Source organism: Vicia villosa, linkage group LG3 (genome assembly GCF_029867415.1).
Source record: "Vicia villosa cultivar HV-30 ecotype Madison, WI linkage group LG3, Vvil1.0, whole genome shotgun sequence".
NCBI lineage: Eukaryota > Viridiplantae > Streptophyta > Magnoliopsida > Fabales > Fabaceae > Vicia > Vicia villosa.
In genome coordinates, this window is record NC_081182.1 from 214,290,466 (window position 1) to 214,362,554 (window position 72,089).

General features: G+C 31.8%; 7 protein-coding genes and 1 pseudogene across 8 annotated transcripts; 4 read left to right on the forward strand and 4 right to left on the reverse strand.

The window, feature by feature from the left end:
* Nucleotides 1-6,034: 6,034 nt before the first annotated feature.
* On the forward strand, nt 6,035-7,174 carry LOC131659908 (F-box/kelch-repeat protein At3g23880-like). Its single transcript, XM_058929023.1, has one exon. The coding sequence runs from the start codon at nt 6,035-6,037 to the stop codon at nt 7,172-7,174; it is 1,140 nt and encodes a 379-aa protein (XP_058785006.1).
* Nucleotides 7,175-16,162: 8,988 nt separating this feature from the next.
* On the reverse strand, nt 16,163-17,985 carry LOC131657341 (protein FAR-RED IMPAIRED RESPONSE 1-like). Its single transcript, XM_058926747.1, has 4 exons — nt 17,854-17,985; nt 17,654-17,712; nt 16,672-17,099; nt 16,163-16,581 (listed from the first exon to the last, which is right to left on the reverse strand). The coding sequence occupies exons 2-4, from the start codon at nt 17,709-17,711 to the stop codon at nt 16,381-16,383; spliced, it is 687 nt and encodes a 228-aa protein (XP_058782730.1). The 5' UTR covers nt 17,712; nt 17,854-17,985; the 3' UTR covers nt 16,163-16,380.
* A 6,537-nt stretch (nt 17,986-24,522) lies between these two features.
* LOC131593503 (uncharacterized) lies at nt 24,523-28,315 on the forward strand. The gene is made up of 2 exons (XM_058866006.1): nt 24,523-25,263; nt 27,943-28,315. Exons 1-2 carry the CDS (start codon nt 24,634-24,636, stop codon nt 28,072-28,074), a joined length of 762 nt encoding a protein of 253 aa, XP_058721989.1. The 5' UTR covers nt 24,523-24,633; the 3' UTR covers nt 28,075-28,315.
* A 12,633-nt stretch (nt 28,316-40,948) lies between these two features.
* Nucleotides 40,949-42,340, reverse strand: LOC131659909 (uncharacterized). Its single transcript, XM_058929025.1, has one exon. The coding sequence runs from the start codon at nt 42,338-42,340 to the stop codon at nt 40,949-40,951; it is 1,392 nt and encodes a 463-aa protein (XP_058785008.1).
* A 2,373-nt stretch (nt 42,341-44,713) lies between these two features.
* Nucleotides 44,714-47,880, forward strand: LOC131657342 (SUN domain-containing protein 4-like). Of its 2 annotated transcripts, XM_058926748.1 has the most exons (6): nt 44,714-44,830; nt 44,988-45,098; nt 45,225-45,419; nt 45,805-47,051; nt 47,150-47,235; nt 47,612-47,880. In XM_058926748.1, the coding sequence occupies exons 3-6, from the start codon at nt 45,260-45,262 to the stop codon at nt 47,838-47,840; spliced, it is 1,722 nt and encodes a 573-aa protein (XP_058782731.1). In that variant the 5' UTR covers nt 44,714-44,830; nt 44,988-45,098; nt 45,225-45,259; the 3' UTR covers nt 47,841-47,880. The 2 variants fall into 2 exon arrangements, with proteins under 2 accessions (XP_058782731.1, XP_058782732.1); XM_058926749.1 differs by lacking the exon at nt 44,988-45,098 and having other exon boundaries at nt 44,731-44,830.
* Nucleotides 47,881-49,324: 1,444 nt separating this feature from the next.
* On the reverse strand, nt 49,325-50,345 carry LOC131657344 (large ribosomal subunit protein eL18-like). Its single transcript, XM_058926750.1, has 4 exons — nt 50,175-50,345; nt 49,876-50,082; nt 49,590-49,775; nt 49,325-49,480 (listed from the first exon to the last, which is right to left on the reverse strand). The coding sequence occupies exons 1-4, from the start codon at nt 50,175-50,177 to the stop codon at nt 49,424-49,426; spliced, it is 453 nt and encodes a 150-aa protein (XP_058782733.1). The 5' UTR covers nt 50,178-50,345; the 3' UTR covers nt 49,325-49,423.
* Nucleotides 50,346-52,212: 1,867 nt separating this feature from the next.
* LOC131657345 (large ribosomal subunit protein eL18-like) lies at nt 52,213-53,297 on the reverse strand. Its single transcript, XM_058926751.1, has 5 exons — nt 53,232-53,297; nt 52,979-53,047; nt 52,766-52,894; nt 52,393-52,578; nt 52,213-52,293 (listed from the first exon to the last, which is right to left on the reverse strand). The coding sequence occupies exons 1-5, from the start codon at nt 53,232-53,234 to the stop codon at nt 52,234-52,236; spliced, it is 447 nt and encodes a 148-aa protein (XP_058782734.1). The 5' UTR covers nt 53,235-53,297; the 3' UTR covers nt 52,213-52,233.
* Nucleotides 53,298-57,130: 3,833 nt separating this feature from the next.
* On the forward strand, nt 57,131-61,004 carry LOC131659910 (SUN domain-containing protein 4-like; annotated as a pseudogene).
* Nucleotides 61,005-72,089: the final 11,085 nt, after the last annotated feature.

Consider the following 72,089-nt stretch of genomic DNA (forward strand, 5'->3'; position numbering starts at 1 on the left):
TGATTTATTTTAAATATAATTAATGCATTATTAATTAATTTAAAATAAAGAAAAGATGGAAATATGATTAAACCTAGCAAATAAGTTTAAAAATATGTACAAAATGTTTGTTAATTGATTTTAGAACAAAACTAATTTTTTGGAATTTTTGAAATTTGTTTTTGGGTTTTTTAAGTTAATTAAGACATAATTATATAAATAATTACACAAATAATTAAAGCTTAAAGAGAAAATTATCCTAAATATGTACAAAATTAGTTTATGATATATAAACAATATTTAACACAAAGAACAATTTTTTTTATGATTTTTTGATTGGTTAGAATAATTAAAAAGTAAATATATAAATATAAACTAATTAATTATGTAAAATATTGAAATTATGAAGAAAAATAAAATATTTTTATTTCAGAAAATAATATATATTTTTAGAAGTCTAAAATATTTTTTGTGGGATTTTTTGGATTTTTTAAGTATTTTTAATTAATTTTGCAAAGAAAATAAAATAAAAATAGAAAATGAAAAAAGATACTGATCCTGTGTGGTGAGGAGCTGAGGCTCCACGGTGTGCATGCATGTCAGATGCGTTGGATTGGAATATTGAATGAGATCAAGGGCTCAGATTGCAAGACACATGATGTAATGATGGGATTGCATGTATTGAATTGGTGGGGAGACCAAAGTCAGACTGGCCCCACCTCTTTCTTGCGTGGACAACGACCGGTTGACTGACGAACCACGCTGGGACGCGTGGTCGTCTTCAACCTCCAGACCTCACGTTTTTATATACAAATAGCGGGGGTTTTAAACCTCCCCTATTTTTACGATAAAATGCAACTTTTGAATAGCTTCATCAACCTGCAAAGATAAGCATTAGTAGCAAAAGAAGGCAACCCAGATCCACTAAACATGATGTCCTGAGTTCATTGGTGGTGTCAGTTTCTTTGTTTGAGGCCTGTAGCCATGGGTTCGAAGAGTTTAAAGTATGAACACTCATATGCACTTGTTAATGGCATGAGGTGATTCTCACGTGGTAACTCTCATGTTAAAGCCCAGATCACTCCTATAGGACCTTATGAACATATTAGGATGGTTAGTTTACATGGAAATTGATTGCATATAAGAAAACGAAAGTCAAGTGCATATGTACATGAAGAACACTATGCTCACTATACGACTCTCATGGGACTATGTTAGGAGTTCAATCTTACTCTATATGATTTGAGAAGATGATTGGAAAGCTTTGTTTGTATTAATATTGCTTGGAATATAGAATTTGAAAATTACAAAGTGTATGTATTTTTTGGAGAATTTTATGATAATGATAGCTATGCTCTTGCCCTCAATTCGTGTCTCTCATTGGTGCTGAAGTAGAATAGCTTATTTATAAGCCAAAGGCTGCTTGGAAGTGAAGCAAGAAGCTTTGATTGCTCTTGTTGAAAATTTGATTTTTAAAATATTAAAAATCTTTGAATTGTTGACCAAGTCTTCTTCTATTCAATGCACTTGTCTTGGGCATCAATTTTCTGCAGAAAAATGAAGACTTTGGAGGTGTGTCATACTTGGAGATCAAGCCATCAATTATCCATGCAATTTCCTTTAATTTTAATCTTAAAATAAGATAAAATTATGTCAAAAATGGATAATATAGATGTGGGCTTTGTCTTGGTCGTGGGAGGCCCATAGTAACATGGCAAAGATGTTTGGACCATAAAAACTTGGCATCTTTTGGAAAAAAACATTTTTGAGCAATGTTGATTTCATGCATTTTCCCAAAATTTAGCCAACTTCAACAAGGTGTGAATCCTTCAATTTTTGTCATATGAAGGAGATCTTGCACTTTTTGGAAACCTCAAAGAGTCCTCTAACCAATGTCTTTGGTCTCATATCAAAATGATTTTTGGTTCTCCTTGTGTGTCCATTTGAAAAAAGTGTCTTTTTGTTGACTTTGAAAATGACCTGTAATGTCTTTGGCCATATTTTTCAAATGGTGAATGCTATGACCATGGGATCAATTGCATTTGAAAGATAATTGAATTTCCTTCAAAATGAGCTTTGGTTGACATTTTTTGGATGAAGGATGAGAGAGTTATGATCAGTCAAAGTTGAGTTGACTTTTCAGGCAAAAACCCTAATTTTGAATCTTAGGGTTTTGTTGATTTTTGATCTTTCCTTGATGAATTGTGATCATCCAATGATCAAATGTTGAATCCTTTGACAAAATATGGACTTTGGCAAAAAATTTCATTTTTGACTGTCAGTTGACTTTTTTGGTCAAACGGGTCGTCTGTTGACTGTTTGAGCTGCTGACGGTGCGTCTGAGTGAATTGAAGTTTGAAAATTTGTATGATGGTACTTTGAGATGTATGGATGTATATGAAATCCATTTGAGCTCCCAAAACTTGTTGCTCCTGTTAAAACAAGAAAAACCCTGATTAGGGACTGTCTGTATAGGAGGCAGTTAAGCGTACCTGATTTTTGTGCAGTGCTGAGTTTCTGCTAATCATGTGATATTCAGAAGACTTCTAACACAAAAATCTTGGAAATTTGAATTGTGAATGATTGATTTGATTGATTGTACAAATCACTGTGAATTGTACTGTCTGCAGTTTGTCTGTCAACCGACTGTTCGTGTACTGAAGCAGCAGTTAAAGTGAAAAAGTCAACTGTCAAAGTTAATTTTATTTTCTTTTTTGTTGTTATTTTTGTCTTTGTTTTGTGTGAAGCATGAAAATTTATTTACATGACTTGTTAGAAACAGAAACATAATAAATAACTGATATTTACGGTATGCGGGCAAAATTACCGATAATAACCTGAAAATTGTTTACTGCACAGAAATAGAAATATTTGACTGGCAGAAAACACACAAGTTAAGATTTGATTTTTGAAAAAGAGATTTGAAAAGATTTTGAAAATAATGGAATATAGTACAAAAGTTAGTGGGAAACCAAAAACAATTGTTACCAGTATAGTGTGAGTTTCCTGCTTCTGCGCCTGCAAAAAGAGTTAACTCTGCATGATTGTGTTAGTACTATTTATCTGTAAATAAATAAATAGTATTTGTGATGTAATGAACAGTATTTGGCGTTTGCGTAAGAATAAATTCCTCTGTAAGCCAAGCTACTGTATAAGAAAAGTTTCTGAAATTTAAGTACTTCATATGCTAGGATATTTGAAATAAAAATCCATGATTATATGAAACTCTTAATTTTCAGATTGGAGTTTTCTTGAAAAAAGATGTGGGCAAATTTTGGGGTATAACAGTTGTACACTGTGGACATCCAGCAATCGTCATTGCCTATTACATTCACGTAAAGGGTGGGGGTAGTTTTTTGATGCTAGGTTGGGACATTATCTCTTGGATCACCGATTTATTCCCGCCTTTCTTCTTGGTGTTCGCGAGTTTAGAAAGAATATATGCTCGGATATTATGCTTGCAGGGTACATGCTTCACTTCAGTGGATTTGAATTTGGCCATTGGTTGTCAGACTAGAACGAGATACTCAGCCAGATTATCGTTTTTGGAACGTTATTCGCCTAGCACCTGGGAGACGACAAGCTGAGAGTCAATGTATATTTTTACTTCTTAGACCCCTAGGTCATCAGCCAAGCGAAGTCGTGAGAGAAGGATTCGTAATCGGCTTGGTTATTCGAGGTGAGGAAGATTAAAATGAGGGAAACTTAGACTAGGATTCCCTCATCATTTTCCAAGATGATCCACGCGCCGCTTCCTATCGAATTAGACGCTTCGTTGACGAATATTGTCCACTTATGTGTCTCGCTTCTTGAGGGTTTGGACGTTGTCATTTCAGAAATGAAATCCTTTATCACATAGGCTTTGAGGGAGGTTTTACTCTCATACTAGATGCTCGTTTATGGTGCCAAAGATCTTTTAGTTTATGGCGCCTGACACCACGCGGTAGTAGAGGTGAGCATTTGCTTTCTCAAGATGCTCATTTGGGTATGCCGATCCATCACGTGTCTCGATGTTCGGGGGGTTTTCCCGACCTCTAGGTAGCGGTATGTCCATGAAATCCCGTGAGAGTGGTCCACGGGGGATATCTTTGTCACTTGTTCCCCGAGGAGGGTATTGATCATTCCTTGTTTGGTCATTCCGTCGACAGGGAGGCGACCGACGGGTTCTTGGTGTTTATCCAAACATGCTCTTTTTGGGCCCCAAGGTATGTCGTCCCTTTGGGGGAGGCGTCCGACCAAGATTTTTAGATGGCTTTGGTTGATTCTTTTCTAGCTTTGGGTCTTTTCTTTGTCGTCGAGGGGATGGTTTATGAGATTCATAACAATGATACCCTCAAGATGCGGAGGGAAAGTAGCAAGCTTGCTTTAGGGCTTCGATCCTTTAATTCTGGTGGTGAATCAACACATTGGTCTAATTCAGCATCGCGAACACAGTCACATTATTTGGGTTAGCTCCTGGGGGTTCCTGGACAGGTTGGAACCTCACCGGCGAGTCCACAGAGGGATTTTCCGGGTTTGCGTGAGATTTTCTCTTTTCTCGATACGAAACATCATAATCGTTGGATGACGATGAAGCAGTCAGTACCTTCTGAACGATGACCACCACATCTTCCCGTCAAACGTTTCCTACAACGGTACCGTCATCGACGATAGTAGTGATTTGTTCAAAACTTTTGGGGGCTCTGTCCTTGCCGTTGAATTCAGTCATGGTTGATATGGTTTATTTTTTGTCTTTGTTATTGTTGATGAAAAATAGGGAAACCATAAAAATTCTTACATACACCGCCATTGATCGTACCTAGATCAGAGATGACGGTCCAAAGGTCCACTTGCTCAAAAGAATGGGGGTTGTATTTACAATACACTATAATGCTTAAGTTAGTAAGAGTGTGAGACACAATTGAATTCATGTGATAATGAATATACCTGACTCTTCTATAGAGAGAGTATTTATAGCCTTTATTGCTGGGTCAAAGACCTCCTTATTGGGATGGTCGCCCATGCCCATTAGGGATGGTTGCCACGATTTCACCTAGTAGTGGCGTGGGCAACATGTGCCCACGATCATGGTCAAGTCAGTTAGTGAGACTTGCAGAAAGAGTGAAGACCGCATCTCCTTTATAATCGTAGCGTTTACGGAATATAGGAGCACGCGAGTCAAGCGAGCATCCTCAGGAGGATATGTCCTCGTGAGGAATGACTGGTCCTCGGAGAAGGAGGAACTGGTCCTTAGATGACCAGATGTCTCATTTGTGGGCCATTTGCTTAAGTCTTTACGTTTGGGCCTAGTTCGACGTTGGGCCTACTCGGGTCCAGTTCAGATCATATATATGAAAGAAATATATTTATTTATAGAAAAATATAAATACATGTAATTTTATAAGAAATATATATTTCTTCTAAAAATAATTATAGAAAACATCTATTTCTTCTAAAAATATATATTTCTTCTAAAAATAATTATAGAAAAATATATATTTCTTCTTTATATAAGAAATATATATTTCTTCTTTATATAAGAAATGGTGAATTCTTATCTACCCAACTCAAAAAGTTGGGTAAGGTTACCTCCTTTGTAAAATGGTTTAAAAACAACCAGCATTTATAGTATTTTAATAAATAATTAAATGTGTTAAATGAAATGGAATCATGTGATTGGTTGAAGGTAGACTACCCAACTTTTTTATGATGGGTAGAGAAGTTGTCCCCATAAGAAATATATATATTTATAGAAAAAATATATTTTTTTCTTTATATATATTTCTTCTATAAATAAATATTTTTCTATAAATAAATATTTTCTATAAATAAATATATTTTTCACATAAGAAGAAATATATGTATTTATAGAAGAAATATATATATATATATATATATATATATATATATATATATATATATATATATATATATATATATATATATATATATATATATTTTATATATATTTCTTCTATAAATAAATATTTTTCTATAAATAAAATTATATATTCCTTCTATAAATACATATATTTCAGCTCCAATGTTTTGTGTGTGTTAAGTCTTCCATTTCACAATGGTTTCATTTAGTGAGGTCAATACTTCAATTGATGATATTTCGTCTTACTCTCTAATTGAGATTTCTTCTTCTTCCTCCAATGATCACGATGATTTACTTCTTCCACTACCTACTCTCCCAAACGAACTCCTTGAAGAGATCTTTTGTAGACTTCCAATAAAACTTCTCCTTCAACTCCGTTGTCTTAGCAAGTCCTTAAATTCATTAATCTCAGATCTCAAATTTACAAAAAAACACCTTCAGATGTCAACCAAAAACCACCACCTCATAGTAACCACCAAAGGTGAGTCCTACGTAAGATCTTACCCGATTCAAACCATTTTAAAATTTATCACTATCAACGCCAACATACATAACTTTCCTCTCAATGAAAAAGACTTTCATATTGTCTGCTCTTGCGATGGAATACTTTGTCTGGTTGTCAATCTATTCTCTATTATGTTGTGGAACCCTTCCATTAAAAAATTCAAATTGTTACCTCCTGTAAGAAGTCCATTTCAGAGTGGTAGTAGTGCTAATGTTGCATATGGTTTTGGATATGATACTTTTATTGAAAATTATAAGGTGGTGGTTGTTTTTATCGATGCTAGTGGTAATAAATCTAAAATAAAAGTGCATGCTTTAGGCACTAATTTTTGGAGAGTGGTTCAAAGTGATATACCAGTACCGGTGGATGGAACGTTGAACTTTGTAAGCGGCACACTTAATTGGTTTGAAGATAAGGATTATAATATTGTTTCTTTTAATTTGGTAAATGAAACATATCAAATATTTATGCAGCCTGGTTATGGAATAGAAAATGTGGTTAGTGTGAATTTGGGTGTATTGAGGGATTGCTTGTGTATATTCGCCAACACACGTGATTTTTTTGATGTTTGGCAAATGAAGCAGTTCGGAAATGAAGAGTCTTGGTCTAAATTGTGTCGAGTTCCGTTTTGTTCATATTTTTCCTCTATAAAGGAAATATGGATTTCTGATGATGACCAGGTGTTTTTGGTATATACAAAATTGTTGAGAAAGAATGTGGTTGTTTTCGATATCAATAGTAGTATTTTTAAGATTCCTAAGATTCAAAAGATCGATAGTTTGATTGAACCTAAAATTTATGTTGAGAGTTTGATATCACCTTGTTTTTAACTTTAAGGGATAAAGGATATGAAGTTCATTTTTGTAAATTGATGATTAGTGTAATCATGTAATAACAATTTATCTTCTTTAAATTTTTAAATCTAGATAATATTGGTAGTTATTTTATGGATCATTGTTAATTAATAATTGAATGAATTTGTAATTTGTTAAATTTTGTATGTTATTCTCATTTATTAGATGGTTGGAGTTGTTTGTTTTTTCACCCTGCAATACTTTTTACATAGTTCACAAAAATAAATTGCATTAAATATTTTAATTCTCTAAAATTAAAATCATGATTTAGCTATTAAAAAAAAGTAATGGTATAGTTGTTAAAATATCTGTTATATGTTGTACAAATTTTATTAAGTTTGCTTCAAATTTAGCACACCATACATTATGACCTAGAAAAATCTAATCGTAAAATGCATTTAGTAATAAATACACAAAAATTGAAAACCTAAAGGAAACTGGTGCCACACCAATCATCAAGTCAAAAGTGAATTTTTTCCATTGCCAACCAACCAACATGAGTTCTCCACATTTACACTTATCTACTCCAAACAGATAAGTAGATATGATATATTTTAATATGCTTCTCCTTCATCACTCTACTCCTCAAAAGATGGGACCAAGGATCATCAGATTAGAGCATATGAGATTCCAACAAAGAATGTTACATCCCTTTTAGTTTATTTTCATAAGGTAGAAAAAAATTTATGTTAATTTGTTTGTGATCCATATATGTAGTTAAATCGTTTTCACATATTTGGTGTATAATCTTATTCAGTCCAAGTGTGATTAACATCTTACATTCTTGCTACCTAATCCCCCATGTGTGTGTATATATATATATATATATATATATATATATATATATATATATATATATATATATATATATATATATATATATATATATATATATATATATATATATATATATATATATATATATATATATATATATAGATATATATTTGAGTGAGGATCAACTTACTCTAAAAATAAGTGTTTTTAACTCACTCTACAATCTTAACCTTTAAATTAAATTTAATCGACGGTTAATTAAATAAAAATGTTAATTATAATTTTTAATCATTATATTAATTGTAATTGAAAGGCTAAAATTACTAACTTTTAAAATTTAAAAAACATTGTGTTCTAGTCTGGGTCGAGGAGGTCCAACACTTATACTAGGGCCGAACAGGCCCAGTCCTTGAGCTGGGGCCGAGCAGGTCCATTCACACTCCAGGACCAATAACACGCACACTAGCTATTATAAACGTCAAATCCACGTGCCCACTAAAGAGTACGTGGTCCAACCCACTAGCGCATGATTCAGGCAATTTCCTCGGAACCCTACGCTCTGTCCATCCAGAATATGAGTCACTCTCTGACTCAGCCCTACCACGTAGGATTCTGCCAGTTTCCCGACACATGGGCCTCCAATAGATATGACTTAATTAGAAGATCTTGGCTCAGCGTTGGAGGATATAAATACCCTCTTTTACTAGAGGTTGAACATTCATTATTCATTTTATCACACATTTTTTGTGCTTGCTCTCCCTGGTCTCATACTTACTTTAACATCGAAAAGCCTTGCAGGTACACCCCGTTCACAGAAATTCAACACACTACAATTCTTATGATCAGGTGAGATCACATGGTAAGACTAATTAAGCTAATGAAAATAATTTTTTTTTTTTTTGTTAATTCTTCAAACAAATAATATGGAGCAAAATTTTACATGCTTTACACGTGTTTTGGAGCATATAATTTAACTAAAACAAGAATGAAGGGACAAATGGAATTTTAATGCATAAATTATATTTTTTAATAAAAAGTGAAATATAAAATTAAATTAATTAAAAAATATTTAATTCAAGTAAAAGATAAAGAGTTAAAAGATAGTGCATTAACTGTGTAAAATAATTTTACACTATTATTTAATAAAAAGCCTTCAATTTACTATGCCATTAATATTTTTTTAAAATAAAATAATAATTTAATTGAATATATGGTGATGATTGATTCACGTAATATTTTACCAGTATGTGTACCAATTTTCCTAAAGATAAATATGATTTCCTTCAAAATCTATTCATTTTTAAAAGTCAAAGGTTGTTTGGGATAGTGTGTGCAATCAGGGCCGGTCCTTGGAATTTGGAGGCCTTGGGCGAATGAAAAGAGTGGTGCCCTATGTTTTTTTTAACAGTAAATACATAATGATTAAAGAAATAATTGGATAAAAAACACATTTTCATTTGACATTGTGAAAAAAGAATACAAGTATGGATCTTTAAATCAATGTTTATACTACATGAAAATATAAACCACTATAAAGAGACTTCTTATTCTTCTTCTTCGTAGCATTTTTTGTTGCAAAATCATTAATAATTTGTTCATAATCAAGGTTCTTCAAAAAATTATTTTCAATTGAAATCAACGCAAGACTATTTAATCTATCTTGTGACATAGTAGATCTCAAATAAGATTTTAAAAATTTTTATTTAGAAAAACATCTCTCATCAGATGCAACACTGATAGGAATAGTCAATATTATTCTATAAAGCTATGCATGCATTAGGAAAACTATTTAAAACCTTTAAAGAACTCGATATCAAAGAGCTTGATTTTGATTCAACTGTTAAAACTTCTCTAATAACTTTTAAATCTTCAAACAAAATTTCACTATAAAGATCAAGAGAATCTTCATCTTTTAAACAAGTTTCAAGATGTTTATAACATGTTTTCAAGTCCCTATCAGATAATGATCTCAGCCTTTCAATACTAAACAAGAATCCAAAAATATTTCCATATGTGCTATATTGCTCAAATCTTCTATCAAGTAAGCCAATTGTTTCATGTACAATATAATAGTGATTTCGAAAAGACTCTTCAGCAAACTCAAGATTCAGTTATGTGGGTTGAGATAAATTTTCATCATAGTGTTGTTTTCTACAAATTTAACGTTTTTGAATAAACACACACTCAAACTCCATTTCATTCCCAATATTTTCAGCACTAGCCTTAGCATTTACAAATCCAGGTTCTTTATATTCTTTTATTAATTTTGACTTTGTAGTGCCCCTATATATTTGTTAGCCAGTATTTTTCAAAATAATAAATTTTAGCAAATATAAATTCTCTTTTAATATATATAGCGATAAAAAAATTTGTGGTGCCCCTAAAATTATGGGGCCCTGGGCTCCCGCCCCGCGAGCCCGTGCTTAGGGCCACCCCTGTGTGCAATCGTAAATCTCCATTTGGAATCAAGCAAAGCAACCATAACCAAGCTATTGAGGAACCTCCGTTTAATTATAGTTAAATAATTCATAATATAAAATTATTATTTATTTAATTTTTTATCTATTTATTTCAATATTTTTTATTATAATTTTTTACGTTTGTCACACTTTATTTTTAACCTCAATTTTGAAATGTCAAAACTGTTGGAGAATTCTGCCACCGACATAATCTGGTGATCTATCTCTTGTAACAAGAGTCATTGAACCTGCAAAATAATAAGCCGTTACATTAACCTGAGGCGTGTAAGTACACTGTCCTTAAGAATTTATCCGCCTCATAAGCGCAAATCCCCCTGGATTCAACAGGTTCTTCTCAGATTCTTAATAAGACTCTGAGGCATCAGAACAACAAGAAATATTCTTTTCCAGAAGATGTAACCAAAAAACAAAGAAGAAAAGGGAGAAAAAAAATAATTTTTCACGTTCTATTTTTCAGTTTAGTTTTTATAAATGGTAAGAGATTTTATATAAGAAAGAGAAGGATAGAGTAATGGATTTGACTCAGTCAAGTCAAACTTATTAAATTATTTAACCTATTTAAAATCATAATAAAACAAATTAATAATAATAATTAAAAAAATAGTTTCTTATATTTGTCAATAAAAGATGAGATTAAATTATTTAAAACTTTTGAAATATATTCAAAATTTACAACAAAAACATCAACGAATTGAAATCTTCTCCATTTTTTAAAGGAAATGAAGATTGAAGAGCATTATTATTAAAATGCATTTAACGTTATCTAGAGAAGCGAGGTAACGAATGATGTTTCATGGCAAATGTCATTGCAAACCTTAAAGTGATAGATGTAGATAGTTTCAAGCGTTTTATGTTGTTTCATCATCAATTTTTTATATTCAACATGCTTTTATAATGAAAGTATTTTATGTTTCACGCGAATCACTAATGGTAGTGTCTTGAGCGTTGATACTCATCAAATGGACGATGAAGATTTGTTTAAGGACGATGATCAATACCCCCAATAATCATGCTAAATTATCCCCTCAGTTTTTCAAACTGAGGTAAAATATGTTTACCCCTCGGTTTCAATATTTTTTTTCACCAAAAGGAAAATATATAAAATAAAAAAAGTGGATTACAAGATAAACAAGAGGGGGACAAAGCCAAAACTTCTCAAGAACAAAGCCTAAGCCTAGGGGTTCCCGCCTTGTCTAAAAGGTAATCCGGTAAAAATGTCACTATGCACAAAATCAAACCAAAATAAAGATTTGCTCTTATAGCCGATGTTAGCTAGTAGATCCACACAAAAATTGGCTTCGCGAAAGATGTGAGTGATTCTAAAATCAATGGAGATAGTATACTCCAAACACTTAAGCCAACGAGTCTTAATTTTCCACGGCACTAAAGAAGAATCGGAGAAGGCTTTGACTACCATAATGCAGTCAGTTTCAAGCCAGAGTTTAGTCCATTGCTTATCCTTAGCCTTTTCAATAGCAACCACTGTTGCCATGAATTCTGCCAAAACAGGAGTACCTTCTCCCAAGAAAAGACTGAAACTGAGAACGTGAGTTGCTTGAGTGTCACGAAAAATACCCCCCACGGCTATACGCTGAGGAGAACCGGCAACCTTCCCATCGATGTTGCATTTGATCCAAGAATTAACAGGAGGGCACCAAATGATATCCATGGACACCATAGGTCCGCGGGGCTGAATATCAATCCCAAAATTTTTCAGAAAGGTGAAGCATTTAACTGAGTTATCCGCCTTTTTTGAAGTAAGCTTTCCCACCAGTTTTGCTCGGGCTATAACCATAGAGATACAATTCTGCCAGTTCACTTTCTTGTCTTCAAACCTGGATAAATTTCTAGCATACCAAATCTGATAGCAAATGCACACTATACTAGCTTGAAGGACAGCCAAGGCTTGGGGATTCCAACCCTATTTGAACAGGTTAATACAGTCTGACAAGGAACGGATTGGCTGAGGAATTTGCATCAAATTACTGAACCAATGCCAAATTTTAGTAGCAAAAGAGCAGTTGAAGAAAAGATGTTGGGAGCATTCCTCCATACAGTCACAAAGAGTACATTTTGAAGGGTAGGAGAAACCCCTCAAAGTTAAGTTGTCATCCATAGGTATTTTGTTATTCATGAGCCTCCAAACAAGCAAAGAGTGAGCTGGGGCCGAATCACAATCCCAAGGGAAAACTGCCTTTTTCTTTGAACAATCAGAATTAGTGATCATGTTGTAGGCAGTTTTAATGGATAGCAAACCATTCTCCACTGACCTCCAATAGAAAATATTAAAATATTACATTGTTTACATAAAATATTAAAATCCATTGGTTACAAGAAATCCAGATTTATCATCGTCACTGTTATTTCTTGAGAACAACAAATTCATATTTTGTTGCATATCCATCTAATATTTTTAAAGGTTGAACTCCCTTCTTTATTTAACTTGAAGCAATTCAATTGATTATTTTTTAGGTGTAAGATTTTCTTGCAATTCTAATAAAGCCGAATCACAACCGAATCTAGATTTACGATTCTATATTATAACTGCTAGGTGAAAAAATTGTACTAAACTAGATAAGGTAACACCTATCTAGAACTTTTGAAAACTAGATTTACAATTTTTTTTCTACTTAACACCTAGATCTAGTATGAATTTATTCATTCACAAAAGTTCTCGAGACATTTCAATTGTTGCAATATACTCAGTCTCAATAGTAAATAAATCTACACACTTTTGCAACCTCAATAATATGATGTATTGATCAACATGTCTAATAGTTTATATATAATTGACTGTAGTGACTTTATCAGATCCTAACGTATCTAATGATTTATATACAAGATCGGTCTTGTGTCTGTGCAAACTGGACCACAACATACAAACCTCAAAAAAGTATAAGAGTCGAATTGGAGAAAAAAATATCATTCTTCATTTATTTTTATAACTACACTAATAATAGAAAAGTTACACAACACATATATATTAATTATATTTAATACATGAAATTTAGAATAGGACTTCCAAATTGTTTGAGAGGGGTCCTCTTTATATATAAGGGAGTGTGGAAAAGGACTTGGCTTTTGACCATACCATCACCATCATCTTCATAACATACACAGCCTCCCTATAGTCATCATTGGCCATTGGCTCATCATCAATAATTTCTTCAACTTTTATAGTAACAACTAACAAGAAAACTTTGGGAATAATTGAATTCTGCTAAGCTTCTAATAATGCCTTTCAATTCGTTGCTTTAAAATGTTGTTAGTGTTCTTATTAGTTACAGGTTTATTTGGTATAAATTAGATTATCGACTCACAATTTCTTTTTAATCATATATAAAAAAAGCAATAACAAAAAAGTTGACTTATCTCAGAAAACTTTTTAATCATATATAAAAAAAGCAATAACAAAAAAGTTGACTTATCTCATAAAAATTTATAAGCTAGTTTGATGGTTGATAAATAATAAATTAATTGATTTAATTTGTAACATTTACATAGATATAATAATTAAAAGGAAAAATTATAAACCACAAATAAAATGGAGACCATAGCTTCTCACATGTAAATCACCGAATTATTTAAGATGGGAGAGTTTTAGGAATTTTATGTGACACAAAAGTACCAATAAAGCTTAAGGGGAATTTTAGCAGATTGTCATAAGACCTGTGATGTTGTAGCAGAGATGAAAATGTTATGTTGGATGTGTGTTTATATTAGACAATATAAGATTAGAAATGACAATATTAGAGAGAGCAGTGAAAAAACGTCTATCATAAAATAAAATAAAAATAGAAAATAGACTTATGTGATTTGAGCATATAGAGAGAAAACTTATAAATTATGCGGTAAGGAGATTAGACCAAACAGAGAAAGTAAAGATAAATGAAGAGCTGGAAAAATATAAGAGAAATTATTTTTAAAAATATCAATATTAGCCTCGATTGAACATTAAAATAAAGTTGATCCATGCACTAGCGGTGATATTTCTACTTAATTCATGATGTTTCAAGATTAACTGATCTAGTAAGCCCTTCAGCCAAAAAAAAAATTATTATTAGTCAAGAGTCTTGTTAAAAGGAAATGGGTTAGTTGAGCCTTCTATTGAAAAACCTATTAGGTGAAATGGTAAGCTTTCAATGTCTATTATTCATATTTTTAGGGTCTTTGAGAGTTGAATTTGTAAGAGTTTTGGATGAAATTTTTTGGAGGACTATGTATATATTTTTAAATATGTTTAATATTTTAAAGAAGTTTAAAAAACAATATAATGTATTAACATATAAAATCATGTTGTTTTTTAATTTTTTTAAAAATACCCAACTCATATCAAAATATAGACACTGCCATCCAAAATCTTTCCTTTCAATCTTGAATCTCCATCTTTGATTAAAATTATTGTTCTGATATTGCGCAGGTATTTGGTTCCCTACGTAGTTTACTTCTTTATATGTAAGATGGCAAAATTCGATTCAAAGGTCCCTACTTCAGAGTCCACAATATAATATGTAGGGTATGTTTGAGGTACTTCATACATTTCTTTAGGTTGTTGTGGCAACTTTGACAGTTATTTGGTCCATTTATCAATTATTTGGATCAATATATTATTTTGAGGAAGAATAACAATATTAGTGTTTAGTCATATAATACCATTCTTCTTTTAGGACGGATTTTTGTTGTGTTGTCCTTAATGATCTTTGGGTGTCATTCTCTTGTTGCATCTTTCGCATTCTCTTGTTGCATCTTCCGCACTTTTGGACATGAGAGAATCCCTAGCAATATCATATATAATAACAACTTCGGTTGTTATTGGAGTTCAATTCTAAAGATATGTATTGTGTGGGTTCGTCAAAACCATAGTTTGGACATTGTCACAACATGAACTTATATCTTTTTCCACGCCTCCGTAGAGTTTCATACCATGATGGTTGTCTTAACTTCCATAAATTTGTTGTGAGGAAAGAACATGTTTAAGAAATTTCCTCCAACAAGTTCCAATTAGTCATTGTTGATGTAGGTTGATCTACATAGCACTCCTTTGTGGTTGATGTAGTTGCTCATGCTTCTTATGCTTTCAATACTTTCAATAGTTACAGACAGAAACATAAGAGAATCCGCGGAACATGTAAATTTGGAGGAACTGCTATGTTGATTCATTCTGATCCAAGTAAGTGTTGTGTTTGTGTATATCTCTTCAATGTATCACCTCTTACTAAGTTTTTTATGCTGGTTTTGCTGTTAGTAGCTGGTTTATGTATAAACAATTTATGTAGAACTTGTTTTAGTGGAAAAGCTTTGTTTTAGAATATACTATAGCTTCTTCTCCAATTTATTTATTCAATGAATTTTTATAACAACATGGTTTTAAAAAAGGTCCGCAACCGCGAAAACAACCGCGATAAAACAGTTTTGGCAGATGTCGATACCGATACCGTTATCATCGTTTTCTATTTTCTATATTAAATAATAAACTATGGATATTTTAAACCACGACGACTGCAATCAGTGTTGCGATACAGTGATGGAAATACAAAAGAAAAGGACTTGGCTTTTGACCATTCCATCACCGTCATCTTTATAACAGACCCGACCTCCCTATAGTCATCATTGGCCATTGGGTCATCATCAATAATTTCTTCAACTTTTATAGTAACAACTAACAAGAAAACTTTGGGAATAATTGAATTCTCCTAAGCTTCTATAATGCCTCAAAATTCTTACTATTATTGACTATTTCCAACAACAAAATCCATTCCCTATTTGAATCTCTTGCTAGAAGGAGAAGATGATTCTCGAACTATTTCCCGAAAATCCAATTTCTGTCTCATAGTCTTGCTTGATACTTTTTCAACTTTCATTTTCTAAACATTTGTTTCATTTTTGTTACTATAAAGATTATGAACACTTACACATGATGCAGGGCTATGTCTGATGCAAAAGCTCTTCTCTGGATTCATATTCTTTAAGATTATCAAGTATCTGACGAATTCTTGTAGACAGCTTCTCATTGTGTTCTTCGACAATTTTCATAAAAGAAGTTAATTGTTCTTGATATGTTACACACAACCGTTTTCTCATCCGAAGCTCTGTTGTTAGTTCTTGAATTTTCTTATCCTTCTCGTCCTAAAACAGAAACAAAGCAGAAAGCAATCAAGGAAATGTTAGCAAAAACAAAATACAACATCTTATCAATCAAAAAAACTATGAACCTACCATTGTTTGGCGCGCTTCGCGTGGAGAGACTACTAATGGATGATTATGATCTTTCACAAACTTTGTTATCACCCATTTTCCGGACTTATCAAACTTAATATGAATCATTGCCTTACAACCTTCTCTTGTGCTGGCCCTTGGTTTCCGAACTGGCCCGAGTTTCCCTCGTATGCTAACACAATGACCCTCCTTATTACACCCAAGCCTGCGGGCAAGAATCCTACCGTCTCTTTCTGAGCGTCGACAAGACATCACGCGCATGACAAATCCTACATGTCGGGCATATTCATCGTAGAATATTTTAGCAGCGTCTTCGGATATAAACTCCATGCCTTCATATGGTTCCTGTATAGAAAGGTCATGACAAGAGATGCCCAATTCTCTCCCGGAATAACTCTCTAGCAATCTACACCCATCATTTGGTTCCACTGTCACAAATAATTTATTAACCCATAAAAACTCTATAGTAATTAGAAAGCTTTAGATGATATTTCTCCCTATGGATAATTTACTAATGCCTTTTACACATGTTATAGAAAAGTATTGTGTTGATTTTGGTATTTCCGTTTTTAGTATTCAGAGCAGCATTATTACACTGTCTTGGGCTCATTATCTTTTTGGATAAAGCTAACATGTGCCCCAAGGGCACATGTTAAGAAACTTAAATGCTGTTCTATATACTAAACAAGGAAATACCCAAAATCAACACAACACTTTTCTATAACATGAATATATTATACTCTTCTTAGCATTGTTTGAGACTTCTATTAGCTAAAATGTTAGAACTAAGTTAGAGGCTGTGAAGCACCGACACCCGGAACACGATCCTGACACGGCACGGCAGCACCAGTAAACCGAACGTAATCACAAAGTGTTGGTGTCCAGAGGTGTCAGTGCTACACCGGTTTGAGGTGTACCATAAGTAAATACCAATATTTCAAGTCTACAGCAAGAAATTTCATAATAATTTCTAGTTGCAAACCTTCATATGTTTCTCGATGTTCACACATAGCCAAATTAGCATCACCGGAATCTTCCATCCTGCCATTTTGATATGAAAATGAAATTCAAAGGTTCAGTTTTCTAGGAAAATGTATAAAGAATAATCAAAATTGAATATATAGGTAATAAAAATGGCAATTAGAATTGCAGAGTTGAGAACTAAAGAGGAAATTGAGTTACAGAGTGAAGAATATTTGTTGATCCAAATAGAGTGAGGGCGGATCGAGGAGGAGGAGCCGCGAGAGACACGGAGAGTTTGGACCGCGCGGTGGATTAGGGTTGTAGGGTGGGGTTCTTGTTTATAATTTAAGTGGGGGTATTAGTATTATTGCCAAAAATGAATATTTAGAATAAATATATATTAATACAAACAATTCACATCATTAGATTTGTAAAATAATCAATTTATATATAATATACATGTTTAGTAGTAGAATTTTAATAATGATGGTTGTGGCGAATGCATGTTTAAGTGGTAATTGTTGATCATTAATATTTTAGTAGTTTGTGGTGGTTAGAGTGGTGGTTGGTGGTGATGAATAGTGGTGGTTTATGGTTATTAGAGTGATGATTAAAGTGATAAACAATAGTGGTTAGTAGTGGTTAGATTGGTGGTCGAGTAGATGAAATGGGAATCGATGATGGTTATCATGATGATTGTGGGTGATCGACGAGGTGGTTGATTGTGGTCAGCTTGGTGATCGATGATGGATGGAATTGTGATCGAGGATGGTCTAAATGATGGCTGGTGGTGGTCAACATGGTGATTAACAGTGGTCATAGTGGTGATTGATGGTAGTCATATTAATATTGATAGGAAGATTTTCCTACCAAGATCTATTGAACTAGGATTTCTAAAATAAAAGGGGAAGAACAATAAAATTGACTAAATAAAATAAAGAAAACTAAAAGACTTTTTCATTTCTTTGATTGATTTTAAATGTCTCTATGAGACTACAATATATACTACTCTTAATGGATATTAAACCTAAAAGCCCAACAACTATTAAAGGCCCAAATACAACTAGAATTCATTAACAACATTAATAAATAATAACTATTATACCCTTCTATCATTGCCGACGGGTTCACTTGAACCTTGTCCTCAAGGTTCTAAAATTACTCCGGATCCCATTGCTTAAATGGAACAACCATAACAAATAAAATCCAACCACTAATGTTTGATCCATAATGTGTATCAAGTAGTAGTACACTAGGATGAGAGGAACGTATCATTGCTAGTTCCTTGGCATTTGGAAATCTGAAGACCACATCAGCACACCAATTGTAAAAAATAACAAGTTCCTTAATTTTCTTAGCTGAGCTTGCATAAGCGTCAAAGACCTTCACACAATCGGTATACTCCATGACAAAGAATTTGTCAAGCAACACAGCCACAACAGAATTCCCCTGAGAAAAATAAACATGAGTGACATTTATCCCGACGTCAGGTATTTGGACAAAAACACTACCACTGGCAGCTTCTTGAACCTGTGTAAAGATATCTTTTGAAACTTCAAAATGACCTTTTTCCGCAAAAACAACTGCAGCACCGTTAGCATCATATAAATTCGGAGAATGCTGAATCATAAATCTGGTAAAAAGTTCCTCGGCCTTTTCTAAATGAGTAGCTTTTAGCTTTGGATTTCTCTTTTCATTGCGAATTGCAGCAAAGTGTTTCCAGTTTCCTAAATACAATGTAGCATATGAGTCCTTCCAATCGTCAACCTCAAGCACACGTAAATACGACTCCTCTGTATAACAATATTGACCATGATAGCAAGTCACAAAGAAATCAGTTTTACCAATAGGAATAACCTTGCAAGCAGCCACTGAATTGACTTCCAGCAGCAACATTAAAACATTATCATTCTCTTGTCGGCAAGCCTCGTGAATTGGAGTATCCGTGTTTTTATTCTCAACAGAAAACAAGTCGTGCTTATCTCCGACATAAATGAAATGTGAGCCACTTTTGAGAATTATTGTTGTGGCTATGAGTGTAGCTTTCGGTGGTCCTGTGTCATATGGATCGGTGTTAGGGATGAACGCATTCAACACAGTGCTGGCCCATACATGATACTTGATGCTTTTGTGAATGTCATCCTCACTATAAGACTTGATGACAAAAAATTTAGCATCAGTGTATTCTTCTGGAAAATCAGACTTGTATTGCTCACAGTCTGGAATATTAGAAGTCTTCTCTTCATCAGCACTAACTGGCAAATTCCACCCTCTCACAGCAAGAACAAGCAGTGCAATAACCTTTTGGTTCTTACCACCCTTGGCCCAAGGTGTACCAACATTGAAAAGAGTTGGAGAAGCATGAGTAAACCATCTCTGAGACATCAAATGATAAGTCTTAACATCAGATTTAATATCATGCTTGTGAATTCCAACAGAAACCCTCATTATCATATGTTGAGGCCTTTCAAAAACAGTCCCATCAACTTTCAACAGAGAAGACATGTCAAGGTTCTTGAATCCAAAGTAATCATAGTAAAAAACCCTGTCATAAATTATCTCATTGTCCAATCGAATCGCATTTTCAATGATTATTTCATAGACATCACTAGCAATCAACGTTTCAGAAAACGAATCCTTAGTGTGCTTATGCAGATTCGAAACAGCAGTCTTAGCAGCCAAAGAAGCATAATCCGGATGGTTAGGCGTCATGCCTACGGCAGTTTCTGCGGCCAATTCATCGAGTTGACTAGTAGTCACACCTCTATAAACACCAGCACAAACCTTCCGAGAGGCCAAAACAGGGTCGCAATGCTCGGTGCTTAAGCCGTAACTGAGTTTCTTCAAGTGCGCCGTAATCTTATCGAAATGAACAGTCTCTTGATGTCGGTGTCTCTTAACGACATACATCTTGTATTGATTTGAGAAATTTTGGTTGGGGAATTTGGTCGAACAGTGTTGGTGCAAGAGTGAAGAGATAGGTGTGAGAGAAATGGAAGCAAGTGTTGTTGTGTATTTATGACTAATTGATGAAGGTAAATTGATAGGGGAAGAGGAAGGTAGAGGGTTTTCAGAAACCCTAGATGCTTGATTCAAATCTGTCAGTTTTTGTTCCATGATGGGAGAAGGAGGCGATGGTTCGAAAACGTAAGTTGAAGAATTGTTAACACCCACTTCGAATTTCTTGTTCGTCACTGGCTTAGTAATCGGTTGTTTTAGTAGCTGTTTATCTTCGTCCATAACTAGGGTTTCAACGTCCTCGCTATAAACTTCTTCAGCGGTTGGGTAGTACTTTTTGCCCTCGGCTAAGAGCATGTCTGCATCGACGGAGGCGCCGGTTGTCAGCCATCCGTTTGAGGGACCTTCACCGTCGGACTCGGCGGCTCTGTTAGACTCTTCGGGTTTGTCACGGTCGGATTCTTCTTCCCAGCCGGAGTCTTGGTCGGACTCGATTTTGGGGTCGATGTAGTTACCGTACTCGTCGTATAAGCTGTCATCCATGGTGAAAAGTGGGAATGGATTGAGAGGGATGGAGTGTGAGTAGCACCAGAGAAGAGGTTTTGAGCGGAGAAGAGTGTTTTTGAGAGGTTTTGTTTTTTTTAATCTTTTCTTAAAACAAAGCTGGGAAACTTGCAATTTCTTTTGATATTTATGATTAATTGAGGAAGAGGTTTTTGTTGGTTGGGGTTGCTGATGATGAATATAGTAGTAGTATGGATAATGAGATGATGGATAGGATAAATATGGGTTATGATTAGGTGGATGGGGTGAATATCCATGATTGAGATAGAATTTTGGTGATGAAGATCCATGAGTGTAGTAAGGTGTAAAGAGTTCCCATGGAAATGATGGAAAGGATGGTGTGGTAGGAGTGGTGTTTATGGTGGAGTAGTATGGAAATGAAGGTGAGTGAGAAGAATAATCCATTGTAGGGTTTTGGTGTTCAAGAATGAAAGCACCAATTGATAGGAAGATTTTCCTACCAAGATCTATTGAACTAGGATTTCTAAAATAAAAGGGGAAGAACAATAAAATTGACTAAATAAAATAAAGAAAACTAAAAGACTTTTTCATTTCTTTGATTGATTTTAAATGTCTCTATGAGACTACAATATATACTACTCTTAATGGATATTAAACCTAAAAGCCCAACAACTATTAAAGGCCCAAATACAACTAGAATTCATTAACAACATTAATAAATAATAACTATTATACCCTTCTATCAAATATCATATGTGGATAAAGTGGTGATAGTTGATGGTCGTGGTGGTAGTCATACTGGTAGTCATACTGGTGGTTGTTGGTTGTTGTCGATGGTCAGAATATTAGTTGGAGCACTAGTATGAGTGGTGGTCAGTGGTAGTCAAAAGTGATCAGAGGTGACCATAGTGGCAATCAAATTAAATATCATAGGTGGATAAAGTAACGATTGAAGATAGTCGTAATAGTGGTTGATGGTTGTTAACAATTGTCGTATTGGTGGTCGCTGGTTGTTGGTATTTGGTAGTGGTCAAGATAATGGTTGGAGCAATGGTATGAATATGGTCAATGATAGTCGGCAATTGTTGAAGTCGATCTCATCGATGGTCAAAATAGTGGTTGGTGACCATTAGTGATAGTGTATTTGATTTAAAAATAAAAAATAAAAAATTCAAAAACCCATTTTCCAATTTTGAGTTTTAGTAGGAAAATATTTTGGAATTATGTAAAAAACATATCAACTTTATCTTTACCAAATATGTTTTGGTTTTCAAATTGATTTTCAAAATCAAAAAATCAAAGGCTTACAACTCCAATTTGAAACCATGTGTCTCTTTCTACTAACATTTTGAAAATCCCCCTCTCACACAAACTTCAAATTAAAAGCGCAAATTACTTATTGCATACAACAATACCACAATCTATGCAACCTATAAGGGTTTTAAAAATTTGCAAAATAACTCAAAAACTTAAAGAAACAATGAAGTTTAACATCAAACATGAATGAAACAATAAGCCAAAAGGTTGAAATAATTATTTTATTAAAAATAAAAGACATAGAGTAATAATTTATGTTTCTTCTTTTTTCTTTCCACAGTGGAACAAACATTGATTGGTAAGTGAGGATGTAATGCTTGTTGTATTGGTTTTGAACTTCTGATGTGATGGACGAAAAGATGACTTGTAAGGTTAACATTTCAACGCTTAAATCAGTATGAGATTGAAAATTTGTGTGTGAATGAGAAATAATTTGAATGCCTGAAAAATTGTGTGTTTTCCCTCTTAAATAGGACAAGAGGTTAGCAGTGAAAATTCGTGAATCATGGTTAATCGTCAAATTGATCTAGATGGCTAGCAAAGCTCTCGCATGTGAAATTATCTGCTCAAAGAGGGAAAAAAAGGACTACATGTATTGTTTTACATCCTTCTTACTATATTATTGGACCTTGTGGGCAGTCCATGATAGTTGTCTCCCAATCCCTTGTTTTGGCTTTGCAAAATTAGGGTTTGTAATACACATCATTGCCCGATCACTGGATTCGTGGATGTGGAGGCCATTCATAGGACACCATCACTCTTAGGAATAATTGCATTAAATTCCTTTCTCATGATAGGTAATTTTTCACTAGGAACGATCAACGCGTGTCCCTACGCTAGTTGGTGATAATGTTCCATCTTTTCCTTAGAATGATCAAGTGATTCAAACTATTTTTTGAGAGATCTCAAACAGTGGTGGTGCCTAGTGAATCGTACGATCCTTTGTGAATGAATAGGATACATATCAAAATCTGAGTGAAAATAAGATGGATGTCATTATAAAAGAGAACAAATGTGGTAAGATCATACATATAAGAAACCCATAATGAAAACATAAGAAGCACCATCAATAAGTTTAAAGAGAACAAAGTGGATAAAAATAGGATAACAAAAAAAAAACAATATGAGCAAACTGTACTAAAAGGATATTAATCCAAGCTCTGATAATAGCAACATTGTGACCAACAACGATGACAGGGAGGACATCACAAATCAGAGGATGAAAATCCAGATAAACACCAATATATATATATATATATATATATATAGGGGACGTATCAAATGAGAACTTTGGTTATTATGAGAATTGAGAACTTTTAATAATAACCATACGATTTAAAATCAATGCTCAGATATGCATTTATGTGATATGTATTTAAACTAGAATCTATCTATTAATTATTGTCACTTAAAATTTGAATGAAATTTGAGGCATTGATTTTAAATCGTATGGTTATTATTAAAAGTTCTCAATTTTCACAATAACTAAAGTTCTCATTGATACGTCCCCTATATATAAGATAGGATCTGTTGACACCAGGTATAAGACTTGCACCAAATCTCAATAGTTAAAAGTATTGATCAAACAATTATATTGATGTCAATTAATAGTTGAATAGACACATCAGGCTATACGACGCAAATTTAAATATAAAACATCCTAAATTTTATTTGATTTATTCACTTTTAACACATCTAATTTATAAAAATAATTTTTATCTATTTTATTAAAACAACTTAAGTGACAATTATGAAAAATGTGATTTTGAATACACCCTCCGTTTTATATTTAAGAAAATTGTACCTTTTCATATTCATTGAATAATATATATATATATATATATATATATATATATATATATATAATCTAAAAGTATTAATTATTCAATAAATTTAAAAAAAAAATTGTTTATAATATAAGATTGAGAGAGTACTTAATAGTACTGTACTCATTTTATCCCCCTTCTACTAGTAATGTATAGCACGTTTAGTCAATGAAATGTTTACATGTAATAAAGTGATTACTATTTCCAAGGAACATCAAAAGGATAGCAAGTGTCCCTATTTCAAGGGGCATCTTTACTTACACTTGAACAAGATATACTTAACCTTTCTTGTAGTCTACACTTATTATTACGGTTCCACTTCTAGTCTCATAATATCCCATTTTTTTCTTCCCTCAATTTCACGTTCGCATCAATGGCTGAAAAACCCGAAGAAGAACTCGAAGTCACCGAATGGGAACTCATCAACAACGACGAACCACCAATCGTTTCCGCTACCCCCGAATTCTCCACTCCCAATTCCTCATCCATTATCAGATCCGATCATTTCTCTCTCAATCAAAACCCTAATTCGGTTAATTCGGTTTCCAGTAGTTGCAGTTCGAACTCCGAAATCGATCGAAACTTCGACGATTCCTACGTCGCGAATCAGCTTTTCCCTAATCCAATTGCTCCGGAATCATCTTCCAATAATAATCGGTGGAATGATTCTGATTCCGATAATTCCGTTATTTCCGATGATTCCGATAGGTTTGTTGCAGATACAGTCGGTTTGAGCGGTGATGGTGATATTGGTGTTGATTCTGAAGAGAAAGTGGAGGAGGAAGTGGAAGAGAAAGTGGTGAAAGGGGAGAATGAGAGATTGGTGTGGTGGAAGGTTCCTTTTGAGGTGTTGAAGCATTGGGTGAGTCCTCTTTTGATTCCGGTTCCGTTATCGGTTGCGGCTGCTGCTGCGTTTTTGGGGCTTTTGATATTGGGGAGGAGGCTTTATAAAATGAAGAGGAAGACTCAGACTTTGAAGCTCAACCTTGCTCTTGATGATAAGGTCGATCTTTTTGTTCTTATTTGCTTTTGATTTTTAGTTTCTTATAATATTATGCTATGATTTATCGACAAGAGACACCAGACACAATACTGACACTGATATATAGAGACTAATAAGTAATAATAATTTGAGAAAATGAAAGTGATTGAATTTAAACTCATGATGATTTGAGAAAATGAAAGTGATCGATGGTAAACACACTCATAATAATTTAGAGAAAATGGAAATGATTGAATGTAAACACATAGTCGTAGGGGTTGAAAATTGAATACACGTTCAATTTGAAGTTTTGTGTTACATGACGCGGATGTTTGTTTTTGCGGTGAAGAAAATTGTTTCTGAGCAAATTGATTTTGGCTAAAAAGTTGTTTCTAAGCGAATTGATTTTGGCTAAAAGTGAATTAAAGGTAAAGTGATATATATATATATATTTGTATAAATTTTTGCAAAAGTAAGTTGAATAGTAAAGTTTCGTGGAAAAAAAAATCACGTTTAGACTCAAAAACTACAAATTCTAACTACAAGTAGAATTAATTCTTGAAAGCATAATCAATTCTACTCTAGAACAACCAAACATGTCATAACCAATTCTACACTTCCAGAATCTATTTTGAATGCTCCAAACGGGAAACCAGACACATGATATAAGCTTATATAGTTTTTCGATATTAATGGATGTTTGGGAGAGTGTATTTGGTTTTATCTCATGTAGACTTGAAATATAAAGTATGTAAGCTATTTTTAGCTTATTTGGGTGGGGTAAGCTTCCTAGAAGCTTATTGGATGATTGCTTGATAAAGCTGTTTACTTAATTATGGTTAATTCATGGTTAAGGTATAGATAAAAAGGTTAGAGCAAGGATATAATTTTGACTTTGAATATGGTTTGATGTGATTGATGGTTGTGATTTGATTCAAAAAGAATAGAAAGTAACCCTCATATACTAATAAAAGACTTGTAATGAAAATTCCTATAACAAAAAATTAACCCTTATGTCGTGGTTAGTACTTAGTAATATACAAATACATGATAGTATTGCATAAATGATAAAACACATCTTTTATAGTTGCATAACAAAACTAATTTAGTCACTGAAACAGAGAATGAAGTGTTGTTGCCTAATCAGAGAGGCTCAGTATATATGCTATTTGTTCATTCATGTTATGGTATACGAGGCCCAATCGGGGATTTACTCAGCAACTTCTCATGATAGTGATGATGCCTCGTTTCACGTGTTTTGTTTGGGAATGAATAACAGGATCTTGAGTTGGCACATGGAGACAATACTTTGACTGTCATAGTAGTTGATTGGAACTGCAACATGGACCGGTAATTCAGTAAGAAGAGACTGATTCTAAATTATTTCACCTGATGAATATGCAAGACCCTCAAATAGAGTATCTTTCTTCAGGGTCCAGTGCTATCGGCCGAGATTTAAAATCTTGCCATGCCATCCGCGTTGTGGCACTGTCATAGCAGATTATGGTGGAAAACTCGCAATATCAACCTATATTTACCATTGTGGAGCCCAAAAACTGCCACGGATATCTGCTATGGCCGATAGTCGATAGCACTGCCAGTATTGTCGATGGCAGACGGTGATCCATGGCGGTGAGCCAAAATCCCGCCACACCCTCCGCAAAGCGCAAAGCGGCGCTGTCATAGTGGAGTATGGCGGGAAAAACCTGCAATATCGGCCAATATTTACCATTTGGATATTCAATAACACTGGCCTGATGCTCTATAGGCATCACAAAAGACATGTAAAGCAAGGTGAGTCCACGGAGGGGCTTGCATTAAACTAGAATGCACTTTGACAATTTTCCAATGCTCATTTAGTGGCCATGCCCTAAATTGGCACGTCTTATTTTCACTATAAATTTCAGATTTGGTGACGGTTGCATATTGCAATACACCCACCTACAGTATTATAACAGAACTGAAGGTAAACCATACAGTTTCCTCCAAATTCAGCAAGCTTACACCCGCCAGGCATAGATGTTGAAATACCCCAAGATTATGCCCTTTATGCCTGTCTGAAGTAAATCTCTATAGAGCCATCAATCAGTATATAATTATTTTATAGTTTTTCATTGCTTAAAGTATTCTGGTTTTGGTTGACATTTGACTATACATAACTAACCGGAACTGCCTTTACACAAGTGTCTACTAGCGTCAAGGCGGGCACGGGATGTCCACTTTTTAGTACGCACATATGTGAAAATATAAACTATATTATTATTTTTGCTTAATTTAATTTTACTCTAAATTATTTATAAAATAGTAGAAGATAATGAAATGAACGAGATAGGTAAACTGTTATATAAGAGTTAGTGACAAAGGATAAGTTGAAGTTTAAAACAAAAACTGGAAGAGTTAGTGACAAAAGATAAGTTGAAGTTTAAAACAAAAACTGAAAAGGGTATAATTAGAAGGAAAAAACAGGCCCCACAAAAAATATGTTTTGCCTTGTTCTATCTTGTTATAATGTTTTTAGCAGAAATATGCACATAGAACACCATACACTTATGATATTATCTGTATGTTTTGACCTTGATTTTATGGCCTGATGATTATTAGACCCGCAGGTTTTTTAGTGTCATTTTAATATGCTGCATTCATTGAGAATTTTTATAACATTGTTAAGTTTCTGAGGTACACTTATAACACTTTTAGCAGAAGGTAGCTCAGCTCATGGGTCGTGTAGCACGTCTCAACGAAGCATTTTCAGTTGTGAAACGTATTCCTGTGGCACGACCATCTCTGCCGGCTCCTGCTATAACTCTGAGGCCTGTGATGAGTATGAGATGAAGAAAGAATTCGACAAATTACTTGATTTGATGTAGTGTGAAATTGCAATAATGTTTGTAATATCATAAAAACCCTTTAGTATGAAACATGTATGGATGTATGTATGAATGTATTATGCACGTATGTATGTATGTATAAGTGTGTTGGGGTCGAATTTACGAAGCTACTCAATGGCTTCTTGTATATGACATTATATCTTGTTGATTTCTATATCTTTCCAACATATTTGTTTTGGGGGTAATACTGCAATATTTTGAAGTGTAACTTATGAATGTTAATTGGAAAATTTCCAAAAAATAAGATATTGTAACACTAACTTGGTTTTATCTAGTTGTAACATAATAATAGTGGTTAAATCAACTTTATTTAGTTGTATTTTGTTTATATGTAAGTTAGATAAACTAGTTGTTGAAGGAATTATATTAGTTGTTGAACGAATTAGGGACTGAAGGAAGTATATGATATAGGTTTGAAAAATTTGTCCTCTATGATCACTTAAAATTGATTTTTAAAATTTATATAAAAACTGAATTCTGATATGCATAAATAGGAATAAAAACTTTATAGTACACCAAGTGAATTTTAATAATTATTCTTAGAGAAATGCTAATGCCCTTAGAGCATCATTATCGGCATTTTTGAACCGTTTCTTTACTATTACCTAGGCCTTTATGAGTTTCATGGATAAATTGATCTTCAAAGCATGTACACAAACTTGAAAAAGTATATGTAGTAATTAATTGTGAGATATAAAGTGAGTTTAATGGGACTCATTTTACAGATTTTGACGAGTTTGATGGATATTTAAAAAATGTAGATGATTGAAATTAATGAAATAATATTAAAAATTTAATAGGATTCATTTAAAGAACTAAAATGAGTTCTTTGGATGTGAATGCTCTTAGGGCACTTTTTAAGTGATTAAAGTAGTATGTTTTTTTAAAAATGCGTGTATTCAATACATTAAAAATGCATTGGAAATTGAAATATTGATTTTTATAAAGAATATTTTCTTTATTTAATATGCTTAAAGAGTGCTTTGAGGGCACTGGTTAGCAAGACCCTTATTCGTATAGTCTTTCGAAATAACTTACAACATTTCGAACGCTACATCATTATTTTTACTACACTTACTTTACGCAACATCATTATTTTTTTTGCTACACTTAATTTATTAGCGTGTTGATTATTAATTATTCAACATTTTGTCCATACATCACATGTCTTACATTTGCCATTAACATTTGCAATCTAACAAAAAATTTCCATCAACATGTGCAATACATTTGCGTCACATAACTCACTTAAAATCTGAATATCAGAACAACAATAAAGTAAGTGGATGCTGACTTGTTTTAGTGATCGTCCGATCTTAGAGATATATTCAAGAAACCATAACTAATAAGTATCAAATTAAGAACCAAGCTAAATATCAACTAAAAATAATTATATAAAATAAAAAATAATCAATGAAATCGCACGTAATCATGGCTGAGTATTAGTTGGGGTTAAAATTCTCAAGAAACATCCTAACATTAAGAAGAGGGTGATATCAAACTCTCAACGCACAAATGCATGTAAGTAGTCCAACATAGTAGCAACTTTAAAAGTACCATTCTTAAAATTGTAAAACATCAACTTCCATTCCGAACTCTTCTTAAACATTAGCATCACTTGATCATCTTCAAAAATATTTAATGTCCTTAACAAGAGAGAAGACGTACTAGAAGGATCTAGCAAATTAGAAATATTGAACAATTTAGTCCAAGATTCTTTAATTCCATGTTCTTTCATGACCCAAACATCATGGTCAAAAATTATGGACAAACAATCCCTAAACTCATACAAGTTAAATTTCAAGTTATCATCATCTATCTCATCAGGCAGAAAAACTTTTTGATAAGACTCCTTATCTAAATCAATAGAAATAATAAAGGGTAGTTGACTGTTTTTCCACTTGACAAACCAATTAATTGTGCCCCTTACATATAATCCTTGTTGATAACCAAAGACATAATCAAAAGGGATTTGAATGCTAGTCCAAGAATTGGTACTCAAACTATAAACCACTACTTTAGTTGTGTTTTTAAAGATATTAGTGCAAAGAACAACCACTTTATAAGTATGAGAAACATGACCATGGCCAAATCCATACGAAGGTGAAATATTCTAGGCACTTTAGGATTTTCAAAAGGGGGTAATTCCTTGAACTTTCTAATAGAAGGATTCCATAATACAATAAAAGGTTTACAATAATCGGTAGAAAAATTATTGGCAAAACATATGATTCCGTCACAAGAGGCAACAAGACTGTAATGTGAGTTGCTTTCGGAAAAAGTAATGTTGAATGGAAACTCGAGTTGAGTGGATTTATAGTTTGTGTCTGTAAAAATGGATTCTAGTGAGTAGGAATTTAAAATAAGGGGATTGTCGTCGGAATTTAAAATAAGGGGATTGTCGTCGAAGGTATTAAAATAGTGGAGGTTGCATAGGTTAAAGTGCTTTCTAGCGAATTTGTGATCGGATATTATAGAATTCCATGACTTGCATACACATCAAAATTGAAGAAGGAGTTTGACGGGTAACCTAGATAGTATTTCTATGACAAGGTCAAAAGGAAGAAGAGGAAGTGAATGGACGAGGTTAGATTTTTTTCTATTAACCACCATAACTGAGTGCTTCTATCGGTCTCTCCCTACTATAATGGAATGAAGCTTATAAATACTGTCTGCCGTTATTATTTCAAAACTAGGTTTAGTGAGGAAAACTAGGGTTAGTAACTAACTTGATTTTTTATTTTAAATTATTCTATAAAATTTGTGAACCAATTCAATTAATTTACATCAATTTATCACATATATCATATTTTATTAATTATGTATTGAACTTAAAGGTAGTAAATTGTCTGTGTAAAATATTTTACACAGTCAGTGTATCACAATCTTTAAAAAGAAATATTTCATATGTGATTTAAAGAAAAAGTCAAACTTCTATAAAAATTAAGGATTTTGACTTCCCTAATGTAAAAATGCTATATACTACATTGTTAGTGTATTTCCATTAAATCTTTATGTATTATGTCTCTCAAACAATTTCTTACGTTAAAGATGTCGGTTAATTCAATTATTTCATTATTAACCAAAATCATCATTCCCATAATTTTAAAAATATTAAAAAGATTTCATCATCATATTTTAAATATCGTGATTTGCATAGTAGCATTCCCACAATTTGTGGAGTATTTGTTTTATGAGATTTGTTTGTATGTATTGTCGGTGTAAACAAATTTATTTATTCTATTAGGGTATCATAACCATTCAAATGAATTACTTTAATAAAAATTGAAATAAAAGTCAAATATTTTTAACAAATCAACCGTTGTGATTTATCGTAAAATTTATTTATACTCTCGGTGTATTTTAATTAAATTCTTATTTTATTTAGAATTTAATTGGAATACACTGACGGTGTGAAGAAGTTTTACACCGTCAGTGAATTACAACCGTTAATCTGTTGGAATTGTTTGACTTTTATTTTAATTTTTTTAAAAGTAATATAATTGAGTGATTGTGATACATTGATAGTGTAAAAAGTTTTACATTGACCGTCCATAGCAATTAAACTCTTTTATTATTATTATTATTATTATTATTATTATTATTGTTATTATTATTATTATTATTATTATTAATAATTTAAGGATTTATTTATTATTTTCTAAAAAATTTAATGTCAAATTTAAAAGATGAATGCGGAGATTTGCAAAAGACTAAATTACCCACGTGGTCCTTTAAGTTATTTAATTGTAACACTTTGGTCCTTTATGTTGATTTCGTTACAACTAAGTCCTTTAGCTTGGCTAACGCCTTCAGCGTTGCCCTTGTCCACATATTATGTTCCAAAAAACGTGATGTAGCACAAATGATGCTTAGGTGTCACTTAACCTTGCTAAATGTGTCTGTTAACTCACTTAAAGAGAAAGATATATGTATGAAACCTTACAATTAAGGACAAATTGCATTTGATAAACCTTAATCCCAAATCAGTGAAAGGAAATGTTAGAGGCGAAGACGAAGGAGAAACATGTCACGTTGATCGACGGGGAAGGTACTTGCAGAAGACGAAGGCGTCATTGAAGCTGACGAAATCAAGACATTGAGGTATGTTATGTTATGTCTAACTTAACAATTCATTGCATGTGGTTTTGCTGTTGATATTAGGGTTTACGTGTCATTGTTAGGAAAAATGGATTCAGATATGTTTTAGGGAAGAAATTATACTCAACAGTTAGAATTAACCCAATGTAAAATTGACTTCTATTTGTGAAAAAGTACATGAGAAATGGAATGCAGGAATGAATAGGATGGAAGCTTATAGAGCTAGAAAACAAGCACTAAATATGGTTGAAGGGTCATTCAAAGAACAGTATCGTAGGCTTTATGACTACACACATGAGCTTCTGAGGTCTAACCCAAACAACACCATAAAGATGAATGTCCAAGCAACTGAACAAAATCCTACTGAAACTAAGCAACATCCAGAGGATTATGTTAGCAAACCATTATTACCAAGTTTCCATAGACTTTATATGTGCCTTGATGCTTGCAAGAAAAGTTTTAGTGTTTGCAGACCAATAATAGGTGTTGGTGGATGTTTTCTCAAAGGGAATTATGGAAGTCAGATTCTTGCAGCAGCTGGCAGAGACCCTAATGATCAGATGTTGCCCATTGCATTGGTTGTAGTTGAAGCTGAGACCAAGGATTCTTGGGCATGGTTCTTCGATTTACTAGTTCATGACTTGGGAGGACCAGAAATATGCAAGAACATTACTTTCATCTCAGATCAGCAAAAGGTAACATTCATGCCCTTGACTATTTTAAAATGTAATAAGTTGGTACTTTATGTTTATTAATTTGATCACATTAAAGTGTAACATAATTTTTTTATTACATTATTAGGGACTGTTATCTACAATAGAGGAGTTGTTGCTAGGAATTGATAAGAGATTTTGTGTTAGACATTTGTATAGCAACTTCAAAAAAAGATTTCCAGGCAAGAAGTTGAAGGAGTTAATGTGGAAGGCAGCCAAAGAAACATATCCCCAAGCATGGGAGAGGGAAATGAAGGAGATGAGAAAGGCCAATGAGGAGGAATTTAAACATTTGTTGAAGATCCCCCTAGATATTGGAGTAAGTCACATTTCAAATACAATACAAAAAGTGATGTGCTTGTGAATAACATGTCTGAAACCTTTAACAGTATTATAATTGGAGCAAGACAAAAACCAATTGTAACAATGTTAGAGGATATCAGAGGGTACCTCATGGAAAGATGGGCAAGTAATAGAGCAAAAATTGAAGACTATAATGACTCTATACTTCCAAGGATTAAGAAAATGATTGCAAGAAGGCATGAATTCTCAAGATACTTCATAGCCAGGTAATTCAAATTTTTGTACAATACATAATACTGACATGATAATTGATATGTTAAACATGTGTATTTGATATGCTTGTCAAGTTATCAGGTGACTTGATATACGAAGTCAGGCATACAAGTGCGAGTGGAGATAAATTCACAGTGGATCTCAAGAAATTTGAGTGCTCATGCAGGAACTGGATGCTGACTGGAATTCCCTGCTACCATTCCATTACTTGCATTCAAAGTAGACATGAAGACCCTTTTGAGTATATTCCTTCCTACTATAGGAAGGAGAATTACCAGGCTTGCAATCAACCGTTGATATATCTAACAAATGGAGAAAATTTGTGGGAGTTGACACCATATCCTGATGTTCTTCCACCCCTAACCAGAAGAGCCCCTGGAAGGCCAAAAAAATAAGGAACAAAGATGCTGATGAAAAAAAGGAAAGACATAACAAATATATCCAGAAAGGGGTTGCCAAACAAATGCTCAGCATGTGGCCTTTCTGGCCATAACAAGTCATCATGTCCTTCTGTACCAAGACAATCCCATAGTGCCACAATTCCAAGTGTTCAAGCCAAAACACCTACCACTGCAGTCCCAAATATTCATTCTCAACCAACTTAGAGGGTTCAGACCAGGCAATCTCAAGATTCCAACAATCAAACTCAACCATCTCAAAGGGTTCAGACTAGGCAATCTCAAAATGCCACTAGCAATTCCCAACCAACTCAGAGGGTTCATACAAGACAATCAGCCCAAAACCAAGGAGTAGAAACACGTCATTCCATCACAGTTTCTCAGCTACTTTCCATGAGAAGGTCTAGACAAAGACCAACAGCAGCATTTCAGCCACCAACAACTCAGAGACCAAAGATGCCTTATAAGAGAAAGTCTACATAGAAAGTATGCAAGAATTCTGTTTTTTTTTACCATTGATTATGTACTTTGGGAGTATGATGTATCTATGTTTATTTTGAATCTTTAAGATCATCTATTATGTATTTTGGGAGTATGTTGTATCTACTCTTTTGTGATAACAATCTTTTGGTCTATGTTATAACAATATTTTGGATGCTATATTCTGACTGTTGTATCTGCTATATTATGAAATCTATAAATCAGGAATTTGAATGCTATGTTATTAATGCTATAAACTATAATTTTCTGCTGTTAACTTTGGTCATGGTCAAAAATTATGGACAAACAAATCCCTAAACTCATACAAGTTAAATTTCAAGTTATCATCATCTATCTCATCAGGCAGAAAAACTTTTTGATAAGACTCCTTATCCAAATCAATAGAAATAATAAAGGGTAGATGTCTGTTATTCTACTTGACAAACCAATTAATTGTGCCCCTTACATATAATCCTTGTTGATAACCAAAGACATAATCAAAAGGGATATGAATGATAGTTTAAGAATCGATACTCAAACTATAAACCATTACTTTAGTTGAGTTTTGAGAGATATTAGTGCAAAGGACTGCCACTTTATAATTATGAGAAACATGACCATAGCCAAATCCATACGTCATAAGAAGGTGAAGTCTAGGCACTTTAAGATTTTCAAAAGGGGTAATTCCTTGAACTTTCTAATAGAAGGATTCCACAGTATAATAAAAGGTTTACAATAATCGGTAGGAATAATATTGGCAAAACATATGATTCTGTCACAAGAGGCAACAACACTGTAATGTGAGTTGCTTTCAAAAGAGTAATGTTAAATGGAAACTGGAGTTGAGTGGAGTTATAGTCTGTGTCTGTGAAAATGGATTTAAGTGATTAGGAATTTAAAACAAGGGGATTGTCACCAAAGGTATTAAAATAGTGAAGGTTGCACGTGGTTGATAAGTTAAAGTGTTAGATAGTGAAGCCCGCGAGCACAAAGAAGAAAGGCGGGAACAAGTCCGTCATCCAAGATATACTTTCACGCTCGAGCATCAAAAAACCCTCCGCAACTCTCGACGTAAACACAATTGACAACATCAACTATTGGATGACTAAGGTATATAACTACCTCGCAACAAAGGAACTGCCCCCGACCAATAAAGAGGCTAATGTGACCAGGCACAGAGACATGCACTTGGCACCGCCCAACCAGCTCTAAACTCTCTCATCCCCGTGGCCCTTTGTCTGATGGAAATGGACATCCTCAAAGCGTTCACCACGGGATTAAACCAGAACAAGTATATGATAAAGTTATGAAATTGATTAATGACACAAATTTATATTTATTTATAAAATAAATTTTAAAAATAAATATTTTTTTAAAATTAAAATATATATTTTAAAAATAATATTATTTTATAAAAAAAATTATTTACCGCCATAAATAGTGTATACAAAAAAGTGGTGTAGGAATATCTAAGTTGTTATTTATACAATCTAGTTTAAGCAATCCAATAAAAGTACTACCGGTGGAAACATTTTAGATTTGCAATTGGAAGATCACTTATTTGAACTTATTTAACAAAAATTGTTTCAAGAAGAGTACTATATATTGTTTTATTAGTTCCTAACAAGATCGACTCGAATATCAATACTATTGAAAATTTAGTGTGGAAGTATTTTTATTCAAAATATAAATTTTTTCAATTTTTTTATGTTTTGAATTTCTTAAATATAGATGTCATTCAAAAATATATACTTAGTATTAATTAATTGGTCTTTGATTACAACCTTCTACTACGGTCCATACTTTATCATTTAAATTTCAGTTTTAGATTCATTCTTCCCTATAAAAATGCATCTTTTAAAATATGTGATTAAGTTGCTGAGAAGCTCGCTGGCTGGAAGAGAAACACTTTATCTCTGGCTGGTCGCATAACTCTGGCAAAAAGTGTGATTGAAGCTATTCCAATATATCCCATGATGACTAATAAGCTTCCGAAAGCTACGATTGATTCTATTCATTCCATGCAAAGAGATTTTGTTTGGGGAGATACGAATGATAAAAGACGTATTCATGCCGTTGGTTGGGAGCAGGTTGCGAAACCCAAGCAGCTGGGGGGTGTTGGGCTTCGTGATCTGACTATTTTCAACAATGTTTGTCTCATGAAGTTAGGTTGGAAGGTGTATAACAATGAGGATGATCTTTGGTGTCAAGTCCTAAGGAAGAAATATAGGATACTGGAGCATGGAGATTGCATGAATGTTAAAGGTACGGCTTCTAGTTTATGGAAAAATATTGTGAGACTATTGCCATGCATGGTGAATACTGGCAGATGGATTATAGGAGATGGAAAAAGCATCAAGGCTTGGGATGATAATTGGCTAGGTCATGACTTTCTTATACGTAATTATGATGTCACTATTCCGGAAGACTTGCGTGGAGCTCATGTGTGCGATTTAATTACGAGAGATGGAGAGTGGAACTTGAGCATTCTTGAACATTGGCTCCCAGTGCAATGGATAGAGAAACTGAATTCTTGCCTGCCCCCAATTGCGGGTCAGGTGGCTGACGTTTTCTGTTTTGCAGGTACGGGAGATAACGAATTCTCGGTGAAGGACATGTTTAATGAACTTGGAGGTTTCAATGATGAAGATGTAGATGGAGATTGGTCGAGGATCTGGAAAGCTGCAATCCCCGAACGGTGCAAAACGTTCATGTGGCTGGCAAAACATGATAGGCTGCTCACAAATCTTAGTAAAAATAAAAAAGGGCTAGGAAGCGCAGGTTGCAATTTGTGTGGGGATGCCCATGAAACTACTTTACATGCATTGAGGGACTGCGTCAAGTGCATGGAGGTTTGGAAGGGATTAGTTCCCAGTGAGCTCATGATAGAGTTCTTCTCCACAGATATGGAAGCTTGGATCCGTTTGAATCTTAATTTTCTTAGCCATAATCACAAGGATTGGAGGAACACGTGGATAATAGCATGCCACACTCTTTGGACATGGAGAAATCAAGAAGAACATGATGACTCTTTCTCCCGTCCAATGGACCCTATTAATCATATCCTTAGAAGAAGTAATGATTACATGCAAGCCATCAATTTGCACAAGAGTGTGAATGTGAATGATATTGGTAATAACTTGATGGGGTGGAAGCCGCCTATCAAAGGTATGATTAAGCTCAACACGGACGGTGCTAGTAGGAATGGTAGTGATGCTGGGTGTGGAGGAGTGATTAGAGATGATGTAGGGCAGTGGAGAGGTGGTTTCTCTAAATATATTGGGCGTTGTAGTGCTCTTTTGGCGGAGATGTGGGGACTGTATGAAGGTGTGAAACTTATTAATCGTGTGGGGTATAAATCTGTGGAGATTAATATTGATTCTATGGAAGTAGTGCAAGCTATTGAAAAAGGTGTTGTGCGGCATGTGGAGTGTGTTGCTATCCTTCGTCATATTTTGGAACAACTTAAGCTTTTGGAGATAGTCATTATTTCGCATACTTCTAGGAAGGCCAATGCTTGTGCGGACGCTCTAGCTAAGCATGGTTGTAATAATAGGAGATCTCTTCTTTTCGAAAGAACTCCAGATTTTCTTGTGGAGTTGTTAGAGTTAGATGCTGCTGGAATTGTTCCTAATGCAGTTGATTTGTAGTTGTTTTTCTTTCGGGCTTTAGCCCTCATCATTATCAAAAAAAAAAAATGTGATTAAGTGCAAGTATCATTAGCTTTTCTTTATTAAAATTAGTAAAAAAAAAAAAAAAAATTATTTATTAAAGTAGCGTAAATTTATATAGGGATAACCTACATGATACTTGACACGAGTCATCAAATTAATTAAGAGAAAATAAAAAGTTTCAATTTTTAGTATTGTTACTAGGGGTGGGAATAGGCCAGGCCAACTAACAGGGGCCTACGGCCTAGCCTACACAGGCCCAGGCCAGGCCAGACTTTTTTTTCAAATAGAAAAGGCCTAGGCTTTTTTAAAAGCCTATTTAGCTAAAAAGGCTAGGCCACAGACCATACAAAAAGCCTTTTAAGCCTAGTAGACTGGCCTATTTAAATATAAATGAATAATTTTATTATTATTATAATATTATATTCGTATTTTAAATTAAAATACAAAAATCAAGCTTAGTCATTTTGATGAACGGATGAAAATTAACTGGAAAAACTTTATGAACAATGTCATAAGTTATTTTCTTAAGTTCTCTCAAATAAATAGTATCAGTTTTTTTTTGTTAATAAGTAAACTTGAATAAGTCAATGCAAATAAGCGTTTAGTCTTGTTGATCTTTTAATTTGTTAGTCTATTTAAATATTAATTAAATTTTTTATTTACCAATGCTCAAATAAAATAGGCTTTTATGTAGGCTCTTAGGCCAAACAGGCATTCGAAAAGGCCAGGCTTAGGCCTAAAAATAAGCCTCTGATAGACCACAGGCCAGGCTTAGGCTTTTAAATTTTTGACAGGCCAGGCTCAGGCTTGGCAAAGCCTAGCTCGGCCCAGCCTATTCCCACCCCTAAATTTGTTACGGTATATCATAAATAAAAAGAATTTGAGTTTATTTTAATCTTTTAACTTAAAAACTAAGTATTGTTACGGTATATCATATTAATCTTTTAATTTTTTAAAAATATATTACATTAATCTTTTTCATCTAATTAACAAATGTAAGTTGAATGTGAGAGTTCTAAAAGCGGTCTTGTTGTTGTTTGAATTCATTTCGAGATTAAAAGTGCTTTCATAAGAGTATGTTGGTGGGAGTTAATATTTTTAATTCTTAGCTAAAAGAGGCATCTTTAGTGTTAAATTGTAAGATGAGAAGTCTTCCATTTGTTTATTTGGGACTGCCCATTGAAGATTCGCAGAAACTTAGTTTTTGGAACCCAGTGGTGGAATCTATTAAAAATAGGTTATCTGAATGGAAAAGGCAAAATTTGTCGTTAGATGGTCGCTTGATTTTGATAAAGTTCTTTTTGTCCTCTATTCCAGTTTATTTCTTTTCTTTATTCAAGGCTCCCGCAAGTATCATTTCTACTCTTGAATTGTTTAATGACGTTGATTGATTGGAATTCTATTTGTTTGAGTAAGAAGAATGGAGGTCTGGGAGTGAGAAGGTTGAGGGAGTTTTATGTGGTTTTATCTGGGAAGTGGTGTTGGAGGATGTTGAGGGAAAGGGGAAGCCTTTGTTGTAGGGTGTTAGTTCAACGTTATGGAGAGGAAGGAGGGCAGTTGAGGTATGAGAGTGGTGGAAGGTCTGTGTGGTGGCAGACAGTGAATAGGAATAGACTAGTAGTTGACATGGTCGATAGAGGGTGGTTGCTCAATAATATTGAGCGTGTTGTGGGTAATGGGGTAGAGTCGTTGTTCTCGAAGGATCCTTGGTTAGAAGGAGGGACGTTGATGAATCGTTTTAGTATGCTTTTGAGTTAGCTGTGGATAAGGATGTGTCAGCCGCACATATGTATTCCTTAGGGTAGGGGTGGATAGAGTCGCGTGGAGATGACGCAAGAGGTTGTTTGCGTGGGAGGAAGAGATGGTGAGGGAATGCATTTTGCTTCTAAGTTCTGTGGTTTTGCAGGTTAATGTGGCTGATTCGAGGGTGTGGAGACTTCATGATTCAAATTGTTATAATGAAAGAATTGCATATCATTTATTGACAAAGATCTTGGATGATCATTTGGTTTGTTACCATAAGCTTTGGTGGATGAAAGCGGTGCCTTTGAAGGTTAATCTCTTTGTTTAGTGGTTATTTCGTAAAAGACTTCCGACGAAAGACAATTTTATGCAAAGACATATTATTAGCGTAATGGAGCAAAGTTGTTCATCTTTATGTGGCTTAAACGAGTCTCGAGATCATATGTTTTTTTGGTGTGAATTTTATAGTATTCTTTGGTTGATTTTGTCTGGGTGGTTGGGGATTAAGTCGATTTTTCAAGGAAATTGTAAGGATCATTATGACTAATTTGTGTCGTTCGATGGTTGGAGAAAAGAATGCATCCAAGTGTTACATATTATTTCGGTAGCAACTATTTGGTTCATTTGGAAAACGAGAAACCAATGCGTTTTTCCAGAATAAGAGTCTATCTTAGATGATTATGTGTGATAAGGTTAAAATTCATCCCTTCTGGTGGTTAAAGTCTCACATGTCTTTTTATAGAGTTGAGTATCAGGTTTGGAGGATTAATCCGCTTCAGTGCATCCTAGGCACTGGTAGCCAGGATAGGTTTTCGGTTGTCGGTATGTGAAGTGAATGGTTGTATTTTTGGACAGCTCTTCTTGTACATCTTGTGCTTGAAAGATTGTTTTTTCGTTAATATATTTTAGTTTTTTTAAATAAAAAACATATGTAACACGTAAAATAATACATCTTAAAGAGTTAAAATATTAATATATATATATATATATATATATATATATATATATATATATATATTTGGATAGAAGATATAATTTTATTACTAACCAAAAAACATTAAAGCATACACCGATCCAACAGGATCCAGGTAATCCAGATCATTCAAAGTCACCCAAACAGCCTGAAAAACAAATTACCTAATGCTAAGGTCTTCTAAGCTAACATGATTCTTAAGCTTAGGGACACCATTGCATCTAGTCGCAATGTTTGTGCGAATTCTCTCTGGGAGTTCATCATCCACCTTGTGGCCCTTGAAAATAATTGCGTTTCGTAGCTCCCATATGGCATAGACTGTTTCAGCCGCAACCACCTTAAGTAGCATTCTTTTCCATCCTTTTCTAGAAGTTTCCTCACATAGCCATTGTTTCTCATTCTGCCAGCCAGTTGGAATTCTGTTTACACCAATCCACTGCAAAATCAACCGCCAAATGTTCCTTGTGACCCCACAATCAAACATGAGATGTTCTTGTGTATCCTCCATCCTGCAGAACATGTATTCAACGTTCGTTATAATGCCAAACCGGGCTAGTCTACTTTTTGTAGGCAACCTGTCCCAAAGTGCAATCCACATGATGAATCTAGCTCGAGGCTTCGCCGCATTCTGGTAAAAGAATTTGTACCATGGGGTAGGATCCTTCTCACCCCTGAGCTCCCTGTACATGCATCTGGTAATATACCTCCCAGCCTGCAGAGAGTTACTCCAATAGGTACTGTTAGTCATATCTTCCCTATAGCTCATCATTTTCTTCATAATCCACGAACAGTTGGTTGGTATTCTCCACGAGTTAATTGGCTGTCCCTTCAGATAGTAAATATGCATCCACATGACCCACAATTTGTCATCTTTTGCCTGAAGATTCCATAAGAGTTTTATGATAGTTGCTTTATTCCAGCAGTGTAGGTCCACCAAGTTCAACCCTCCAGCTTTCCTAGGTTCACAAACTGATTCCCAAGCAATGGGAGATTTCCTATTGATTCCATCCCTACTGTTCCATAGAAAACTCCTGCAGATTGCACAAATGTGATGTATCACCTTCTTTGGCATTGGATAAATTTGCATCCAGTAGGAGGTCATGGCATTCAACACACTTTGGATGAGTTGTCTTCTGCCCGCATAACTCAGGAAGCTAGCAGTCCAATTCTGTATCCTGTGGACAATCCTGTCAATAAGGGGTTGGTACAAAGCAATATGGAGCTTCCTACTGGTGATTGGGACACCAAGATACTTAAACGGAAAGGAACCTGCAGTAAAGCCAGTAATATTTAAAATATCAGTTTGATCATCAGGTTTAACTCCCCCAAAGAAAACCTTACACTTCAGAGGGTTTGCTTTCAAGCCTGTTGCTTGAGAGAATCCTTTTACTGCCTGCATAATGAGCTGGACCGAAACAGTGTCTCCCCTTGCAAATAGAATTAGGTCGTCAGCAAAGCAAATATTGGTGATTCCCAATTTGGCACACTTCGGGTGGAATCTAAATTGAGGGTTACACTGCAACTTCCTTAAGCATCGATGCAAATATTCCATAATTAGGACAAATAGGAGAGGAGACATGGGGTCTCCTTGCCTTAGTCCTCTCTTGGCCTTAAGAAGTCTGCTTTGCCTCCCATGGATAGAGTACCTATAAGACACAGTGGTCACACATAACATAATCCATTTTGTAAAGTGAATATATATATATATATATATATATATATATATATATATATATATTAATTAATTAAAAGAATAAAATGAACTATGAAATTAATATAAAAAAGAAAATAAGCCTAATCTAGAAAAAGTTAAATATATTCATTATTTATTCATTGTCTTGTAGCTAGAGGTGGGAAAATAGGTCGGACCAGTTTATGTACCGAAAAATTGACGGGTTGGGTTGGAATTTTGGATCCGCTGTCAACTAAAGTCTGCCTCACCAAAGCCTACTGTCGACCAAAGATCGTTCTGCCAAAGCCTGTTGTCCGCCAAAATATGCACCGCCTATTCGTTCAGCCCATCTCGTCTTAAGTTCGTCCTTTTTTTAATTAAATCAAATAATTATAATTCTTGATGATTTTATTTTATACATTTTTTTATAAATATATGTAATATTTTCTTAAGTAAATTTTGTTAAAAAGTGACTTTTATAAAAAAGATTTAGTACTTTAATCATTTAAGAGTACTCTAAGGACAGTCGTTAGCAATTTTTTTTTTAAAATAAAAGTTGAATTTGATTATTTATGGTCCGTTTGTTTTGTTTTTATTTAAATGATTTTTATAGTGTTGCATAATTTTGTGTAAAAAAAATTTTAATAATTTTTTTTTCATAAAAGCTTCAGATGAAAAATTATTTTGAATACTTATTCTTAAAATGATATTTTAGGTATTTTATCTTTTTATCAATTTTTTTTATAACGAAATTTCAAAATTATTTAATTTTGAAGCTATTTCAAATATATTTTTATAAAAAATTATTTTTGAAATACCTCTTTTATAAAAAATTGTGATTTTATTATGTATTGGTTTTTAATAAAGTTTATTTATGTTATAGGATGTAATAAATAATTTTTCAATTTAGAAAAAATAATTAAAAAAAATTTGTAATATTTTAAAAAATAGTTTTGCAAAATCTATTTTTTTAAAGTTGAAACAAACAAGCCCTTAGTCTTATCGATGATTTGTTTAAATTATTAAAATTTATTTAATCATGCTTATATTTTTAAGTACATTTTTATGTTTTATTAAATTTGAATATAAAAAACTTATTTAATAAAATTCTTACATACTACTATTTAAAAAAATATTTATATTAGTTAATTAATTAATTAATTAAAAAACATATTTATCCTCTTCAAAAGGAATATTACTTTTACCATTTTGTTTTTTGTTACAAAATCAAACAAAGTCTTTTTTTAAGTATATTTTTATTTTTTATTAAATTTAAAATATAAAAATTATTTAATAAAAGTCTAAATAATTTTTAACAAAGGTAATTTTATAATTTAAATATAATATATTTCTTATCATGTCATTACTAAATATATATAAAACATATAAAACAATAAAATAATATTGTGATGTTTCTACTCATTATTAATATATTCTTTCTGCCCTAAAAAAGTATTTATCAAATAAATCCAATTTAATATATAAATTAATTATAAAAATGCAATTGAAATAGAAATTCTAACTTACTACTATTTACAAAAAATACATATTAATTAATTAAAAAACATATTTATCCTGTTCAAAATATTATATGTAGAGGGAATTATACATTTGTCATAATTTAATTAGAAAATAGTATAAACCACACATAAGAAATTGTATATAAATTTTCTTCTATTATTTTTACCTGTGAAAAAAATCATATAAAGTCTTTTTTAAGTATATTTTTTAATTTTTTATTAAATTTAAAATATAAAAATTATTTAATAAAAGTCTAACTAATTTTTAACAATGATAATTTTATAATTTAAATATAATATATTTCTTATCATGTCATTATTAAATGTGTATAAAACATATAAAACAATAAAATAATAATTTCATGTTTTTCCTCATTATTAATATATTCTTTTTGCCCTAAAAAAGTATTTATCAAATAAATCCAATTTAATATATTAACTAATCCTAAAAATATAATTGAAATAGAAAATTCTAACTTACTACTATTTTAAAAAAATATTTATATTATCCAATTAATTAATTAAAAAACACATTTATCCTATTCAAAAGAAATATTATTTTGACCATTTTGTTTTTTTGGTTACAAAATCAAATAAAGTTATTTTTACAATTAAATATACTTTAAAATTGAATAAATATATTACTTTCAGCAACAGTAACGTTTTCCGTTGTCATATATAAAAAAAGACAAGAAGAAGAAAAAAAAAACATTTTTTGAATTTAAAACAAGAACAAAAAACAGACAGTGCTGAAGACAACCTGGATTACTGTTTTTCTTTGCTTATCTCACTCATCTCAATGATTCTCAATTAAAGTTCATCACTTTTCTTCTTCTTCAATCCCCAAAAGGTCACAATTCAATGTTTCTTTCAACTCTACATCTGAATTTCTTATGTTTCTGTTGAATTCAATGTTTTTTGATGACCCTTTATTGCATGCTTATTGTTTTTTTGGAAAAGTTGAAATTTTGATTCAAATTGAATTTTGGGTCATTTTGATTTTTTAGGATCTTATTTTTGCTTATTGAATTGGATTGGATTGAGTTGAATTGGGAAATTGGGTTGAAGTTTTGCTGTCATCATCTTTCTGGTGACATTTGCTTCATTTTGCTATAAAGGTTATTCTTTTGCTTTACTATTAAGATTTGTGATTTTTTTTGTGACTTGAAGATTGCTTTAGAATTGAAGAATTTAAGCACTTTTAGATGTAATTGAAAAATTTAAGCACTTTTTTTTGTTTGCAGGGAAGTTGAAGTGAATTGGATTGGATTGATGAACAATGCAGAGATCGCGTAAAGCTCTTTTACAAAGAAGAGCTATAGAGAAAGCTGCAAGTGGAAGAAACTGTGTTTATAAAGTTTCTTTGTCTTTGGTTTTTGTTTTGTGGGGACTTGTTTTGCTCTTCAGCTTATGGATCAGTTCCGGCAATGGATATCGAGGTAGCTTTTATTTCCTGATCGCCTTTTTTTCGGTGCTTTTTTTGTTATAGACAAATGTTAGTATATTTTCTCGTTCGCCAGAGTTCGAACTTAGTCTGATCCTTTAAGTCTCCGAGAGACAGATACATGACCTTGTTTTGTGATTGAATTGCGCGAGTTTTTGCGTTAATAGGCCAATGTGATGATTTTCTAGATTCGATTTCTTAAAGTTGATTTCTTGTCATAGGAAAATGTTAGTAGTTGATTTGTTAGCCGAATAGGGTTCGAGAGCCGTGATCTTGGTGGACGCGCGACGTTATTGAATGCATGTGTAATTCGTTTTTATGCTGACAATGCATATAAATTAAACCCGTTCTTATTTAGCATGCATATTCTTTATATGCAGATGTTTCCGAGGAAGTTCGAGTCAAAGAAAACGAGCGCAGGCAGCATAAAAACTCCGAATCCGATGATGAATATTTGACTAAAGGGATTGATCCTTCTAATACTTTATGCTCTGAAGAAGCTAAAACTGATGATTTTATTGGTGAGTCGCTTTTCGACAAAGAAAACATGGACGATTTTGAGCACAGCGGTAAAGAAAAGTACGTTTTGTCGATTAGAAAGGAACACGAAGTTGAGAGATCTGAATCGTCTGTTAAGAAGATTGATCGGTTGTCTGCGGCCGTGCCACTCGGTCTCGATGAGTTCAAGAGCAGGGCAGTTAGTTCTAAAATTAATTGGAGTACTAGTCCATCGGGAAGTGTAATACATCGAGTAGAGCCGGGTGGCGATGAATACAATTACGCTTCTTCGTCGAAAGGTGCAAAAGTTTTAGCTTCTAACAAAGATGCTAAAGGAGCTTCGAATATCTTAACAAGAGACAAAGACAAATATCTTCGGAATCCGTGTTCTACGGAAGAGAAATTCGTTGTTATAGAACTTGCCGAAGAAACTTTGGTGGATACGATAGAAATTGCTAACTTTGAGCATTATTCTTCTAACTTGAAAGATTTTGAATTGCATGGTAGTTTGGTTTACCCGACCGATGTTTGGATATTTCTCGGAAATTTCACTGCCTCGAATGTGAAACAGGCGCAACGGTTTGTTCTTCAGGAACCGAAATGGGTTCGATATCTAAAATTGAATCTTCAAAGTCATTATGGATTCGAATTTTATTGCACATTGAGCATAGTTGAAGTTTATGGTGTCGACGCCGTTGAGAAAATGCTTGAGGATTTGATATATGCTCAAGAAAACGGTGAAAAGAAGGTAGCAATATCACCGTCCGATCGTAACTCGTTCGAGCACGATGATGATAATGACGATATTTGGAAAATCGATTCTGATACTACTACTGCAGAAACCTCTTCTGCGAACGATGAAACTGTAAACAGAAATACTCTCGATCCGATCGAGGAAACCCGTCAACAAGTTGGCAGGATGCCAGGGGATACTGTCCTAAAGATTCTAATGCAGAAAGTACGTTATCTCGACGTAAATTTGTCGGTTTTGGAGCAATATTTAGAGGACTTAAATTCTAGATATGTTAAAATTTTGAAAGAGTATGGCAAAGAGGTAAGCGAAACCGATATAGTTCTGCAGATGATCAAAGAGGACATCAGGAGGTTCCTTGCCAGACAAGAAACGATAGTATGTTAAATTTCTTCCTTCATTATTATTTTTTATATAAAAATTATGAAACTTCACTATGATTTTTCTTTGTATAGTAATAATTTTTTTCTTTGCAGATGAAAGATGTTAGAGATCTTGAATCTTGGAAATTCGATTTTTCAGAGCAATTGAATCATATACTTAGAGACAATGCGGTTTTGAGGTGAGTTTACGATATTTAGTAGTCGGCCTTGATCTGGTGCGCCTCTAAGGCTAATCCGATGGTTTAGGTTTTTTTCACGGAAAATCGAGATCTAAAACTTCCTTCTTAACACTTCAGCGTCTCAACTCATACCACCTGACTATATTTTCGAGAAAATTTTCAAAATATTTAAATCATAATATGATTTTTATCTTTCAAAATTTCATAACACTTCAGCGTCTCAATTCATACCATCTGACTATATTTTCTGAGAAATGTTTTGAAGTAGTTAAATTATAAAATGATTTTTATCATTTAAAATTATGTATTTGAGATAGTTGGATTATGATGATTTTTATTATATAATTAATTAATTTTTTTAATTTAAATATTGCAGGAATGAGGTTGAAAAGGTGATAGAAAATCAAGTAAATTTGGAAAACAAAGGTGTATTAGTGTTTTGTGTATGTGTTATTTTTTCATTATTTGCAATATTAAAGCTATCTCTGGATATGATTATGAGCATATGTGGAGCAATTAAATCAAGAAAATTTTGCAAATGTAGTTCTTCTTGGTTTATCCTATTATTGAGTTGTAACATTATTATTTTTATATTAACTTCATAATTTTCCGTTTTAAATTGAATTTAAGATGTTATTATCTTCAAGGGTAATGGTGTTGGTTACATTTTATGATCCCAAAACATTTTTTTAAAAGTTTAGTTGGTGTTTTTTTTTGGGAATTGTATTGAAATAATGAAATGTTTTTTATTTAGCTCTGGTTTTCTAGCCTTCAATTTATTGTTAATTATTTTCATTCAAAACAAAACAAAATATAATGAAATAGATGTGTCCTTCATTCAAATTCAAAATCCATGTGTCAAAAGTATACGAATTAAAATCCACAGTATATAATTATTTTTTTTTAGAATTTCTTAATGCAGGTGAAAAACACTTTTGGAGTTATGTATCTCAGAACAAATCAAAAAGAATTTTAAAAAAATTAATTCGGATATGCATATCCGAAAATACTCAGAGATATTTCGGATATGCATATCTAAAATCATGACTGAACATAATGATTGGCATAATTGTTTTAGAAGATGATGAGTCAGAAGATGAACCCAACATCGAAACAATCAAATTTGTGACGGCTCTCTCTGACAGATAGGAAAATGAAGTAGAATCTTGTGATGAAAATGTCTTCTATAAAGATCTGGACATGTCCTACAAAGATACTTGTGACAGGTGGTCTTAAGACGGAAGAAAAACAGAAAAAGATCGTATAAAAATATAACTTATGAATTGTTAAGTTTCTATAATTTATTTGAACTTATAATTTTCTAAGTTAAGTTTAGGGTTTTTTTTTTGTCAATCATATAAATAAACTATTTGTGACTTTTAAGTTATTAGGATTTATAAATATAAATATAATAATAAATCATGATACAATCCTTTTGTTTATTCTAAATCATTTGAATTTATAATTTTCTATATTATTAGACTATTGCATAAGATATTTTATTTTTAAAAAATTATAATTACTAGACTATTGAGTAAGACATTTTATTTTAAAAAAAATTATAATTATAAATTTTACGTTTTTTTATTTTATATAAAAAACCGGGTTAAAAGTCATACGATCTAACCAGTAACCCACTAATCCAACCAGTAATCCAGTGATAGTCTGGGTTTTAAAACATTGCTTCAACCAAATCACAATCATCAACTTGGAGATGTTAGTGAGTGATTAAAAACAGAAGCAGTGAACCAATCATCATCAAACTTCGAATTCCATCTTATGAAAATCAATTCCATCTTATGAAAATCATTAGATCAGATAGAATGGAGGGAGAGATGAATTGAATCGTATTTCTTAACCTTAGCTCCTCGAAGATTCGAATTTCACCAACATCTAAACAGAAAATTCTTGACAAGTTCAATATGTTCTGCCTAAGATTCCTATCTTCACCACCAATCCAGAAAACCATCATGTACCTTTAGTTTTCCTCTAATGGCAAAGACTCCTCTAATGCAAATTCTAATGCCAAATCAGATTTTGGGCATAATCATTAAACTCATAAATTAAACCAACAAAAACTTATTTATTTAAATTCCAAAGGAAACCAGTAATAATAAAGTGACTCGCATTGTCATTAGGAAAACAAATACTAATAATTATTAAAATCACACTGTCATTCTCCTATATACTATTCCTCAGAGGAGAGGTCCGGCCACCAAGATGTTGTTGACTCCATTACAAGCACCTGAATTAAACAAAATATTAAAAAAAAAAAAGTTTTATCAGCACAACAACAAGGTAATGAAATATACCAGTTACTATTGAAATAATCGAAGAGATAACATTAACATTACCGAGTTATGTCCAAAGATATCAACAAAGGGGAGTTGGTCAAATATAAGGCATTCACCCCCTGCACTTTCAATCCGGGCACGCGCTGTTGCTGTGAAAGATATTGCCGCAACTTTAATGGCTGGGACATCATGTACGGTAGAATCAAGATCAGTTACAACACCTGCAACAACACCAATTTTGCCCTCCTAAAAGAAAATAACAACATAAAAAGTGTTAATGATTCTACAAACAAAACAACTTTTAAATGTAAACTATAAGCAGTATTATAAAGAGCAACAAACAAACCTTGTCCTTCAAGGCATCAATCAACCGTGTCAAAGAAATTGTTGAAAGTTGGTTGTCTTTACTAATGATCAATTGATCGAGTACAGCACGATTGAACTTGCTTTCTCTCCTAAGCTTTCTTACTAGAAGGCGATATACCTTGATTAAGAGCTTCAGGTAGATATCATCGGATTCATTGTTGCCGTCGGCTTTGAGATTTATTGTACCCTATGTATCAAATTCAAATAAAAATCATGTAGACCAGATACATTCATTACTCAATAAAAATATTAAATTGATTAAAGACGTATGAAGCATACCATTGCAGAAAGGGATTCTGGAGGAATTTTGAGCTACTTTGGCTAGGACTCTTGGTATTTAAAGGCATAACATAGTCTAGGGTTTTGTTTTCCTGCTCAATCAATTAAAAGCCCAACCCTATATCTCGCAAAATTTAAGGGAATTTTATAGGTGTGATTAATATTTTTTTTCAATTAAAATATTACAAATATATTTAAATATTTTTTAAAGAATAAACCTAAGAAGAAATTATATATGAAAATTATATATTTGTTATATTTTTATTGAAAAAGAAAAAAAGTATAAAACACACCTAAAAAGATTGTATCTAAATTGTTTCTTTCATATTATCTAAAATACCTTTAATAAAAAAAAAAATTCAAGTATGGTTTATAGCTCCTTGGGTTTTTTGAAAAATTCAATTAAACTGGTAAATTTTTTAAAAATCCAATTGTATATTTGGATAAATCCGTTAAAAACTTATAGGTTTTTTTCTATAAAAACTCGTAAAATTTTTGAAAAATCCGATAAAAATTATACAATTTTTTAAAATCTTGATTAAAATAACTCATAGTTTTTTTAAAAATTCGATCAAAGTTCATAAAATTTTGAAAACTTGGATAAAAACTTATAGATTTTTTAAAAAGTTCAATAAAAACTTTATTTCTTTAGTTTTCCTAGCTTGGCGTTGGTTGTGTGTCGGATATCCTAAGTTTAGACCATCTTATTACGAATGGTTTAAACTTCCCTTATCCGATTATGTTAACCTTTAGGAGCGTTTCTTTTTGTAAGGGTTGCACCCCTAGTGCGAGCTTTATCAATCAATTGCTTATTAAAAAAAAAAAAAAAATAACTCACAAAAGTTCATTGCATCACAACGCCGCAATATATCACAACAATGAATCAACGACAACAATTCACCAATAATAAATCCACACCATTAATCTACGCAGACATCGCAAATACGTCACAAGAAACAACGGTTAGCAGGTCATTCTGGAAACACTCCTAATATTATTCTACTCGTCACATGTTTCTGTCTGCTATCTATTTTATTTCTTGGTCTGCTACTATTATATCATTGGAAGCAATTCTACTAATTTAAAAGGACACTGCTAACAATTATGTAAAGACTACAAAGCCTGTTAAGAATATTACTCTGTTGTTTTTCATTGTTACTATTTATACCTGCTAAATTAAGTTACATTACTACTGCTATTTCATGTTATACTAATACTTGCCACTAAAATTGATTTATACTAATATATATCTGCTACATTATGCTAATTAATTCATTTGCCTGGTCATTCTAATTTCATTCACCCATACTGAACCCCCCGTCCCTTTATAAGAATGAATCATGATGATGCCAATTTTTTGTTTATTCTAAATTATATGAATTTATAATTTTTTATATTATTAGACTATTGTGTAAGATATTTTATTTTTAAAAAATTATAATTATTAGACTATTGCATAAGATATTTTATTTATAAAGAAATTATAATTATAAATTTAACGTAATGAATATTTTTTATTTATTTTTATTTTATATAAACTATCGAGTTAAAAGTCATACGATCTAACCAGTGATCCACTAGTCCTACCAGTAATCCAGTGAGTTTACCAGGTCGATCACCTTGGAAATGTTAGTGAGTGAGTAAAAACAGAAGTGTAACTTTGGACTGGAAGAGTGCATAAGGACTAATTGCAAGTTTAGACAAGAATGAACCAACCATCATCAAACTTGGAATTCCACATTGGATCAGATACAATGGAGGGAGAGATGACTTGAATGGCAAAGACTCCCCTAATGCAAATTCTTTTGCCAAATCAGATTTTCAAATGGCAAAGACTCACTCTTGTTCTTCAATGAATATGGCAAAGACTCACTCTTGTTCTAACAAACTCTAATTTGAATTTATAATTTGAATTATGTTTTTTTCCTTATATGTTAATCTATTAGTCTATAGGGAGACTTGCACTAAAAAAAATAGATGCGTAATCATTAAACTCATAAATTAAACCAATAAAAACTTATTTAAAATTATTAAAATCACACTGTCTTTCTCCTATATACTAGTCCTCCTCAGAGGAGAGGTCCGGCCACCAAGATGTTGTTGACTCCGTTACAAGCACCTGAATTAAACAAAATATTAAAAAAAATGTTTTATCAGCAGAACAATAAAGGTAATGAAATACCAGTTACTATTAAAATAATCGAAAACATAACATTACCGAGTTATATCCAAATATATCCCCAAAGTGGAGTTGTTCAAATATAATGCATTCACCACCTGCACTTTCAATCCGGGCACGCGCCATGTCTGTGAAAGATATTGCTGCAACTTTAATGGCTGGGACATCATATACGGTAGAATCAAGATCAGTTACAACACCTACAACAACACCAATTTTGCCCTCCTAAAAGAAAATAACAACATAAAAAGAGTTAATGAAACTACAAACAAAACAAATTTTAGGTGTAAACTACATTCCAGCAGCGAGTCAAGACACGCGCCCGGACTCAGAGTGTAAAATTAGGGTGTAAAATTAGTAAAAACAAGTTGTAAAATTTTTTCGCTGCTAAGCATTATACAAAGCAACAAACCTTGTCCTTCAAGGCATCGATCAACCGTGTCAAAGAAATTCTTGAAAGTTGGTTGTCTTTACTAATGATCAATTGCTCGAGTATAGCCTCATTTAACTTGCTATCAACCTTCCTTAGAATGCCATATAGCTGTGTAATACATAAAAATACACATACTTATACCAATTTTAAAAATCAAAACAAGTAATTGAGAACAGTTCAGCTTAAAAATACCTTGATTAAGAGCTCCAGGTAGATATCATCAGATTCACTGTTGCCGTAGGCTTTGAGATTTATTGCACCCTGTGTATCAAATTCAAATGAAAATTATGTAGACCAAATACAAATTCAAATAAAAATTATGTAAACCAAATACATTCATTATTCAATAAATCTTAAAAAAAAATAATTGTTTATAATTCAGACTAGAGGAAGTATCAAATTAACTAAAGACGGAGAGACAAAGAAAATAGAGTAAGAAGCAGACCATTGCAGAAAAGGATTCTGGAGGAGCTATGAGCCTATGAGCTACTTCGTCTGGGAGTCTTGGTATTTAAAGGCATAATAACATAGTCCAGGGTTTTGTGGTTTTGTTTTCCGGCTCAATCAATTAAAAGCCCAACCCCCAATATCTCGCAAAATTTAGATTCTATAAAATTTAATTCCGCATAATATTTAGATACAACTCTACAGGTGTAATTAATATTTTTCTTCAATTAAAATATGTCAAATATATTTAAAGATTTTTTTAAAGAATAAAAATAAGAGAAAATTATATATATATATATATATATATATATATATATATATATATATATATATATATATATATATATATATATATATATATATATATATATATATATAAAGAAAAAAATTATATGTTTATTATATTTTTATTTGAAATAATAAATAAATCACACTTAAAAAATTGTATTTAAGTTTTTTTTTCTTTTCATATTATCCAAAATATCTTTAATAAAAAACAAAAAAAAATCAAGTATGGTTTATAACTCTTTGGGTTTTTTGAAAAATTCAATTAAACTGGTAAATTTTTTAAAAATCCAATTGTATATTTGAGTAAATCCGTCAAAAACTCATAGATTTTTTTCTATAAAAATTTGTAATTTTTTTGAAAAATCCGATAAAAATTATACAATTTTTAAATAAAATTTATTATAAACACTCATATTTTTAAAAAATTCATAAAATTTTGAAAAATAAGATAAAAACTTATAGATTTTTTTTTGAAAAGTTCGATAAAAACTTATAAAATTTTAAAAATTTGGTAAAAACTCGTAGTTTTTCAAAAAAATTAGTAATATAGTTGAAAAATCCGATAAAAATTCATAGGATTTTGATAATTTTAGTAGTGTATTTGAAAAGTGCGATTGTTCAAATCCAGTAAAGAAAACTCATGAGATGTCCCAAAATATTAGTAAAAACTTATAGATCATCCAAAAATCCGGTAAAAACTCATAAAATACTCTAAATACTTATACTAACTCATAAATTTTCCTACAATTTAGAAATTACAATTTTTTTTACAAAGAAAATACAATTTTTTAAAGTTCAAAATAAATCACAATGAATATTACAATATAAACACTGTAATTATGAGAATTGCAGGATAAAATCTCAAAAAATTGACTTCGCCTCTCTTTTTGGATCTATGTCCTCAAATTATATGAATGTACGAAAATATTTTTAAATCATAATGTTTTTCCTCCGATGACACTTTACTATAAAAAAAATCATCATGGTTTCCAACGAATCAGTCAAGTTTTTCTTTTCAAATGTTTTATTTAAAAAAGGATGATTAAACTTTAAAAATTGAGGGAAATATGTATTACAAAAACTAAAAGGTGAACCCATATTCTGTCTCACGAAAATTAAAAAAAAAACTAAAAACTATAAAAACTAAAAATAACCATGCTCTGTCTCACAAGTCTTTGTTGTTGTACTTTTTTAAAGCAAAGATTAGATAAATAGAGTACTAGAGATACTCAATCCCGATTAGAAAGTCGAAAAAAGACTCTAAAAGACTTCGAAAAAATGAGAAATTACAAGTCAAATGAAATTTAAACTGAATAAATCAAAGGAGCTTTGCAAAACTCGTAAAAATTACATTTCGTATAGGTAATATCGCCTATAAAAGCTCATTTCCAAGCCCACAATTTGATATTCCACACAACATCGCAAATGCGTTCCTCAAACAATAAAATCTCATTCCTCGATCTCTAAAGACTCCAACAAACAACCATCCAAATAATAACCTTCATTTTCGATTTTAACCCTATTCCCTTTAAAAAATCTGAACCAACTTAAAAAGTTGCACCACCCATGATTCTCGTGGCGAATATCCATTCTGCTTCAATTGGAAATCTATCTCCAAACAAGCTTCTCAACAAAACAGATGCACAAAAGATGATCTAGAAATTCCTCTTCCCTGCTACAATGGAAACAATTTGAATCAGAATTGAGATTCATACCTCTACGAATATAATAATAGATATTTTTTCTAAAAAATAAATAACAATATCAATTTTTTTTAATTAATATGTTAATTTCTATGTTTTAATATCAAGATAATAAATATTTTAATAATAATTATAAACTAATTTTGTTTATAACTAATATAATTATTATAAAATACATACATGATACATATTCAAAATTCTACAAACAAATTGACATGTTATCATGAAACAAATTGATATATATTATATTTGTAATTAATATAAATAAGAATAAATTTATATTAAATTTTTCTTCCTAATATAAAATACCAAACATCATTTATAAAACTAGTTTATGTCCAAATTCTATAAAAATAAAATATTTCAAATGATAAAACATTATTATAGTTTCATGATAACTTCTATTCAAGATAATAGGAACAATAGGAGAAATTAACCTGCCACCCCCTTCTCTCTTTCATTCCCATTTTTTATTTTGAAAATGTCTATGATATTATTTACCCTTAAAAAATTGTATTTGTCAAAAAAATGTATTATTGGCGTAGGTTAAAATGGAAATTTCTGATAAGCAAAACAAAATTTCTAGTACCAAATAGTGCTCTTATACCAAAAATTGTTTAAGTTTGGGAATTTTCCGGTTGCAATTTACCAAAAATTTCAAAGCTTATGGGGCGATTTACCAGAATTTTCAAAATTTCTGGGACGATTACCAAATATTTGAAAAATACCAGAAATTTCCAGGAAGATTCATAGTGCCGAAAATTGTTGGAACATTATGTATATATTTCAATATAGGGAGATGAATTGAAAAAATTCATTAAGTCAAGTCTCACATTGTATGTTAGTTGGAAAAATTCTTTAGTCCCACATCGCTTAGATTAGAAATCTTGGCTTGTTTACTTCATTATATAAGAAAGTCACTTGTTTCATACCAAAACACATCAACAACTTATTTTGAGTTTTTCCTTCCTCACTCTCATAACTCTGCATCTTTCGAATTGTCGAAGCGCCAACTTCTCCCCCTTTCTTTCTACTCGTTGAATTTTCCGAGTAATTTCTTGAATTCTCCTTAGAGAATAATGTTAATTTCTACTCGTTTGAGTTGAGAATTTATCAAGTATAATTTTTTCTTGGATTCTCTTTAGAGAATTATTGAGATTTCTCTTGGTTTGAGAAATTACTACGACTGATCGTTATACCAGATACTAAGATGGTATTTATATCATATTTAAATGGTCTTAGTACCATCTAAGGGTGTATTTCTAGACTGATTATCTACCGTGCAAGTAGAAATCGTATAATATAGAACTGAGTTGTTTTATTTTGGAGGCGTCGTGGTTATCAAGAGCTGTTTTCCATAATTTTGGCAGTACCGCGAAACATCTTAAAGAAAGCGTACTGATCCACGACTAGACCCGGTAATTTCTTCGGTGGCAAACTTGATAAAATCGTGATCCAACAAATTTTTTCCAATAACTTGAAATTTCTAGTATGTCTGCAGATCAAATTTTATATCTATGTGGTCCAGAGTCGTGACCTTCGTGGACTCGCGATGAAATTTCTGGTTTGACATCGGTGATTGACGTGTTACACGATCACATCTCATCATTCTATTACTTTATTTAAATTAGTTCCTATAATATCTCCACAATTATCTTCGCCGTGAGAAAGTGATTGAATGCATCTGTGATTTTTTTTATACTGACAAAGCATACAAATCAAACTCGTTCTTATTTAACATGCATATTCTTTATATGCAAATGTTTCTGAGGAAGTTCGAGTCAAAGAAAATGAGCACGGGCAGCAAAAACTTCGAATCCGATGATGAATATTTGAATAAATGGATTGATTCTTACACTCCTTCTAATACTTTATGCTCCGTAGGTTCTAAAACTGATGATTTTACATGGACGATTTTGAGCACAGCGGTAAAGAAAAGTACATTTTATCGATTAGAAAGGAACACGTAGTTGAGAGATCTGAATCTTCTATTAAGAAGATTGATCGATTGTCTGCGGCCGTGCCACTCGGTCTCGAAGAATTCAAGAGCATGGCAGTTAGTTCTAAAACTAATTGGAGTACTAGTCCATGCGGAAGTGTAATACATCAAATAAAGTCGGGTGGTGATGAATACAATTATGCTTCATCGTCGAAAGGAGCAAAAGTTTTAGCTTCTAACAAAGATACTAAAGGAGTGTTAGGAGTAAATTTATGGTATTTTCGTGTGTTAGTATAACTATTTTTCTATTCTAAACTTAAGAAATTATGGTAGTTTCATTGGTTTTTCGGTAAGAATTGAACCTTATAAGTTTAGTTCAAGTTGTGAAGCAAATCGAATCACTTTGGGTAGTATTGATGGAGGTTTGGAGCTGAAAAGTAGCCTTACAAGAGCATCAAAAGGAAAGAAAGCTGGAATAATTGGAAGCAAAGCAAAGAAGCAAGATAAAGCAAGGCCGCGCCGCAAGAGTAAGAGGTTGTGCCGCACAAAACTCACTGTTTTGGGCCGCGTCGCGGGAAAACGTATTGCGCCGCGAGCCCGAAGAATCAGGATTTTTTATTATAAAAAGAAACCCTTGCCGTCATTATGGGTGTGCAATTATTGGTGAACGAAATTGGGAGAGAAATTCGATTTTGAAGCAGAGGGCAACAATTGAAGGTGGATTCTACATCAATTGAAGAGATTCTCTTGATCATGATGAATACCTCAGTCAAACCTTGTGTGTTCTTCATATCCATGGAGAGCTAATCCTCTTGTGTTGAGTTTAAGGTAGTAGTTAACCTATGATCATGCAATACCATTGATTAATTCCTGTGAACAATTGTTTGAATTTATTATCAATAAGAAAACTTATTTTTATATTAAATTATTGTTGAATCTTTGATCGAAAGAAAAGATTCAAACTTTTGCCCTAGGTTACTATATTGATTCAGTCATAATTTGCAGAGATGGAATTGTGAATGAGTTTTCATAATTATCATGCTTTATTACTCTTATCGATATTGATATTCTGAGAGATTGAATCTCGTAATGGTAAAAGGTTATCTAACTTGACCTGCAGACATGGGATTAAGTTTGAGGATAAGTGAAGATAATAATTCAAACGATGGTTCACTTACAATTTAATTAATAAATTGCATATGAATAGATTGATGAACCCTAAAGCTCAACATACCTCCTTTATTGTTGACTAATTTTTAGCATTATTGTTTTAATAATTATTTGTGTTTAAGAGTCAATTTAGGATAATACAACAAAACCATCTATTTTTACTCACTCAAAATAATCAGACTATAGAACGGCAGTGATATTAAACCAATCCATGTGGACACGATATATAAAAAATATTTACCCACAAATACTTTCAACAAGGAGCTTTTAATATCTTAACAAGAGACAAAGACAAATATCTTCGAAATCTGTGTTCTACGGAAGAGAAATTCGTTGTTATAGGACTTGCCGAAGAAACTTTGGATACGAAAGAAATAGCTAACTTTGAGCATTATTCTTCTAACTTAAAGGATTTTAAATTGCATGGTGGTTTGGTTTATCTGACCGATGTTTGGATATTTCTCGGAAATTTCACTGCCTCGAATGTGAAACAGGCGCAACAGTTTGTTTTTCAGGAACCGAAATGGGTTTGATATCTAAAATTGAATCTTTGAAGTCATTATGGATCCAATTTTTATTGCAAATTGAGCATAGTTGAAGTTTATGGTGTTGATGTCGTTGAGAAAATGCTTGAGGATTTGATTTATGCTCAAGAAAACGATGAAAAGAAGGTAGCAATATCACTGTCCGATCGTAACTTGTTCGAGCACGATGATGATAATGACGATATTTGGAAAATCGATTCTGATACTTCTACTGCAGAAACCTCTTCTGCGAATGATGAAACAGTAAACATATATACTCCCGATCCGATCGAAGAAATCCTTCAACAAGTTGGCAGGATGCCAGGGGATACTGTCTTAAAGATTCTAATGCAGAAAGTACGTTATCTCGACGTAAATTTGTCGGTTTTGGAGCAATATTTAGAGGACTTAAATTCTAGATGAGTAATGCTATTCTTACATCATATTTATACACCAATACTTACACCAAACAATGTTCCCCGTATTTATACGGTGAACAATGTTTTTTAAAATAAAATAATAATATTTATAAAAAATATTTTTTATTTTAAAATTACGGACAACACTGTTCATGTACGAACGTGCATTAACCAATTTCATTACTACATTAACCAAGTTTTTATACTGCATTAACCAAGTTTGATGACTGCTAAAAATTATTTTTAATACCTGGATATTGCATTAGCCAACTTCATTACTGCATTGACCAGATTTTTACACTGCATTAATCAAATTTGGTGACTGCTGTAAAGTACTGTTCATGAGTGTACGAATAGTATTAATTAAATTTGGTTAATGCAGTGTAAAAACTGGGTTAATGCAGTAACGAAGTTGGTTAATGCAACATTCAGGTATTAAAAATAATTTTTAGCAGTCACCAAACTTGGTTAATGCAGTGTAAACACTTAGGTAATGCAGTAATGAAGTTGGCTAATGCAACATCCAGGTACTAAAAATATTTTTTAGCAGTCGTCAAACTTGGTTAATGCAGTGTAAAAACTTGGTTAATGCAGTGTAAAAACTTGGTTAATGCATTAATGAAGTTGGTTAATGCACATCCCTACATGAACAGTGTTGTCTGTAATTTTAAAAATATTTTTTTATAAATATTATTATTTTATTTTTAAAAACATTGTTCACCGTATAAATACGGTAAACAGTATTTGGTGTAATTATTGGTATATAAATATGGTGTAAGAATATCATTACTCATTCTAGATATGTTAAAATTTTGAAAGAGTATGGCAAAGAGGTAAGCGAAACCGATATAGTTCTGCAAATGATCAAAGAGGATATTAGGAGGTTCCTTTCCAGACAAGAAACTATAGTATGTTAAATTTCTTCCTTGATTATTTTATATATATATATATATATATATATATATATATATATATATATATATATATATATATATATATATATATATATATATATATATATATATAAATTATGAAAATGCACTATTATTTTTCTTTCTATATTCATTTTAGTAATAATTTTTTTCTTTGCAGATGAAAGATGTTCGAGATCTTGATTCTTGGAAATTCTATTTTTTAGAGCAATTGAATCACTTGGAAATTCTATTTTTTAGAGCAATTGAATCATATACTTAGAGACAATGCGGTTTTGAGGTGAGTTTACGATATTTAGTAGTCGGCCTTGATCTGGTGCGCCTCTAGGGCTAATCCGATGGTTTAGGTTTTTTCATGGAAAATCGAGATCTAAAACTTCCTTTTTAACACTTCAGTGTCTCAACTCATATCACCTGACTATATTTTCGAGAAAAATTTCAAAATAGTTAAATCATAATATGATTTTTATCTTTCAAATTTTTGTAACACTTCAGTTTCTCAACTCATACCACCTGACTATATTTTTTGAGAAAAATTATAATATGATTTTTATCATTGAAAATCAAGTATTTGAGATAGTTGGATTATGATGATTGCTAATTTGCTATTATATAACTAATTAATTTTTTTGAATTTAAATATTGCAGGAATGAGGTTGAAAGGGTGATAGAAAATCAAGTATCTTTGGAAAACAAGGGTGTATTAGTGTTTTGTGTATGTGTTATTTTTTCATTATTTGCAATATTAAAGCTATCTCTGGATATGATAATTAGCATAGATGGAGCAATTAAATAAAGAAATTTTTTCCAATGTAGTTGTTCTTGTTTTTCCTATTATTGAGTTGTAACATTATTATTTTTATATTAACTTCGTAATAATCCGTTTTAAATTAATTTAAGATGGTATTATCTTTAAGGGTATAATTGTGTTGGTTATATTTTACGGTTAAATGTTTTTCGTCTCTATAAATAATTTAAAATCTAGATTTAGTCCTTATAAAAATTTTCTTTAAAGAATAATTCTTATAAAATTTTCCATTAACAATTTTGATCCCTACTGTCTATTTGAAGTGCACGAGATATGCCAGCTACTTACGATGTTATAGAACCGAAATGATTGTGCAACAGTGCAAGAAATCTTTTTGTAACTAAGGGAAATGATTGTGTAATAAATTCTAGGGTAAAAATTAGGTTTGATCAAAAACTACAAATTTTAACTTAAAGTAGAATCATTTTTGAAAAGCATAATCAATTCTACTTGAAATCAATCAAACACATTAAAATCAATTTTAAACGTTAAGAATCAATTCTAAATACCTCAAACGTGAAACCAAACATAAACTTAGAGATATCTACTTTCAAGGCAAGATTTCCACCGGAACTTTTCTTGTGCAACAAGTTAATGGCTTCAAATGCAAGCCCAATGCAATATTTAACATTTCTTCTTAAACTCTACAATCCTAAACTCTATAACGAATCACATATGTCAAATCAAACTACAAATTTATTTCTAAAAAACTTTATACCCCTTCGACAATTACCAACGGTAGTGTCATAGTATTTGCAAATACCACCATATTTTCCATTAAATTAAGAAAATCAAGCAAATAAGATTTCTAGATCTAAACTACCAATACTTGACACATCCATCTACATGAAAAGCTTTCTTACTACAACAACTAATCACCCGCAACATGCGCAGTATGATACTCATATTTTAGTACCCTGTCTTGAATAATATTTATTTATTTATTTTATTATATAAAAATATACATATAAATTTTAAAATAATACAACATCATTAAACAACACATGTATTAATTACACCTAATTTTACACATTCAAATATATGAAGAAAGAGACTCGCAAGACTCCTCCCATTGTTTTTGTCCCTTTTTTTAAAGATACAATCTACCCATTGTTTTCTCTATATGTAGGTACCCATTTTTTTAGATACTATTTGACTAGAGGGTAAGGGTAGGATTGTTTTATAGCTTGTTATGAAATTTTGGTTCAGAATGTCACGACATCAGTCAGGATATCTGATTTTTAATGTAAGTTTATATTCAGTTGTATCAAGAGATTAAGATGTTATAACACATCTTATTTAACATCTTTTTCAAGCACCATGTTTTAACAAAATTTTGTCAATCCCAAAATCATGGATCTAGCACCTATTAATCGTAAAACAAGATTCTACACATTAATCTCTTTTATGCATTTCAGCATTACTGAACCATGCGATCTACCCCGTCGGAGAGTGAGAATTACACCACCAACAGTCAAGATCTCATCTAGAGCTGTTCAAAGTACTTGAGTATCCTAGGATGGAAAAGACAACATTACAATCTGACATAGGAACACACGTCAGAACTTTTGTAACACCCTGAAAATTAGATTTAATTATTTAATCTAATATTTGGTTGCTTTGTGTGATTATATGAGTCATTGTGATTTATCGATGAGTATAGGTGACGTTTAAGTGACATGTGATGTATGTCGGGTAGTGAAATTAAGGTATTAGTTAGATTAATAAAATAATTATAGTTCTAGTTAGCATTACTATTTAATTAGAATAAAATAAAAGAGACAGTATGAGGTGGAGTATGGGTTGTGTTAATCGAGACGGTTGTGATGTTTGTATGATTGAGGAGATGATATAATTTTAATGAATAAATGAATGATGCTGCCATTTTGACTAGCAGTGGTCGTTGATTATTGTGAAGTTGTGCATCATACATTCATGACATATTTGTAGGACGATAGTCCAGTGATGTTTGCAGGATATATGGTCCAGTGATGGTCTCAATCTCATTTTGTGGATTGGGTGCGATATTATGAAGTACTCCGGTTCCAAGCGGGAATCAATCCTATTGGTGGGTATCTTTGGAGAACGATGACTGAGTCATCAGTGAAGTTTTGGTACCACATGCATGAGTCTATTGGTGTTGCATTGTTTGTGACATTGCATGATGTGAATGATGATTTAAATGATGAATGTGATTGAATTATATGATGATGTTGTGAATAGATGATGTGCAGGTATGAGTAATTATGTGAAGCATGATGATACATATTAGATTTTGACCTAACTCATCCTTACAAAATCGGTTTTGTAAAGATGAGTTAGGTCAAACTCTAATATGGTATCAGAGCCTATCGATCGGACCATGGACCGCTCACCATTAATATCCACGCACCAAGCCCAAAAAAAAGAGTGTTGGGCGTGAGAGGGTGTATTAGGAAGATTCTAAAGTCCCACATTGGTTGGAGATAGAGCATTGAAAGAATATATATAGAGGGACACTCACCTTACCATCCAGTTTTATAAGGATGAGTTAGGTCAAACTATAATAATGATCAAAAGAAAAAAAAAGTTGTGCGAGGTTTTTCACGAACGAGTGTGACCTTTGTTTCTTGCTATCAATACAAGAGTTTATTTTATCTTTAAGCCCTTCCTAGACTAGTGAGAAAGATGGAATCCACAAGTTCCAGAGTCAATGTTCAAAGCTCTAGACAATCCTCAAAGCGGCTTCTGTTTGACCGAAGCTATGGATGGGTAATTGATGAATGGAAACACCCAGCTGAGGAAGCACTTGATGGTGGCCGAGGAATGTTTTGCTCCCACTTGCCAAACGTTTGGTGCAGATGACCTCACAATCGATAAATCTTGGAGTTGCCTTAGCCATAAAAGCTGCTGAAAACCCACAGACGTTTTCCTTGCAGACGCTGCAGAATGCTCTAGAGGAGGGTGTTCACAATTTAGTGACAACTTTGAAAATCGACAAGTGTAAAGCTTTCATCCTCAACAAAAGATCCTTGACAGTTCCATGATGAGAGCAAAGAATGATGAAAGGCACAGAATTTGCTTCCAATGAACAGTTTGTGTTTTACTCGTTCAGCAATGCTCAACTTATTTAAGTTGTGATAGTAGCCTTGTGATGCATTTGAAAACAACTTAATTAACACTTACTTAATAGTAATCATTTATCCTCAATTACTTATGTATAAGTGATTTATATGGTGAAAGCGAAAATGTGGTTAAGTGTTATATGTGGTTAAGTTTTGATAGTCAAGTTCAAAATGCCATTTTAGAATGTTTATTGAAACAAGTTTAAATAAAAGTGGGAGAACCCACCTCTCTCTGCTTTGTTTACGGGGGAGGATCGAGTCGGGAGCATTGTTTATTTTTAGGACATTCCTTTGAGTAACACACATTTGTGGGAGACACACCATTTCTCCACCTAAAACCTTAAGGTTATAGGTGAGTGGGTTCTCACTTATATATGTTCAAGTCACCACATGCATTTCCAATGTGGGACTATTACCACACTCACACTTGATTCTCAACAATACGCATGTATCGGTATATGTGTGGTTGTTGATTAATTGTGTACTACTACTATATTTATTCCTTATATCTTATATAATAATTATGAAATACTCACTATTACTGTTTAAATGTTGTCTCCATGTGGGCAACGTGCAGGTAATCAGGATTAGTCCACCTAAGTTAGAGGATAGCTTCATGGAGTTCTTTTGCGTTTGATTTAAAATAAAGGGAGTCTTTCTATGATACATAACGTCGGGCTCAGGATCGTGTGTTTTTGGAACTATTATGCTCTTCTTTAATTGTTTAACATGATGAATTACTTTTATAAGTATTATGATGTTCTGGTTAACGGATCGCAACCGATGAGGTATGAGTGATGTTTTTATGAAGTTTTATATAGATGATTTTAGACTATGATTTCCGCTGCGAGAAAGTGATGTTATTATTGCTGTGTTAAAGAAGTGTATGATTTATATAATTTTTTAGAACCCGTATTACTGAGCAAAACTTGTTATTGTGAAGCTTATTTGAAGGTGACACCCTTGTGTGGATGTTTTGATTTATTTAGTTCGTATTATATTACGAATATTATTTGTGGGTTAGAAGAGTGTTACAACTTTCATGTGAAACGTTGTTGATCAAGACGGAAAACATTTAGTGCATATTTTCCCAGAGCTAATAACGTCCCATCAAAACTATGCATTTACTTCTTTTAATAACCAACCTAGAGATGTATATGGCAAAACCCTCACTATACAGAATAAGAACAAGAGATTGGGAGACAAACACCTCTAGGCATTTGCAAAGCCCATAGCAAAAGTCCTAAGATTGAACCTCGAGTTTAGAGGCACGCATAACTAGTAGATCTCCGCTAAGTCAGAGGCGGGCATTTCCGACATTCAACTTGTCAATCATTGTCCGATTCAATCAAACGAATCTTCCCACATTACACCACATCACGTGCGAACAATTTTAACTGTCCTTGATATATAAAGATAAAACAGGATATTCAATGTATTCAAATTTATTTTCACTCTCACCTTATTTTCCATTCTCTAACTGACTTGAATGTAGAAATGATAGCTTTGCATATCACTCATGTAACACCCCTTACTAACCCCGCGGCAATTTAAACAAGTATTCAGAGTACATGAAAATAAGGGTGCCACAATTCATAATAAATAAACATCATTCAGCCATGTCATGCATTCACTAGGGTAATTATCATAAATTAAAATGTTTCATGTTAATACAGCGGAAATTAAATCAAACAGACTAAGTTTAACATCTTTAAAACTTATCCTTCAAAACATCAAAACGTAACTAGATTTATCGAACATGAACTCTAAACATCGCGTCCCCAGTGTTACAACTATTAGAGCATGACACCTGACGCTAACTAAAAGACTGACTCATGAGCTAATCCTCACCGAGTCGAACAGCCGCTATCTTCAATCTGAAAATGACAACATGTAAGGGTGAGCCTCATCATAATTAACGAATGTTATAAGGTTATAAAGCAATAACACATCACAGTTGCATCGTTCATCCAATTGTTTCATAAACAGATATTCAACAAGTTTCATCATCACAAACAATCAACCAACACATCGTCAATATTCACAACACTGGAATGCATCCAATCATGTTATAAAATATGCATATGTATGAACTGACACTATGCATGTGGTACCAACATCATCAAATGGGAATAACCCATGACCGATCCAACATCATCAAGATACGGCCCTGCCAGCACATATTCCACACAATGGGAATCATGCTCTTCACTGATCCAACACATCATCATGGATACAGCATCATCAATGAATATGAATGAATGCAACATATACAACATACTTATATCATCATCATCATCATCATCAATCATTATGTATGTTCATATATATTAGCATCATTCAATTACAATTCAATCATCACCGTCCTCATTAAAGAACATACACGTATTTCGCATAAATCATCATCATCAATCTAAATTAGCATACATGTATCCGCATCATTCTAAAACAAATCAATCATCATCATATAGATTATTTTAGAATGCTCGTTTAGCTCGAAACGACACATCAAACGGACCAACGGTTAAAAAGTTATGCGTCATTGAACTTTTAAAATATCCCAAACACTAACAGCACGCGGCGCCATCTCAGTTCGCGGCGCGAACTGAGCGTCTCAAAAATCCTTGGCTCTCTGCCAAGCTGTTCGCGGCGCAACCTATGCACGCGACGCGAAACGAGGAAAAGTTACGCCTTCGCGGCGCCAACACTGATACGCGGCGCGACCTGTGCGTATCATAACTTCCTAGCTTTCTGCCCCTCTGTTCGCGGCGCCCACCCTTAGACGCGGCGCGAACCGGTAAATTCAGAAACCCCAACCTGCAGAAAACAGCATTCTACACATCCCAAATGCCCTCAAAATCACACCAGTACGAGTTTCAGAAAATGAACCACACATACAACACAAATGGCACATTAGAATACACAATTCACGCATCAATTGACACCATAACATCATACACATCATGGATTCAACAAAGGGATCAAATATCACACAATTAACTCTATCCCTAAATCTATCATATGACTCAATTGATACGATTTCCACATCTATTCTATGCTATTAACCCCTAACCCGATAATAGATGTTAATCAGATAAGTTCCCCCTTACCTTAGCCAAATTCTTGAACTCTTCCTCTTTCTCTGCTTCTGCACTTTCACGTTCTGGCTCTCTTCTCCTCTTTTGCTCTTTTCACGTTCTTTCTCCAATTTTCCTCTTTTCCTTCTTTTATGAAAAATAATATATTTTAGTAAAAAGGCCTTGTGACTAACACCCCTCTTTTTACTAAACACTACCTCGGCCCAATTCTATTATTTTCCACAATTTTTAGAGAAAAGCCACAATAATTCCAATAAAATAATTTAAATTATAATTAAATTAATTTAAGAAAAATTACGGATGTCACAACTCACATCTCCACCATGTTGGAGTATTAATATTTAGTTAATTATTTTTTATACCTAATAACTAATAATGATAAATTATCAATTTAATGAATAATTATTTATTAATGCAGTTTATATGAACTACCCGAAGTTCACTTGGATAAATCTTTCATGAGTTCACTTACACATCTACTTAATATAAATCTAAGGTTGTCATGATGACAACCCTAGACACAATTCTAACCCTAATGCTGATGTGGCATTATAATAGAATTTTCATTCTTTACAAAAATAATAATTTAAATATGTAATTTATAAAATATAAATAATAATATCACATATTACTATAAATAATAATACCACATAAATATTTAAATTATATTTTTATTATGTAACTCCCATTATTATAATTCTCAATTGTTTTAATATAAAATCTTTAATTTTTCTATTAATAGCTCTTATTTTAATTTTTAAAACAAAATGTCTATATAAAATTTTAGCCCAAAAAAGTCCCTATTAAATAATCCTTCTACAATATTATTTAAATTCTCACCTTTTAAATCCTTCTACAAAATTATTATTATGAATTAAATTTGATAATTACAATAATAAATTATTTAGTTCTTTATTTAAAATTGCAACTAATAAAATATGTTGATAATAATATATTATACATGAAAAAAAATAAATGCATTTTTAATTACTACTCAATAAAAATTTAAAATAAAAAATAAAAAAGACATGTTATGCTATTCACAAATAATTCTTTTGTTAATTTTCATCTTTTGTTTCTATAATAAAAAAAATTAAAAACAAGTGTTCAAATTAGAAATATTGAACAATAAACATATTTTAATTATAATGATTACAAAATTAAAGTTATTCTTAAATATTATTTGTAACTCTTCTAATAAATTATATTGATAATAAAACGGTAATTCATTAAATGTCCTTGATGATAAAATGGTAACCCATCAATTTGTTTTCAATTTCTTTAATTATTAAAAAAATATTCAATATAAATATGTCTTATTTACCTTCACAGTCCATATGGAAATGAGATCTTCTTTTTCTATTGTGTTGATATTTTTATTATTTTTTTCTTAGTTCTCACTTATATTTTAATTGTCTTTTAATTGCAGAAGGATTGCAAAGTTGAAGCCGAATCGTTGAAGCTGTGTGAAACTTTGAAATTCACAGGTGAGTTTTGTTTTTGTGATTCGGTTTGTAGGTGATGAAAGTGTGTGGATGTGAAATCCGATTTGAAACTGATGTGTTGTTCTTTCTAAAATCTGCAGGTGAATTTAGTTTGGTGAAGATGATGAACACGTGTGATAGGTTATTTTGAAGGAATTGTACAGAATTTGAAGGTAAGGTTGAGAAAGTTTTTGTGTATGGTTTTGTGTTGATTTGAAGGTGTGGGTTCAATGAGTTTAAGGTCATTGAAGCTGAATTTTCAGGTTCTATGGATGGTACTCTAATGGAAGGTCAAATTATGGAGGAATATTTGTGCAGCATTTTATGGTGAAGGATCAAATGAAATTTGGAGGAAGAAGTTTGAACAAATGAATTTTTAACTGTCATTGACTCAACTTAATCTATGTATCAATTATTTAAATATTTTATCAATATTGTTATGTAATGATTTATTTTAAGAATCAATATAATATTTCGTTATTTACTTTTATAATTTCTTTTTCTTTTTTATTGTTTATTTGAATATAACTATTGTTGTTAACTATTGGTTTTATTTAATAATAATAATAACCTTATAATATTTTGCTAACACTATTAAATAATAATAACAATAATAATAATAATAATAATATTATATTTGACTTTAATTAAGACATTTTAAATTTAAAAATCCATAAATTTAATTTAATTTTTTTAGCAAATTAATAAAATAAAAACTCATAAAAATAAAAATCATTTGCAATTTATATTTTAAAAAATATGAATATTATGTAATTTTTTTGTTTTTAATAAATAGTTAAGAAAAATTCTTTTCATATTATATAATAATACTCAAATTTTAAATACAAATTAACATTAATATAACAATTTTTTATATTTATACAGTAAGACCTATGGAATTCTATAAATTATATTAACACAACTAACTATATAATAATAATAATAATAATAATAATAATAATAATAATAATAATAATAATAATAATAATAATAATAATAATTATATTTTACTTAATTTTATATTTTATACATTTCATATTCAACTTCCAATTCCTTTTAATATTCTATACAATTTAATATGTAATTTAAAAAGACTTCTGCAACAAAAAAAACTTTCAAAGAAATTTAAAATTACTTTTTATAATTTATATCACAATTAACATTCATAAAAGCCTATTACTACCTTTAAAACTCCAATTATCATCGAATATTATAAAATTTCAAATTACTTTATTTTATTTTAAAATTAGTAATAATAGTATTAATTTAAATTCAGATACCACTACTATAAATAATAATAATAATAATGATAATAATAATAATAATAATAATAATAATAACAATAATAATAATAATAATAATAATAATAATAATAATAATAATTGTCTAGGTAAACTACCCGTTCGTTGCACAAATTTTATTCAGTAATATCTTTGTTTGATTTTATTTTATTTAACTTCTAATAGTAATTGTGATATTTATCTTCATTAACTTAAAAAAACTCCTACAATATTACTTTTTATAATTTATATCACAATTATCATTCATAAAAGCATATTCCTATCTTTATAACTCCAATTATCATTGAATATAAAAATAATTAAATTAATTTTTTTAATTTTAAAATTAGTAATAATATTAATAATTTAAATTCAGATACCACTACTATAAGTAATAAAATAATAATAATAATAATAATAATAATAATAATAGTTATAATAATGATAATAATAATAATAATAATAAATATGTTATACAACTCTATATTTTATACAAATTAATTTAAATAATTTATAGATTATTATTATTATTAATAGTCCTATATTTTAACTTTATTTTCTATATTTATTATTACTTTAATTTTAATTGTAATTCTAATTGTAATAGTCATTTTGGTGGAAAATATTATATATCTATAATAATCTCTGTTATATTCCATAATCAACCATCACTTTTTAGTTTTTCGGTTTTTTCATCTCTTTAACTCTTCATTAAGAATATCATCAAAATTTTATTTTAGTGTTTATCCGTTACTATTTTTCTATTAATTGGTAAAATAATTAACTACTAAAAAGTGAGAGGTCATAATAATAGTATTAATAAAAGAGTCTATGAAAATGGTTATAAAATAGTATGTTTTTTTTTTGTATTCTTACACATTTTCATAACCACTCTTAATTCTACATTCATTATTTACCAATTTCATTTGCTACCATTTTTCACCTATTTGTTCTTTTCTAGGATTTTCATGTCTCATAACAACTTCAATTGGTAAGAATTTTTTTCTATTAACTATTTATAAATTTATTTATCTTATTGTTAAACTTCATACTCATTTATTCTATTTTCATGTAAAATGCATTATATGTTTTTGCAGGCTAAGCATATTATATAATAACAATTATATTTACTTTGAAAAACCTATGTTAAAAGTGATTCGATTGGGCACTGCTGTGGGTGAAACATTTATATAAAATTTCGTGAAGTCTCAGAATTAGCTGGTAAATTGTAAGTCACTTAATAAATCTTTGGGATATAAGAATCGTTGTCAAATTGTAAGTCACCTCATAAATTCTTGGGATATAATAATAGCTATCAAATTGTAAAGTCATTTAACTTCAATCTTTGGGACATAAGAATAATGTTTAAATTGTAAGTCGCTTATTAAATATAGTTTATTTGCTTAAATTGTAAGTCGCTTATTAAATATAGTTTATTTGCTTACACACAATGTGTGAAATAGATACACTAACAAATTGACAAACCAATAACATATCCAACAGATGCGTTTGAGTTTATTATTAATTTAAATAGAAATGATTCACGAAAAAATATTGATATGGTGTAATCAATTGAGTTTATTATTAATTTAAATAGAAATGATTCAAGAAAAAATATTGATATGGTGTAATCAATTTAATAAATAAAAAATTATATTACTATAATTAATTCATAGTATTGAAGATGTTTATATTAAATTATATTAAAAAAGTTATTGGCTTTTTAAGTTGATTGAATTGAACAAGATTATATTCTTTAACTTATGTACATTTTGTGTATATTTTTTTAAGAAATTGGATTAAAATATTTATTATATTAAAATATTTTATCGTACAGGATTAAAAAAATTATTTGAAAAAAATATATGAATTTGTTTTATTTTTTCATATTTTTATTCACTTTTGTATGTGGAAATACAAATTTTTATTAAATCATTCTCCAATTAAATCCTTGAAAAATAATATTTGAAGTAATAATTATATGCATACCCGTGCAACGCACGGGCCATATATCTAGTTCTACCAAATAAACTGTCGTGCACATTCCTTAGTCAAAATTTGTTTCACAAACACTTCATTTTTCTGGCTTATCTATCACATGGTTTTC

Excerpts from the sequence above, each read along its gene's own strand:
- LOC131593503 (XM_058866006.1), top strand. The coding sequence starts at position 24,634 with ATGGCTGAAAAACCCGAAGAAGAACTCGAAGTCACCGAATGGGAACTC. Across the intron at positions 25,264-27,942 it reads ACCTTGCTCTTGATGATAAG|AAGGTAGCTCAGCTCATGGG; the intron begins GTCGATCTTTTT and ends CACTTTTAGCAG.
- LOC131657345 (XM_058926751.1), bottom strand. Across the intron at positions 52,895-52,978 it reads ACCTGGAGCTCTTAATCAAG|CTATATGGCATTCTAAGGAA; the intron begins GTATTTTTAAGC and ends TGTATTACACAG. Across the intron at positions 52,579-52,765 it reads TCGATGCCTTGAAGGACAAG|GAGGGCAAAATTGGTGTTGT; the intron begins GTTTGTTGCTTT and ends ATTTTCTTTTAG.
- LOC131657341 (XM_058926747.1), bottom strand. The coding sequence starts at position 17,711 with ATGGAAGATTCCGGTGATGCTAATTTGGCTATGTGTGAACATCGAGAA. Across the intron at positions 17,100-17,653 it reads ACATCGAGAAACATATGAAG|TGGAACCAAATGATGGGTGT; the intron begins GTTTGCAACTAG and ends TATTTGTGACAG. Across the intron at positions 16,582-16,671 it reads GCGAAGCGCGCCAAACAATG|GACGAGAAGGATAAGAAAAT; the intron begins GTAGGTTCATAG and ends TTTCTGTTTTAG.
- LOC131659909 (XM_058929025.1), bottom strand. The coding sequence starts at position 42,340 with ATGGAATATTTGCATCGATGCTTAAGGAAGTTGCAGTGTAACCCTCAA.
- LOC131657344 (XM_058926750.1), bottom strand. Across the intron at positions 49,776-49,875 it reads TTGATGCCTTGAAGGACAAG|GAGGGCAAAATTGGTGTTGT; the intron begins GTTTGTTTGTTG and ends ATTTTCTTTTAG. Across the intron at positions 49,481-49,589 it reads ATATCTTTGGACATAACTCG|GTGCTTGTAATGGAGTCAAC; the intron begins GTAATGTTAATG and ends TGTTTAATTCAG.
- LOC131657342 (XM_058926748.1), top strand. The coding sequence starts at position 45,260 with ATGCAGAGATCGCGTAAAGCTCTTTTACAAAGAAGAGCTATAGAGAAA. Across the intron at positions 45,420-45,804 it reads TTCCGGCAATGGATATCGAG|ATGTTTCCGAGGAAGTTCGA; the intron begins GTAGCTTTTATT and ends CTTTATATGCAG. Across the intron at positions 47,052-47,149 it reads TTGCCAGACAAGAAACGATA|ATGAAAGATGTTAGAGATCT; the intron begins GTATGTTAAATT and ends TTTTCTTTGCAG.
- LOC131659908 (XM_058929023.1), top strand. The coding sequence starts at position 6,035 with ATGGTTTCATTTAGTGAGGTCAATACTTCAATTGATGATATTTCGTCT.